Below are 69,784 nucleotides of genomic sequence, written 5' to 3' on the forward strand. Positions count from 1 at the left end.
CCTCTGTTCTGCAGTGTTTCCCACGGTTCCCAACTTTTTCCAATCCATTCCCACTGCTCCCTTTCTTTCCCTCTGTTTTGCAGTGTTCGCCACGGTTCCTCACTTTTTTCCAATCTATTCTCCATGTTCCCTTTAGTTCCCCTATGTTCTGCAGTGTTCCACACAGTTCCCCACTTTTTCCAATCTGTTCCCCCTGCTCCCTTTGTTTCCTCACCCTTCTGCGTTTTCCACACTGTTCCCCACTTTTTCCAATCTGTTTCCCCCGCTCCCTTTGGTTCCCCACGGTTCCCCACTTTTCCGAGTTCTTCCCTCTGCTCCCTTTGGGTCCTCTCTGTTCTGCAGTGTTCCCCATGGTTCTCCACATTTTTTCCAATCTGTTCCCATGCTCCTTTTGGTTCCCCTCCGACCTGCACTGTCCTCCATTGTTTCCCAATTTTTCCAATCTCTTCCCCGTGCTCCTTTGGTTCCCCTCTGTTCTGCAGTGTTCCAAACAGTTCCCCACTTTTTCCAATACGTTAACCCTGCACCCGTTGTTGCTCCACTCTTCTGCATTTTTCCACACCGTTCCCCACTTTTTCCAATCTGCTCCCCCTGCTCCCTTTGGTTCCCCTCTGTCCTGCAGTGTTCCCCACTTCTCAACTTCTTTCCGATATGCTAGCCGTGCTCCATTTAGTTCCCCTCTGTTCTGCAGTGTTTCCCACGGTTCCCCACTTTTTCCAATCCGTTCCCACTGCTCCCTTTAGTTCCCCACTCTTTTGCAGTGTTCGCCATGGTTCTGCAATTTTTCCAATCTTTTCCCTTTGCTCCGTTTAGTTCCCCTCTATTCTGCAGTGTTCCCCAAGGTTGCACACTTTTTCGAATCTGTTCACCCTGCTCCCTTTGTTTCCCCTCTGTCCTGCAGTGTTCCCCACGTTTCCCCACTTTTTCCAATCAGTTCGCCCTGCTCCCTTTGTTTCCCCTCTGTCCTGCAATGTTCTCCACGCTTCCCCACTTTTTCCAATCCATTCCCCCTGCTCCTTTTGGTTCCCCACTGTTCTGCAGAACTCCCCACGATTCACCACTTTTTCCAATCTGTTCCCCCTGCTCCGTTTGGTTCTCCTTTATTCTGCAGTGTTACCCAAGGTTCCCCACTTTTCCGAGCTGTTCCCCCTGCTCCCTTTGGTTTTGCAGTGTTCTGCAGTGTTCCCCACGGTTACCCACTTTTTCCAAACCGTTCCCCCTGCTCCCTTTGGTTACCCTCTGTCCTGCAGTGTTCCCCACGGTTACCCACTTATTCCAATCCATTCCCCCTGCTCCCTTTGGTTCCCCTCTGTCCTGCATTTTCCCCCACAGTTCCCCACTTTTCCAATCCGTTCCCCCTGCTCCCTTTAGTTCCCCTCTGTACTGCAGTGCTCTACACGGTTCCCCGCATTTTCCAATCCGTTCTCCCTGCTCCCTTTGGTTTCCCACTGTTCTGCATTTTTCCACACGGTTCCCCAATTTTTCCAATCTGTTCCCATGCTCCATTTGGTTCCCCTCTTTTCTGCAATATTCCCCACTGTTCCCCACTGTTCCCCACATTTTGCAATCTGTTCCCACTGCTCCCTTTGGTTCCACACTGTTCTGCAGTGTTCGCTAACGGTTCCCCACTTTTTACAACCTGTACCTCCTGTTCCCTTTGGTTCCCCTCTGTCCTGCAGTGTTCCCCACTGTTACACAATTTTTCCAATCTGTTCGCCGTGCTCTCTTTGGTTCCCCTCAGTTCTACAATGTTCCCCACAATCCCCACTTTATCCAATCTTTTCCCCCTGCTCCCTTTGGTTCCCCTCCGTCCTGCACTGTCCTCCATGGTTTCCCAATTTTTCCAATCTCTTCCCCGTGCTCCTTTGGTTCCCCTCTGTTGTGCACTGTTCCGAACGGTTCCCCACTTTTTCCAATCCGTTCTCCCTGCTCCCTTTGGTTTCCCACTGTTCTGCATTTTTCCACACGGTTCCACAATTTTTCCAATCTGTTCCCATGCTCCATTTGGTTCCCCTCTTTTCTGCAATATTCCCCACTGTTCCCCACCTTTTGCAATCTGTTCCCCCTGCTCCCTTTGGTTCCCCACTGTTCTGCAGTGTTTGCTAACGGTTCCCCACTTTTTACAACCTGTACCTCCTGTTCCCTTTGGTTCCCCTCTGTCCTGCAGTGTCCTCCATGGTTTCCCAATTTTTCCAATCTCTTCCCCGTGCTCCTTTGGTTCCCCTCTGTTGTTCAATGTTCCGAACGGTTCCCCACATTTTCCTATCCGTTCTCCCTGCATTCTTTGGTTTCCCACTGTTCTGCATTTTTCCACACGGTTCCCCAATTTTTCCAATCTGTTCCCATGCTCCATTTGTTTCCCCTCTTTTCTGCAATATTCCCCACTGTTCCACACTTTTTCCAATCTATTCGCCGTGCTCTCTTTGGTTCCTCTCTGTTCTACAGTGTTCCCCACAGTTCCCCACTTTTTCCAATCTGTTCCCCCTGCTCCCTTTGGTTCCCCTCCGTCCTGCACTGTCCTCCATGGTTTCCCAATTTTTCCAATCTCTTCCCCGTGCTCCTTTGGTTCCCCTCTGTTGTTCAGTGTTCTGAACGGTTCCCCACTTTTTCCAATCCGTTCCCCCTGCTTCCTTTGATTCCCCTCTGTTCTGCAGTGTTCCACACTGTTCCCCACTTTTTCCAATCCGTTCACCCTGCTCCCGTTGTTTCTCCACTCTTCTGCATTTTCCACACCGTTCCCCACTTTTTCCAATCTGTTCCCCCTGCTCCCGTTGGTTCCCCTCTATTCTGCAGTTTTCTATACAGTTCCCCACATTTTCCAATCCGTTACCCCTGCTCCCTTTGTTTCCCCTCTGTCCTGCAATGTTTTCCACGGTTCCCCACTTTTTCCAATCCATTCCCCCTGCTCCTTTTGGTTCCCCACTGTTCTGCAGAACTCCCCACGATTCCCCACTTTTTCCAATCTGTTCCCCCTGCTCCGTTTGGTTCTCCTTTATTCTGCAGTGTTACCCAAGGTTCCCCACTTTTCCGAGCTGTTCCCCTTACTCCCTTTGGTTCTGCAGTGTTCTGCAGTGTTCCCCACGGTTACCCACTTTTTCCAAACCGTTCCCCCTGCTCCCTTTGGTTCCCCTCTGTCCTGCAGTCTTCCCCACGGTTACCCACTTTTTCCAAACCGTTCCCCCTGCTCCCTTTGGTTCCCCTCTGTCCTGCAGTGTTCCCCACGGTTACCCACTTATTCCAATCCATTCCCCCTGCTCCCTTTGGTTCCCCTCTGTCCTGCATTTTCCCCCACAGTTCCCCACTTTTCCATTCTGATCCCCCTGCTCCCTTTAGTTCCCCTCTGTACTGCAGTGCTCTCCACGGTTCCCCGCATTTTCCAATCCGTTCTCCCTGCTCCCTTTGTTTTCCCACTGTTCTACATTTTTCCACACGGTTCCCCAATTTTTCCACTCTGTTCCCATGCTCCATTTGGTTCCCCTCTTTTCTGCAATATTCCCCACTGTTCCCCACCTTTTGCAATCTGTTCCCACTGCTCCCTTTGGTTCCCCACTGTTCTGCAGTGTTCGCTAACGGTTCCCCACTTTTTACAACCTGTACCTCCTGTTCCCTTTGGTTCCCCTCTGTCCTGCAGTGTTCCCCACGGTTCCACACTTTTTCCAATCTGTTCGCCGTGCTCTCTTTGGTTCCCCTCAGTTCTACAATGTTCCCCACAGTTCCCCACTTTATCCAATCTTTTCCCCCAGCTCCCTTTGGTTCCCCTCCGTCCTGCACTGTCCTCCATGGTTTCCCAATTTTTCCAATCTCTTCCCCGTGCTCCTTTGGTTCCCCTCTGTTGTGCAGTGTTTCGAACGGTTCCCCACTTTTTCCAATCCGTTCTCCCTGCTCCTTTTGGTTCCCCACTGTTCTGCAGAACTCCCCACGATTCACCACTTTTTCCAATCTGTTCCCCCTGCTCCGTTTGGTTCTCCTTTATTCTGCAGTGTTACCCAAGGTTCCCCACTTTTCCGAGCTGTTCCCCCTGCTCCCTGTGGTTCCCCTCCGTCCTGCACTGTCCTACATGGTTTCCCAATTTTTCCAATCTCTTCCCCGTGCTCCTTTGGTTCCCCTCTGTTGTGCAGTCTTCCGAACGGTTCCCCACTTTTTCCAATCCGTTCCCCCTGCTTCCTTTGATTCCCTTCTGTTCTGCAGTGTTCCACACTGTTCCCCAATTTTTCCAATCCGATCACCCTGCTCCCATTGTTTCTCCACTCTTCTGCATTTTTCCACACCGTTCCCCACTTTTTCCAATCTGTTCGCCCTTCTCCTTGGGCTCCCCTCTGTTCTGCAGTTTACCCCACAGTTTCCACTTTTTCCAATCTGTTCCCCCTGCTCCCTTTGCTCTCCCCTCTATTCTGCAGTATTCTATACAGTTCCCCACATTTTCCAATCCGTTACCCCTGCTCCCTTTGGTTCCCCTCTGTTCTGCAGTGTTCTCCACGGTTCCCGACTTTTTCCAATCTGTTCTCCTGCTCCCTTTGGTTCCCCACTGTTCTGCATTTTTCCACACTGTTCGCCACTTTTTCCAATCTGATCCCCCTGCTCCCTTTGTTTCCTCACTCTTCTGCATTTTTGCACACTGTTCCCCACTTTTTCCAATCTGTTTCCCCCGATCCCTTTGGTTCCCCACTGTTCTGCAGTATTCCCCACTTTTCCACTATTTTCGAATTTGTTCGCCGTGATCGCTTTGGTTCCTCTCTGTCTGCAGTGTTCTTCACAGTTCCCCACTTTATCCAATCCGTTCCCCTCTGCTCCCTTTGGTTCCCCTCTGTCCTGCAGTGTTCCCCACTTCTCAACTTCTTTCCGATATGCTCGCCGTGCTCCATTTCGTTCCCCTCTGTTCTGCAGTGTTTCCCACGGTTCCCCACTTTTTCCAATCCGTTACCCCTGCTCCCTTTGGTTCCCCACTGTTCTGCAGTGTTCTCCACGGTTCCCGACTTTTTCCAATCTGTTCCCCCTGCTCCCTTTGTTTCCTCACTCTTCTGCATTTTTCCACACTGTTCGCCACTTTTTCCAATCTGATCCCCCTGCTCCCTTTGTTTCCTCACTCTTCTGCATTTTTGCACACTGTTCCCCACTTTTTCCAATCTGTTTCCCCCGATCCCTTTGGTTCCCCACTGTTCTGCAGTATTCCCCACTTTTCCACTATTTTCGAATTTGTTCGCCGTGATCGCTTTGGTTCCTCTCTGTCTGCAGTGTTCTTCACAGTTCCCCACTTTATCCAATCCGTTCCCCTCTGCTCCCTTTGGTTCCCCTCTGTCCTGCAGTGTTCCCCACTTCTCAACTTCTTTCCGATATGCTCGCCGTGCTCCATTTCGTTCCCCTCTGTTCTGCAGTGTTTCCCACGGTTCCCCACATTTTCCAATCCGTTACCCCTGCTCCCTTTGGTTCCCCTCTGTTCTGCAGTGTTCTCCACGGTTCCCGACTTTTTCCAATCTGTTCCCCCTGCTCCCTTTGTTTCCTCACTCTTCTGCATTTTTCCACACTGTTCGCCACTTTTTCCAATCTGATCCCCCTGCTCCCTTTGTTTCCTCACTCTTCTGCATTTTTGCACACTGTTCCCCACTTTTTCCAATCTGTTTCCCCCGATCCCTTTGGTTCCCCACTGTTCTGCAGTATTCCCCACTTTTCCACTATTTTCGAATTTGTTCGCCGTGATCGCTTTGGTTCCTCTCTGTCTGCAGTGTTCTTCACAGTTCCCCACTTTATCCAATCCGTTCCCCTCTGCTCCCTTTGGTTCCCCTCTGTCCTGCAGTGTTCCCCACTTCTCAACTTCTTTCCGATATGCTCGCCGTGCTCCATTTCGTTCCCCTCTGTTCTGCAGTGTTTCCCACGGTTCCCCACATTTTCCAATCCGTTACCCCTGCTCCCTTTGGTTCCCCTCTGTTCTGCAGTGTTCTCCACGGTTCCCGACTTTTTCCAATCTGTTCCCCCTGCTCCCTTTGTTTCCTCACTCTTCTGCATTTTTCCACACTGTTCGCCACTTTTTCCAATCTGATCCCCCTGCTCCCTTTGTTTCCTCACTCTTCTGCATTTTTGCACACTGTTCCCCACTTTTTCCAATCTGTTTCCCCCGATCCCTTTGGTTCCCCACTGTTCTGCAGTATTCCCCACTTTTCCACTATTTTCGAATTTGTTCGCCGTGATCGCTTTGGTTCCTCTCTGTCTGCAGTGTTCTTCACAGTTCCCCACTTTATCCAATCCGTTCCCCTCTGCTCCCTTTGGTTCCCCTCTGTCCTGCAGTGTTCCCCACTTCTCAACTTCTTTCCGATATGCTCGCCGTGCTCCATTTCGTTCCCCTCTGTTCTGCAGTGTTTCCCACGGTTCCCCACTTTTTCCAATCCGTTCCCGCTGCTCCCTTTGGTTCCCCACTGTTTTGCAGTGTTCGCCATGGTTCTTCACTTTTTCCAATCTGTTCCCCATGCTCCGTTTAGTTCCCCTCTATTCTGCCGTGTTCCCCAAGGTGCACACTTTTTCGAATCTGTTCACCCTGCTCCCTTTGTTTCCCCTCTGTCCTGCAGTGTTCCCCACGTTTCCCCACATTTACCAATCAGATCGCCCTGCTCCCTTTGTTTTCCCTCTGTCCTGCAATGTTCTCCACGGTTCCCCACTTTTTTCCAATCCATTCCCCCTGCTCCTTTTGGTTCCCCACTGTTCTGCAGAACTCCCCACGATTCCCCACTTTTTCCAATCTGTTCCCCCTGCTCCGTTTGGTTCTCCTTTATTCTGCAGTGTTCCCCAAGGTTCCCCACTTTTCCGTGCTGTTCCCCCTGCTCCCTTTGGTTCTGCAGTGTTCTGAAGTGTTCCCCACGGTTACCCACTTTTTCCAAACCGTTCCCCCTGCTCCCTTTGGTTCCCCTCTGTCCTGCAGTGTTCCCCACGGTTACCCACTTATTCCAATCCATTCCCCCTGCTCCCTTTGGTTCCCCTCTGTCCTGCATTTTCCCCCACAGTTCCCCACTTTTCCAATCCGTTCCCCCTGCTCCCTTTAGTTCCCCACAATACTGCAGTGCTCTCCACGGTTCCCCACATTTTCCAATCCGTTCTCCCTGCTCCCTTTGGTTTCCCACCGTTCTGCATTTTTCCACACGGTTCCCCAATTTTTCCAATCTGTTCCCATGCTCCATTTGGTTCCCCTCTTTTCTGCAATATTCCCCACTGTTCCACACCTTTTGCAATCTGTTCCCCCCTGCTCCCTTTGGTTCCCCACTGTTCTGCAGTTTTCGCTAACGGTTCCCCATTTTTTACAACCTGTACCTCCTGTTCCCTTTGGTTCCCCTCTGTCCTGCAGTGTTCCCCACGGTTCCACACTTTTTGCAATCTGTTCGCCGTGCTCTCTTTGGTTCCCCTCAGTTCTACAATGTTCCCCACAGTTCCCAACTTTATCCAATCTGTTCCCCCTGCTCCCTTTGGTTCCCCTCCGTCCTGCACTGTCCTCCATGGTTTCCCAATTTTTCCAATCTCTTCCCCGTGCTCCTTTGGTTCCCCTCTGTAGTGCAGTGTTCCGAACGGTTCCCCACTTTTTCCAATCCGTTCCCCCTGCTTCCTTTGATTCCCTTCTGTTCTGCAGTGTTCCACACTGTTCCCCAAATTTTCCAATCCGTTCACCCTGCTCCCTTTGTTTCTCCACTCTTCTCAATTTTTCCACACCGTTCCCCACTTTTTCCAATCTGTTCGCCCTTCTCCTTGGGCTCCCCTCTGTTCTGCAGTTTACCCCACAGTTTCCACTTTTTCCAATCTGTTCACCCTGCTCCCTTTGGTTTCCCCTCTATTCTGCAGTATTCTATACAGTTCCCCACATTTTCCAATCTGTTCCTCCTGCTCCCTTTCGTTCCCCTCTGTTCTGCACTGTCCTCCATTGTTTCCCAATTTGTCCAATCTTTTCCCTGTGCTCCTTTGTTTCCCCTCTGTTGTGCAGTGTGCCTAACGGTTCCCCACTTTTTCCAATCCGTTCACCGTGCTCCCGTTGTTTCTCCACTCTTCTGCATTTTCCACACCGTTCCCCACTTTTTCCAATCCGTTCTCCCTGCTCCTTTTGGTTTCCCACTGTTCTGCATTTTTCCACACGGTTCCCCAATTTTTCCAATCTGTTCCCATGCTCCATTTGGTTCCCCTCTTTTCTGCAATATTCCCCACTGTTCCCCACTGTTCCCCACATTTTGCAATCTGTTCCCACTGCTCCCTTTGGTTCCCCACTGTTCTGCAGTGTTCGCTAACGGTTCCCCACTTTTTACAACCTGTACCTCCTGTTCCCTTTGGTTCCCCTCTGTCCTGCAGTGTTCCCCACTGTTACACACTTTTTCCAATCTGTTCGCCGTGCTCTCTTTGGTTCCCCTCAGTTCTACAATGTTCCCCACAGTTCCCCACTTTATCCAATCTTTTCCCCCTGCTCCCTTTGGTTCCCCTCCGTCCTGCACTGTCCTCCATGGTTTCCCAATTTTTCCAATCTCTTCCCCGTGCTCCTTTGGTTCCCCTCTGTTGTGCACTGTTCCGAACGGTTCCCCACTTTTTCCAATCCGTTCTCCCTGCTCCCTTTGGTTTCCCACTGTTCTGCATTTTTCCACACGGTTCCACAATTTTTCCAATCTGTTCCCATGCTCCATTTGGTTCCCCTCTTTTCTGCAATATTCCCCACTGTTCCCCACCTTTTGCAATCTGTTCCCCCTGCTCCCTTTGGTTCCCCACTGTTCTGCAGTGTTTGGTAACGGTTCCCCACTTTTTACAACCTGTACCTCCTGTTCCCTTTGGTTCCCCTCTGTCCTGCAGTGTCCTCCATGGTTTCCCAATTTTTCCAATCTCTTCCCCGTGCTCCTTTGGTTCCCCTCTGTTGTTCAGTGTTCCGAACGGTTCCCCACATTTTCCTATCCGTTCTCCCTGCATTCTTTGGTTTCCCACTGTTCTGCATTTTTCCACACGGTTCCCCAATTTTTCCAATCTGTTCCCATGCTCCATTTGTTTCCCCTCTTTTCTGCAATATTCCCCACTGTTCCACACTTTTTCCAATCTATTCGCCGTGCTCTCTTTGGTTCCTCTCTGTTCTACAGTGTTCCCCACAGTTCCCCACTTTTTCCAATCTGTTCCCCCTGCTCCCTTTGGTTCCCCTCCGTCCTGCACTGTCCTCCATGGTTTCCCAATTTTCCAATCTCTTCCCCGTGCTCCTTTGGTTCCCCTCTGTTGTTCAGTGTTCTGAACGGTTCCCCACTTTTTCCAATCCGTTCCCCCTGCTTCCTTTGATTCCCCTCTGTTCTGCAGTGTTCCACACTGTTCCCCACTTTTTCCAATCCGTTCACCCTGCTCCCGTTGTTTCTCCACTCTTCTGCATTTTCCACACCGTTCCCCACTTTTTCCAATCTGTTCCCCCTGCTCCCGTTGGTTCCCCTCTATTCTGCAGTTTTCTATACAGTTCCCCACATTTTCCAATCCGTTACCCCTGCTCCCTTTGTTTCCCCTCTCTCCTGCAATGTTTTCCACGGTTCCCCACTTTTTCCAATCCATTCCCCCTGCTCCTTTTGGTTCCCCACTGTTCTGCAGAACTCCCCACGATTCCCCACTTTTTCCAATCTGTTCCCCCTGCTCCGTTTGGTTCTCCTTTATTCTGCAGTGTTACCCAAGGTTCCCCACTTTTCCGAGCTGTTCCCCTTACTGCCTTTGGTTCTGCAGTGTTCTGCAGTGTTCCCCACGGTTACCCACTTTTTCCAAACCGTTCCCCCTGCTCCCTTTGGTTCCCCTCTGTCCTGCAGTGTTCCCCACGGTTACCCACTTTTTCCAAACCGTTCCCCCTGCTCCCTTTGGTTCCCCTCTGTCCTGCAGTGTTCCCCACGGTTACCCACTTATTCCAATCCATTCCCCCTGCTCCCTTTGGTTCCCCTCTGTCCTGCATTTTCCCCCACAGTTCCCCACTTTTCCATTCTGATCCCCCTGCTCCCTTTAGTTCCCCTCTGTACTGCAGTGCTCTCCACGGTTCCCCGCATTTTCCAATCCGTTCTCCCTGCTCCCTTTGTTTTCCCACTGTTCTACATTTTTCCACACGGTTCCCCAATTTTTCCACTCTGTTCCCATGCTCCATTTGGTTCCCCTCTTTTCTGCAATATTCCCCACTGTTCCCCACCTTTTGCAATCTGTTCCCACTGCTCCCTTTGGTTCCCCACTGTTCTGCAGTGTTCGCTAACGGTTCCCCACTTTTTACAACCTGTACCTCCTGTTCCCTTTGGTTCCCCTCTGTCCTGCAGTGTTCCCCACGGTTCCACACTTTTTCCAATCTGTTCGCCGTGCTCTCTTTGGTTCCCCTCAGTTCTACAATGTTCCCCACAGTTCCCCACTTTATCCAATCTTTTCCCCCAGCTCCCTTTGGTTCCCCTCCGTCCTGCACTGTCCTCCATGGTTTCCCAATTTTTCCAATCTCTTCCCCGTGCTCCTTTGGTTCCCCTCTGTTGTGCAGTGTTTCGAACGGTTCCCCACTTTTTCCAATCCGTTCTCCCTGCTCCTTTTGGTTCCCCACTGTTCTGCAGAACTCCCCACGATTCACCACTTTTTCCAATCTGTTCCCCCTGCTCCGTTTGGTTCTCCTTTATTCTGCAGTGTTACCCAAGGTTCCCCACTTTTTCCAATCCGTTCCCCCTGCTTCCTTTGATTCCCTTCTGTTCTGCAGTGTTCCACACTGTTCCCCAATTTTTCCAATCCGATCACCCTGCTCCCATTGTTTCTCCACTCTTCTGCATTTTTCCACACCGTTCCCCACTTTTTCCAATCTGTTCGCCCTTCTCCTTGGGCTCCCCTCTGTTCTGCAGTTTACCCCACAGTTTCCACTTTTTCCAATCTGTTCCCCCTGCTCCCTTTGCTCTCCCCTCTATTCTGCAGTATTCTATACAGTTCCCCACATTTTCCAATCCGTTACCCCTGCTCCCTTTGGTTCCCCTCTGTTCTGCAGTGTTCTCCACGGTTCCCGACTTTTTCCAATCTGTTCTCCTGCTCCCTTTGGTTCCCCACTGTTCTGCATTTTTCCACACAATTCCCCACTTTTTCCAATCTGTTCCCCCTGCTCCCTTTGTTTCCTCACTCTTCTGCATTTTTCCACACTGTTCGCCACTTTTTCCAATCTGATCCCCCTGCTCCCTTTGTTTCCTCACTCTTCTGCATTTTTGCACACTGTTCCCCACTTTTTCCAATCTGTTTCCCCCGATCCCTTTGGTTCCCCACTGTTCTGCAGTATTCCCCACTTTTCCACTATTTTCGAATTTGTTCGCCGTGATCGCTTTGGTTCCTCTCTGTCTGCAGTGTTCTTCACAGTTCCCCACTTTATCCAATCCGTTCCCCTCTGCTCCCTTTGGTTCCCCTCTGTCCTGCAGTGTTCCCCACTTCTCAACTTCTTTCCGATATGCTCGCCGTGCTCCATTTCGTTCCCCTCTGTTCTGCAGTGTTTCCCACGGTTCCCCACTTTTTCCAATCCGTTCCCGCTGCTCCCTTTGGTTCCCCACTGTTTTGCAGTGTTCGCCATGGTTCTTCACTTTTTCCAATCTGTTCCCCATGCTCCGTTTAGTTCCCCTCTATTCTGCCGTGTTCCCCAAGGTGCACACTTTTTCGAATCTGTTCACCCTGCTCCCTTTGTTTCCCCTCTGTCCTGCAGTGTTCCCCACGTTTCCCCACATTTACCAATCAGATCGCCCTGCTCCCTTTGTTTTCCCTCTGTCCTGCAATGTTCTCCACGGTTCCCCACTTTTTTCCAATCCATTCCCCCTGCTCCTTTTGGTTCCCCACTGTTCTGCAGAACTCCCCACGATTCCCCAGTTTTTCCAATCTGTTCCCCCTGCTCCGTTTGGTTCTCCTTTATTCTGCAGTGTTCCCCAAGGTTCCCCACTTTTCCGTGCTGTTCCCCCTGCTCCCTTTGGTTCTGCAGTGTTCTGAAGTGTTCCCCACGGTTACCCACTTTTTCCAAACCGTTCCCCCTGCTCCCTTTGGTTCCCCTCTGTCCTGCAGTGTTCCCCACGGTTACCCACTTATTCCAATCCATTCCCCCTGCTCCCTTTGGTTCCCCTCTGTCCTGCATTTTCCCCCTCAGTTCCCCACTTTTCCAATCCGTTCCCCCTGCTCCCTTTAGTTCCCCACAATACTGCAGTGCTCTCCACGGTTCCCCACATTTTCCAATCCGTTCTCCCTGCTCCCTTTGGTTTCCCACCGTTCTGCATTTTTCCACACGGTTCCCCAATTTTTCCAATCTGTTCCCATGCTCCATTTGGTTCCCCTCTTTTCTGCAATATTCCCCACTGTTCCACACCTTTTGCAATCTGTTCCCCCCTGCTCCCTTTGGTTCCCCACTGTTCTGCAGTTTTCGCTAACGGTTCCCCATTTTTTACAACCTGTACCTCCTGTTCCCTTTGGTTCCCCTCTGTCCTGCAGTGTTCCCCACGGTTCCACACTTTTTGCAATCTGTTCGCCGTGCTCTCTTTGGTTCGCCTCAGTTCTACAATGTTCCCCACAGTTCCCAACTTTATCCAATCTGTTCCCCCTGCTCCCTTTGGTTCCCCTCCGTCCTGCACTGTCCTCCATGGTTTCCCAATTTTTCCAATCTCTTCCCCGTGCTCCTTTGGTTCCCCTCTGTAGTGCAGTGTTCCGAACGGTTCCCCACTTTTTCCAATCCGTTCCCCCTGCTTCCTTTGATTCCCTTCTGTTCTGCAGTGTTCCACACTGTTCCCCAAATTTTCCAATCCGTTCACCCTGCTCCCTTTGTTTCTCCACTCTTCTCAATTTTTCCACACCGTTCCCCACTTTTTCCAATCTGTTCGCCCTTCTCCTTGGGCTCCCCTCTGTTCTGCAGTTTACCCCACAGTTTCCACTTTTTCCAATCTGTTCACCCTGCTCCCTTTGGTTTCCCCTCTATTCTGCAGTATTCTATACTGTTCCCCACTTTTTCCAATCTGTGCCCCCTGCTCCCTTTGTTTCCTCACTCTTCTGCATTTTTCCACACTGTTCCCCACTTTTTCCAATCTGTTTCCCCCGCTCCCTTTGGTTCCCCACGGTTCCCCACTTTTCCGAGTTCTTCCCTCTGCTCCCTTTGGGTCCTCTCTGTTCTGCAGTGTTCCCCATGGTTCTCCACATTTTTTCCAATCTGTTCCCATGCTCCTTTTGGTTCCCCTCCGACCTGCACTGTCCTCCATTGTTTCCCAATTTTTCCAATCTCTTCCCCGTGCTCCTTTGGTTCCCCTCTGTTGTGCACTGTTCCGAACGGTTCCCCACTTTTTCCAATCCGTTCTCCCTGCTCCATTTGGTTTCCCACTCTTCTGCATTTTTCCACACGGTTCCCCAATTTTTCCAATCTGTTCCCATGCTCCATTTGGTTCCCCTCTTTTCTGCAATATTCCCCACTGTTCCCCACCTTTTGCAATCTGTTCCCCCTGCTCCCTTTGGTTCCCCACTGTTCTGCAGTGTTTGCTAACGGTTCCCCACTTTTTACAACCTGTACCTCCTGTTCCCTTTGGTTCCCCTCTGTCCTGCAGTGTCCTCCATGGTTTCCCAATTTTTCCAATCTCTTCCCCGTGCTCCTTTGGTTCCCCTCTGTTGTTCAGTGTTCCGAACGGTTCCCCACATTTTCCTATCCGTTCTCCCTGCTTTCTTTGGTTTCCCACTGTTCTGCATTTTTCCACACGGTTCCCCAATTTTTCCAATCTGTTCCCATACTCCATTTGTTTCCCCTCTTTTCTGCAATATTCCCCACTGTTCCACACTTTTTCCAATCTATTCGCCGTGCTCTCTTTGGTTCCTATCTGTTCTACAGTGTTCCCCACAGTTTCCACTTTTTCCAATCTGTTCCCCCTGCTCCCTTTGCTTTCCCCTCTATTCTGCAGTATTCTATACAGTTCCCCACATTTTCCAATCCGTGACCCCTGCTCCCTTTGGTTCCCCTCTGTTCTGCAGTGTTCTCCACGGTTCCCGACTTTTTCCAATCTGTTCTCCTGCTCCCTTTGGTTCCCCACTGTTCTGCATTTTTCCACACAATTCCCCACTTTTTCCAATCTGTTCCCCCTGCTCCCTTTGTTTCCTCACTCTTCTGCATTTTTCCACACTGTTCGCCACTTTTTCCAATCTGATCCCCCTGCTCCCTTTGTTTCCTCACTCTTCTGCATTTTTGCACACTGTTCCCCACTTTTTCCAATCTGTTTCCCCCGATCCCTTTGGTTCCCCACTGTTCTGCAGTATTCCCCACTTTTCCACTATTTTCGAATTTGTTCGCCGTGATCGCTTTGGTTCCTCTCTGTCTGCAGTGTTCTTCACAGTTCCCCACTTTATCCAATCCGTTCCCCCCTGCTCCTTTTGGTTCCCCTCTGTCCTGCAGTGTTCCCCACTTCTCAACTTCTTTCCGATTTGCTCGCCGTGCTCCATTTCGTTCCCCTCTGTTCTGCAGTGTTTCCCACGGTTCCCCACTTTTTCCAATCCGTTCCCGCTGCTCCCTTTGGTTCCCCACTGTTTTGCAGTGTTCGCCATGGTTCTGCACTTTTTCCAATCTGTTCCCCATGCTCCGTTTAGTTCCCCTCTATTCTGCCGTGTTCCCCAAGGTGCACACTTTTTCGAATCTGTTCACCCTGCTCCCTTTGTTTCCCCTCTGTCCTGCAGTGTTCCCCACGTTTCCCCACATTTACCAATCAGATCGCCCTGCTCCCTTTGTTTTCCCTCTGTCCTGCAATGTTCTCCACGGTTCCCCACTTTTTTCCAATCCATTCCCCCTGCTCCTTTTGGTTCCCCACTGTTCTGCAGAACTCCCCACGATTCCCCACTTTTTCCAATATGTTCCCCCTGCTCCGTTTGGTTCTCCTTTATTCTGCAGTGTTCCCCAAGGTTCCCCACTTTTCCGAGCTGTTCCCCCTGCTCCCTTTGGTTCTGCAGTGTTCTGCAGTGTTCCCCACGGTTACCCACTTTTTCGAAACCGTTCCCCCTGCTCCCTTTGGTTCCCCTCTGTCCTGCAGTGTTCCCCACGGTTACCCACTTTTTCCAAACCGTTCCCCCTGCTCCCTTTAGTTCCCCACAATACTACAGTGCTCTCCACGGTTCCCCACATTTTCCAATCTGTTCGCCGTGCTCTCTTTGGTTCCCCTCAGTTCTACAATGTTCCCCACAGTTCCCCACTTTATCCAATCTGTTCCCCCTGCTCCCTTTGGTTCCCCTCCGTCCTGCACTGTCCTCCATGGTTTCCCACTTTTTCCAATCTCTTCCCCGTGCTCCTTTGGATCCCCTCTGTAGTGCAGTGTTCCGAACGGTTCCCCACTTTTTCCAATCCGTTCCCCCTGCTTCCTTTGATTCCCTTCTGTTCTGCAGTGTTCCACACTGTTCCCCAATTTTTCCAATCCGTTCACCCTGCTCCCTTTGTTTCTCCACTCTTCTCAATTTTTCCACACCGTTCCCCACTTTTTCCAATCTGTTCGCCCTTCTCCTTGGGCTCCCCTCTGTTCTGCAGTTTACCCCACAGTTTCCACTTTTTCCAATCTGTTCACCCTGCTCGCTTTGGTTTCCCCTCTATTCTGCAGTATTCTATACAGTTCCCCACATTTTCCAATCTGTTCCTCCTGCTCCCTTTCGTTCCCCTCTGTTCTGCAGTGTTTCCCACGGTTCCCCACTTTTTCCAATCCGTTCCCGCTGCTCCGTTTGGTTCCCCACTGTTTTGCAGTATTTGCCACGGTTCCGCACTTTTTCCAATCTGTTCCCCCTGCTCCCTTTGGTTCCCCTCCGTCCTGCACTGTCATCCATTGTTTCCCAATTTTTCCAATCTTTTCCCCGTGCTCCTTTGTTTCCCCTCTGTTGTGCAGTGTGCCTAACAGTTCCCCACTTTTTCCAATCCGTTCACCCTGCTCCCGTTGTTTCTCCACTCTTCTGCATTTTTCCACACAGTTCCCCACTTTTTCCAATCTGTTCGCCCTGCTCCTATTGGTTCCCCTCTGTTCTGCAGTGTTCCCCACAGTTCCCCACTTTTTCCAATCCGTTCCCCCTGTGCCCTTTCTTTCCCCTCTGTCCTGCATTGTCCTTCACGATTCCCCACTTTTTCCAATTCGTTCCACCTGCTCCCTTGGTTCCCCTCTGTTCTGCAGTGTTCCCCACGGTTCCGCAATTTTTCCAATTTATACCCCCTGCTCCCTTTGTTTCCTTACTCTTCTGCATTTTTCCACACTGTTTCCCAATTTTTCCAATCTGTTCGCCGTGCTCCTTTGTTTCACCTCTGTTGTGCAGTGTTCCGAACGGTTCCCGACTTTTTCCAACCTATTCCTCCTGCTCCCTTTGGTTCCCCACTGTTCTGCATTTTTCCACACAGTTCCCCACTTTTTCCAATCTGTTCCCCCTGCTCCCTTTGTTTCCTCACTCTTCTGCATTTTTCCACACTGTTCCCCACTTTTTCCAATCTGATCCCCCTGCTCCCTTTGATTCCCCACTGTTCTGCAGTGTTCCCCACTTCTCAACTTTTTTCCGATATGTTCGTCCTGCTCCCTTTCGTTCCCCTCTGTTCTGCAGTGTTTCCCACAGTTCCCAACTTTTTCCAATCCATTCCCACTGCTCCCTTTCTTTCCCTCTGTTTTGCAGTGTTCGCCACGGTTCCTCACTTTTTCCAATCTATTCTCCATGTTCCCTTTAGTTCCCCTATGTTCTGCAGTGTTCCACACAGTTCCCCACTTTTTCCAATCTGTTCCCCCTGCTCCCTTTGTTTCCTCACTCTTCTGCGTTTTCCACACTGTTCCCCACTTTTTCCAATCTGTTTCCCCCGCTCCCTTTGGTTCCCCACGGTTCCCCACTTTTCCGAGTTCTTCCCTCTGCTCCCTTTGGGTCCTCTCTGTTCTGCAGTATTCCCCATGGTTCTCCACATTTTTTCCAATCTGTTCCCATGCTCCTTTTGGTTCCCCTCCGACCTGCACTGTCCTCCATTGTTTCCCAATTTTTCCAATCTCTTCCCCGTGCTCCTTTGGTTCCCCTCTGTTCTGCAGTGTTCCAAACAGTTCCCCACTTTTTCCAAAACGCTAACCCTGCTCCCGTTGTTGCTCCACTCTTCTGCATTTTTCCACACTGTTCCCCACTTTTTCCAATCTGCTCCCCCTGCTCCCTTTGGTTCCCCTCTGTCCTGCAGTGTTCCCCACTTCTCAACTTCTTTCCGATATGCTAGCCGTGCTCCATTTAGTTCCCCTCTGTTCTGCAGTGTTTCCCACGGTTCCCCACTTTTTCCAATCCGTTCCCCCTGCTCCCTTTGGTTCTGCAGTGTTCTGCAGTGTTCCCCACGGTTACCCACTTTTTCCAAACCGTTCCCCCTGCTCCCTTTGGTTCCCCTCTGTCCTGCAGTGTTCCCCACGGTTACCCACTTATTCCAATCCATTCCCCCTGCTCCCTTTGGTTCCCCTCTGTCCTGCATTTTCCCCCACAGTTCCCCACTTTTCCAATCCGTTCCCCCTGCTCCCTTTAGTTCCCCTCCGTCCTGCACTGTCCTCCATGGTTTCCCAATTTTTCCAATCTCTTCCCCGTGCTCCTTTGGTTCCACTCTGTTGTTCAGTGTTCCGAACGGTTCCCCACTTTTTCCAATCCGTTCCCCCTGCTTCCATTGATTCCCCTCTGTTCTGCAGTGTTCCACACTGTTCCCCACTTTTTCCAATCCGTTCATCCTGCTCCCGTTGTTTCTCCACTCTTCTGCATTTTCCACACCGTTCCCCACTTTTTCCAATCTGTTCCCCCTTCTCCTTGGGCTCCCCTCTGTTCTGCAGTTTTCCCCACAGTTTCCACTTTTTCCAATCTGTTCCCCCTGCTCCCGTTGGTTCCCCTCTATTCTGCAGTTTTCTATACAGTTCCCCACATTTTCCAATCCATTACCCCTGCTCCCTTTGTTTCCCCTCTGTCCTGCAATGTTTTCCACGGTTCCCCACTTTTTCCAATCCATTCCCCCTGCTCCTTTTGGTTCCCCACTGTTCTGCAGGACTACCCACGATTCCCCACTTTTTCCAATCTATTCCCCCTGCTCCGTTTGGTTCTCCTTTATTCTGCAGTTTTACCCAAGGTTCCCCACTTTTCCGATCTGTTCCCCCTGCTCCCTTTGGTTCTGCAGTGTTCCCCACGGTTACCCACTTTTTCCAAACCGTTCCCCCTGCTCCCTTTGGTTCCCCTCTGTCCTGCAGTGTTCCCCACGGTTACCCACTTATTCCAATCCATTCCCCCTCCTCCCTTTGGTTCCCCTCTGTCCTGCATTTTCCCCCACAGTTCCCCACTTTTCCAATCCGATCCCCCTGCTCCCTTTACTTCCCCTCTGTACTGCAGTGCTCTCCACGGTTCCCCGCATTTTCCAATCCGTTCTCCCTGCTCCCTTTGTTTTCCCACTGTTCTACTATTTTCCACACTGTTTCCCAATTTTTCCAATCTGTTCCCATGCTCCATTTGGTTCCCCTCTTTTCTGCAATATTCCCCACTGTTCCCCACCTTTTGCAATCTGTTCCCACTGCTCCCTTTGGTTCCCCACTGTTCTGCAGTGTTCGCTAACGGTTCCCCACTTTTTACAACCTGTACCTCCTGTTCCCTTTGGTTCCCCTCTGTCCTGCAGTGTTCCCCACGGTTCCACACTTTTTCCAATCTGTTCGCCGTGCTCTCTTTGGTTCCCCTCAGTTCTACAATGTTCCCCACAGTTCCCCACTTTATCCAATCTTTTCCCCCTGCTCCCTTTGGTTCCCCTCCGTCCTGCACTGTCCTCCATGGTTTCCCAATTTTTCCAATCTCTTCCCCGTGCTCCTTTGGTTCCCCTCTGTTGTGCAGTGTTTCGAACGGTTCCCCACTTTTTCCAATCCGTTCTCCCTGCTCCATTTGGTTTCCCACTGTTCTGCATTTTTCCACACGGTTCCCCAATTTTTCCAAACTGTTCCCATACTCCATTTGGTTCCCCTCTTTTCTGCAATATTCCCCACTGTTCCCCACCTTTTGCAATCTGTTCCCCCTGCTCCCTTTGGTTCCCAACTGTTCTGCAGTGTTCGCTAACGGTTCCCCACTTTTTACAACCTGTACCTCCTGTTCCCTTTGGTTCCCCTCTGTCCTGCAGTGTTCCGCACGGTTCCCCACATTTTCCAATCCGTTCTCCCTGCTCCCTTTGGTTTCCCACTGTTTTGCATTTTTCCACACGGTTCCCCAATTTTTCCAATCTGTTCCCATGCTCCATTTGCTTCCCCTCTTTTCTGCAATATTCCCCACTGTTCCCCACTTTTTGCAATCTGTTCCCACTGCTCCCTTTGGTTCCCCACTGTTCTGCAGTGTTCGCCAACGCTTCCCCACTTTTTCCACCCTGTACCTCCTGTTCCCTTTGGTTACCCTCTGTCCTGCAGTGTTCCCCACGGTTCCACACTTTTTCCAATCTATTCGCCGTGCTCTCTTTGGTTCCTCTCTCTTCTGCAGTGTTCCACACTGTTCCCCACTTTTTCCAATCCGTTCACCCTGCTCCCGTTGTTTCTCCACTCTTCTGCATTTTCCACACCGTTGCCCACTTTTTCCAATCTGTTCCCCCTTCTCCTTGGGCTCCCCTCTGTTCTGCAGTTTTCCCCACAGTTTCCACTTTTTCCAATCTGTTTCCCCTGCTCCCGTTGGTTCCCCTCTATTCTGCAGTTTTCTATACAGTTCCCCACATTTTCCAATCCATTACCCCTGCTCCCTTTGTTTCCCCTCTGTCCTGCAATGTTTTCCACGGTTCCCCACTTTTTCCAATCCATTCCCCCTGCTCCTTTTGGTTCCCCACTGTTCTGCAGGACTACCCACGATTCCCCACTTTTTCCAATCTATTCCCCCTGCTCCGTTTGGTTCTCCTTTATTCTGCAGTGTTACCCAAGGTTCCCCACTTTTCCGATCTGTTCCCCCTGCTCCCTTTGGTTCTGCAGTGTTCCCCACGGTTACCCACTTTTTCCAAACCGTTCCCCCTGCTCCCTTTGGTTCCCCTCTGTCCTGCAGTGTTCCCCACGGTTACCCACTTATTCCAATCCATTCCCCCTCCTCCCTTTGGTTCCCCTCTGTCCTGCATTTTCCCCCACAGTTCCCCACTTTTCCAATCCGATCCCCCTGCTCCCTTTACTTCCCCTCTGTACTGCAGTGCTCTCCACGGTTCCCCGCATTTTCCAATCCGTTCTCCCTGCTCCCTTTGTTTTCCCACTGTTCTACTATTTTCCACACTGTTTCCCAATTTTTCCAATCTGTTCCCATGCTCCATTTGGTTCCCCTCTTTTCTGCAATATTCCCCACTGTTCCCCACCTTTTGCAATCTGTTCCCACTGCTCCCTTTGGTTCCCCACTGTTCTGCAGTGTTCGCTAACGGTTCCCCACTTTTTACAACCTGTACCTCCTGTTCCCTTTGGTTCCCCTCTGTCCTGCAGTGTTCCCCACGGTTCCACACTTTTTCCAATCTGTTCGCCGTGCTCTCTTTGGTTCCCCTCAGTTCTACAATGTTCCCCACAGTTCCCCACTTTATCCAATCTTTTCCCCCTGCTCCCTTTGGTTCCCCTCCGTCCTGCACTGTCCTCCATGGTTTCCCAATTTTTCCAATCTCTTCCCCGTGCTCCTTTGGTTCCCCTCTGTTGTGCAGTGTTTCGAACGGTTCCCCACTTTTTCCAATCCGTTCTCCCTGCTCCCTTTGGTTTCCCACTGTTCTGCATTTTTCCACACGGTTCCCCAATTTTTCCAAACTGTTCCCATGCTCCATTTGGTTCCCCTCTTTTCTGCAATATTCCCCACTGTTCCCCACCTTTTGCAATCTGTTCCCCCTGCTCCCTTTGGTTCCCAACTGTTCTGCAGTGTTCGCTAACGGTTCCCCACTTTTTACAACCTGTACCTCCTGTTCCCTTTGGTTCCCCTCTGTCCTGCAGTGTTCCGCACGGTTCCCCACATTTTCCAATCCGTTCTCCCTGCTCCCTTTGGTTTCCCACTGTTTTGCATTTTTCCACACGGTTCCCCAATTTTTCCAATCTGTTCCCATGCTCCATTTGCTTCCCCTCTTTTCTGCAATATTCCGCACTGTTCCCCACTTTTTGCAATCTGTTCCCCCTGCTCCCTTTGGTTCCCCACTGTTCTGCAGTGTTCGCCAACGCTTCCCCACTTTTTCCACCCTGTACCTCCTGTTCCCTTTGGTTACCCTCTGTCCTGCAGTGTTCCCCACGGTTCCACACTTTTTCCAATCTATTCGCCGTGCTCTCTTTGGTTCCTCTCTGTTCTACAGTGTTCCCCACAGTTCCGCACTTTTTCCAATCTGTTCCCCGTACTCCCTTTGGTTCCCCTCCGTCCTGCACTGTCCTCCATGGTTTCCCAATTTTTCCAATCTCTTCCCCGTGCTCCTTTGGTTCCCCTCTGTTGTTCAGTGTTCCGAACGGTTCCCCACTTTTTCCAATCCGTTCCCCCTGCTTCCTTTGATTCCCCTCTGTTCTGCAGTGTTCCACACTGTTGCCCACTTTTTCCAATCCGTTCTCCCTGCTCCCGTTGTTTCTCCACTCTTCTGCATTTTCCATACCGTTCCCCACTTTTTCCAATCTGTTCCCCCTTCTCCTTGGGCTCCCCTCTGTTCTGCAGTTTTCCCCACAGTTTCCACTTTTTCCAATCTGTTCGCCCTGCTCCCGTTGGTTCCCCTCTATTCTGCAGTTTTCTATACAGTTCCCCACATTTTCCAATCCGTTACCCCTGCTTCCTTTGTTTCCCCTCTGTCCTGCAATGTTCTCCACGGTTCCCCACTTTTTCCAATCCATTCCCCCTGCTCCTTTTGGTTCCCCACTGTTCTGCAGAACTCCCCACGATTCCCCACTTTTTCCAATCTGTTCCTCCTGCTCCGTTTGGTTCTCCTTTATTCTGCAGTGTTACCCAAGGTTCCCCACTTTTCCGATCTGTTCCCCCTGCTCCCTTTGGTTCTGCAGTGTTCTGCAGTGTTCCCCACGGTTACCCACTTTTTCCAAACCGTTCCCCCTGCTCCCTTTGGTTCCCCTCTGTCCTGCATGTTCCCCACGGTTACCCACTTTTTCCAATCTGTTCGCCGTGCTCTCTTTGGTTCCCCTCAGTTCTACAATGTTCCCCACAGTTCCCCACTTTATCCAATCTTTTCCCCCTGCTCCCTTTGGTTCCCCTCCGTCCTGCACTGTCCTCCATGGTTTCCCAATTTTTCCAATCTCTTCCCCGTGCTCCTTTGGTTCCCCTCTGTTGTGCAGTGTTTCGAACGGTTCCCCACTTTTTCCAATCCGTTCTCCCTGCTCCCTTTGGTTTCCCACTGTTCTGCATTTTTCCACACGGTTCCCCAATTTTTCCAAACTGTTCCCATACTCCATTTGGTTCCCCTCTTTTCTGCAATATTCCCCACTGTTCCCCACCTTTTGCAATCTGTTCCCCCTGCTCCCTTTGGTTCCCAACTGTTCTGCAGTGTTCGCTAACGGTTCCCCACTTTTTACAACCTGTACCTCCTGTTCCCTTTGGTTCCCCTCTGTCCTGCAGTGTTCCGCACGGTTCCCCACATTTTCCAATCCGTTCTCCCTGCTCCCTTTGGTTTCCCACTGTTTTGCATTTTTCCACACGGTTCCCCAATTTTTCCAATCTGTTCCCATGCTCCATTTGCTTCCCCTCTTTTCTGCAATATTCCCCACTGTTCCCCACTTTTTGCAATCTGTTCCCCCTGCTCCCTTTGGTTCCCCACTGTTCTGCAGTGTTCGCCAACGCTTCCCCACTTTTTCCACCCTGTACCTCCTGTTCCCTTTGGTTACCCTCTGTCCTGCAGTGTTCCCCACGGTTCCACACTTTTTCCAATCTATTCGCCGTGCTCTCTTTGGTTCCTCTCTCTTCTGCAGTGTTCCACACTGTTCCCCACTTTTTCCAATCCGTTCACCCTGCTCCCGTTGTTTCTCCACTCTTCTGCATTTTCCACACCGTTGCCCACTTTTTCCAATCTGTTCCCCCTTCTCCTTGGGCTCCCCTCTGTTCTGCAGTTTTCCCCACAGTTTCCACTTTTTCCAATCTGTTTCCCCTGCTCCCGTTGGTTCCCCTCTATTCTGCAGTTTTCTATACAGTTCCCCACATTTTCCAATCCATTACCCCTGCTCCCTTTGTTTCCCCTCTGTCCTGCAATGTTTTCCACGGTTCCCCACTTTTTCCAATCCATTCCCCCTGCTCCTTTTGGTTCCCCACTGTTCTGCAGGACTACCCACGATTCCCCACTTTTTCCAATCTATTCCCCCTGCTCCGTTTGGTTCTCCTTTATTCTGCAGTGTTACCCAAGGTTCCCCACTTTTCCGATCTGTTCCCCCTGCTCCCTTTGGTTCTGCAGTGTTCCCCACGGTTACCCACTTTTTCCAAACCGTTCCCCCTGCTCCCTTTGGTTCCCCTCTGTCCTGCAGTGTTCCCCACGGTTACCCACTTATTCCAATCCATTCCCCCTCCTCCCTTTGGTTCCCCTCTGTCCTGCATTTTCCCCCACAGTTCCCCACTTTTCCAATCCGATCCCCCTGCTCCCTTTACTTCCCCTCTGTACTGCAGTGCTCTCCACGGTTCCCCGCATTTTCCAATCCGTTCTCCCTGCTCCCTTTGTTTTCCCACTGTTCTACTATTTTCCACACTGTTTCCCAATTTTTCCAATCTGTTCCCATGCTCCATTTGGTTCCCCTCTTTTCTGCAATATTCCCCACTGTTCCCCACCTTTTGCAATCTGTTCCCACTGCTCCCTTTGGTTCCCCACTGTTCTGCAGTGTTCGCTAACGGTTCCCCACTTTTTACAACCTGTACCTCCTGTTCCCTTTGGTTCCCCTCTGTCCTGCAGTGTTCCCCACGGTTCCACACTTTTTCCAATCTGTTCGCCGTGCTCTCTTTGGTTCCCCTCAGTTCTACAATGTTCCCCACAGTTCCCCACTTTATCCAATCTTTTCCCCCTGCTCCCTTTGGTTCCCCTCCGTCCTGCACTGTCCTCCATGGTTTCCCAATTTTTCCAATCTCTTCCCCGTGCTCCTTTGGTTCCCCTCTGTTGTGCAGTGTTTCGAACGGTTCCCCACTTTTTCCAATCCGTTCTCCCTGCTCCCTTTGGTTTCCCACTGTTCTGCATTTTTCCACACGGTTCCCCAATTTTTCGAAACTGTTCCCATGCTCCATTTGGTTCCCCTCTTTTCTGCAATATTCCCCACTGTTCCCCACCTTTTGCAATCTGTTCCCCCTGCTCCCTTTGGTTCCCAACTGTTCTGCAGTGTTCGCTAACGGTTCCCCACTTTTTACAACCTGTACCTCCTGTTCCCTTTGGTTCCCCTCTGTCCTGCAGTGTTCCGCACGGTTCCCCACATTTTCCAATCCGTTCTCCCTGCTCCCTTTGGTTTCCCACTGTTTTGCATTTTTCCACACGGTTCCCCAATTTTTCCAATCTGTTCCCATGCTCCATTTGCTTCCCCTCTTTTCTGCAATATTCCGCACTGTTCCCCACTTTTTGCAATCTGTTCCCCCTGCTCCCTTTGGTTCCCCACTGTTCTGCAGTGTTCGCCAACGCTTCCCCACTTTTTCCACCCTGTACCTCCTGTTCCCTTTGGTTACCCTCTGTCCTGCAGTGTTCCCCACGGTTCCACACTTTTTCCAATCTATTCGCCGTGCTCTCTTTGGTTCCTCTCTGTTCTACAGTGTTCCCCACAGTTCCGCACTTTTTCCAATCTGTTCCCCGTACTCCCTTTGGTTCCCCTCCGTCCTGCACTGTCCTCCATGGTTTCCCAATTTTTCCAATCTCTTCCCCGTGCTCCTTTGGTTCCCCTCTGTTGTTCAGTGTTCCGAACGGTTCCCCACTTTTTCCAATCCGTTCCCCCTGCTTCCTTTGATTCCCCTCTGTTCTGCAGTGTTCCACACTGTTCCCCACTTTTTCCAATCCGTTCTCCCTGCTCCCGTTGTTTCTCCACTCTTCTGCATTTTCCACACCGTTCCCCACTTTTTCCAATCTGTTCCCCCTTCTCCTTGGGCTCCCCTCTGTTCTGCAGTTTTCCCCACAGTTTCCACTTTTTCCAATCTGTTCCCCCTGCTCCCGTTGGTTCCCCTCTATTCTGCAGTTTTCTATACAGTTCCCCACATTTTCCAATCCGTTACCCCTGCTCCCTTTGTTTCCCCTCTGTCCTGCAATGTTCTCCACGGTTCCCCACTTTTTCCAATCCATTCCCCCTGCTCCTTTTGGTTCCCCACTGTTCTGCAGAACTCCCCACGATTCCCCACTTTTTCCAATCTGTTCCTCCTGCTCCGTTTGGTTCTCCTTTATTCTGCAGTGTTACCCAAGGTTCCCCACTTTTCCGATCTGTTCCCCCTGCTCCCTTTGGTTCTGCAGTGTTCTGCAGTGTTCCCCACGGTTACCCACTTTTTCCAAACCGTTCCCCCTGCTCCCTTTGGTTCCCCTCTGTCCTGCATGTTCCCCACGGTTACCCACTTATTCCAATCCATTCCCCCTGCTCCCTTTGGTTCCCCTCTGTCCTGCATTTTCCCCCACAGTTCCCCACTTTTCCAATCCGATCCCCCTGCTCCCTTTATTTCCCCTCTGTACTGCAGTGCTCTCCACGGTTTCCCGCATTTTCCAATCCGTTCTCCCTGCTCCCTTTGGTTTCCCACTGTTCTACATTTTTCCACACGGTTCCCCAATTTTTCCAATCTTTCCCATGCTCCATTTGGTTCCCCTCTTTTCTGCAATATTCCCCACTGTTCCCCACCTTTTGCAATCTGTTCCCACTGCTCCCTTTGGTTCCCCACTGTTCTGCAGTGTTCGCTAACGGTTCCCCACTTTTTCCAACCTGTACCTCCTGTTCCCTTTGGTTCCCCTCTGTCCTGCAGTGTTCCCCACGGTTCCACACTTTTTCCAATCTGTCCGCCGTGCTCTCTTTGGTTCCCCTCAGTTCTACAATGTTCCCCACAGTTCCCCACTTTATCCAATCTTTTCCCCCTGCACCCTTTGGTTCCCCTCCGTCCTGCACTGTCCTCCATGGTTTCCCAATTTTTCCAATCTCTTCCCCGTGCTCCTTTGGTTCCCCTCTGTTGTGCAGTGTTTCGAACGGTTCCCCACTTTTTCCAATCCATTCTCCCTGATCCCTTTGGTTTCCCACTGTTCTGCATTTTTCCACACGGTTCCCCAATTTTTCCAATCTGTTCCCATGATCCATTTGGTTCCCCTCTTTTCTGCAATATTCCCCACTATTCCCCACCTTTTGCAATCTGTTCCCCCTGCTCCCTTTGGTTCCCCACTGTTCTGCAGTGTTCCCCAAGGTTGCACACTTTTTCGAATCTGTTCACCCTGCTCCCTTTGTTTCCCCTCTGTCCTGCAGTGTTCCCCACGTTTCCCCACTTTTTCCAATCAGTTCGCCCTGCTCTCTTTGTTTCCCCTCTGTCCTGCAATGTTCTCCACGGTTCCCCACTTTTTCCAATCCATTCCCCCTGCTCCTTTTGGTTCCCCACTGTTCTGCAGAACTCCCCAGGATACCCCACTTTTTCCAATCTGTTCCCCCTGCTCCGTTTGGTTCTCCTTTATTCTGCAGTGTTCCCCAAGGATCCCCACTTTTCCGAGCTGTTCCCCCTGCTCCCTTTGGTTCTGCAGTGTTCCCCACGGTTACCCACTTTTTCCAAACCATTGCCCCTGCTCCCTTTGGTTCCCCTCTGTCCTGCAGTGTTCCCCACGGTCACCCTCTTATTCCAATCCATTCCCCCTGCTCCATTTGGTTCCCCTCTGTCCTGCATTTTCTCCCACAGTTCCCCACAATTTCCAATCCGTTCTCCCTGCTCCCTTTGGTTTCCCACTGTTCTGCATTTTTCCACATGGTTCCCCAATTTTTCCAATCTGTTCCCATGCTCCATTTGGTTCCCCTCTTTTCTGCAATATTCCCCACTGTTCCCCACCTTTTGCAATCTGTTCCCCCTGCTCCATTTGGTTCCCCACTGTTCTGCAGTGTTCGCTAACGGTTCCCCACTTTTTACAACCTGTACCTCCTGTTCCCTTTGGTTCCCGTCTGTCCTGCAGTGTTCCCCACGGTTCCACACTTTTTCCAATCTGTTCGCCGTGCTCTCTTTGGTTCCCCTCAGTTCTACAATGTTCCCCACATTTCCCCACTTTATCCAACCTGTTCCCCCTGCTCCCTTTGGTTCCCCTCCGTCCTGCACTGTCCTACATGGTTTCCCAATTTTTCCAATCTCTTCCCCGTGCTCCTTTGGTTCCCCTCTGTTGTGCAGTCTTCCGAACGGTTCCCCACTTTTTCCAATCCGTTCCCCCTGCTTCCTTTGATTCCCTTCTGTTCTGCAGTGTTCCACACTGTTCCCCAATTTTTCCAATCCGTTCACCCTGCTCCCATTGTTTCTCCACTCTTCTGCATTTTTCCACACCGTTCCCCTCTTTTTCCAATCTGTTCGCCCTTCTCCTTGGTCTCCCCTCTGTTCTGCAGTTTACCCCACAGTTTCCACTTTTTCCAATCTGTTCCCCCTGCTCCCTTTGCTTTCCCCTCTATTCTGCAGTATTCTATACAGTTCCCAACATTTTCCAATCCGTTACCCCTGCTCCCTTTGGTTCCCCTCTGTTCTGCAGTGTTCTCCACGGTTCCCGACTTTTCCCAATCTGTTCTCCTGCTCCCTTTGGTTCCCCACTGTTCTGCATTTTTCCACACAATTCCCCACTTTTTCCAATCTGTTCCCCCTGCTCCCTTTGTTTCCTCACTCTTCTGCATTTTTCCACACTGTTCGCCACTTTTTCCAATCTGATCCCCCTGCTCCCTTTGTTTCCTCACTCTTCTGCATTTTTGCACACTGTTCCCCACTTTTTCCAATCTGTTTCCCCCGATCCCTTTGGTTCCCCATTGTTCTGCAGTATTCCCCACTTTTCCACTATTTTCGAATTTGTTCGCCGTGATCGCTTTGGTTCCTCTCTGTCTGCAGTGTTCTTCACAGTTCCCCACTTTATCCAATCCGTTCCCCCCTGCTCCCTTTGGTTCCCCTCTGTCCTGCAGTGTTCCCCACTTCTCAACTTCTTTCCGATATGCTCGCCGTGCTCCATTTCGTTCCCCTCTGTTCTGCAGTGTTTCCCACGGTTCCCCACTTTTTCCAATCCGTTCCCGCTGCTCCCTTTGGTTCCCCACTGTTTTGCAGTGTTCGCCATGGTTCTGCACTTTTTCCAATCTGTTCCCCATGCTCCGTTTAGTTCCCCTCTATTCTGCCGTGTTCCCCAAGGTGCACACTTTTTCGAATCTGTTCACCCTGCTCCCTTTGTTTCCCCTCTGTCCTGCAGTGTTCCCCACGTTTCCCCACATTTACCAATCAGATCGCCCTGCTCCCTTTGTTTTCCCTCTGTCCTGCAATGTTTTCCACGGTTCCCCACTTTTTTCCAATCCATTCCCCCTGCTCCTTTTGGTTCCCCACTGTTCTGCAGAACTCCCCACGATTCCCCACTTTTTCCAATCTGTTCCCCCTGCTCCGTTTGGTTCTCCTTTATTCTGCAGTGTTCCCCAAGGTTCCCCACTTTTCCGAGCTGTTCCCCCTGCTCCCTTTGGTTCTGCAGTGTTCTGCAGTGTTCCCCACGGTTACCCACTTTTTCCAAACCGTTCCCCCTGCTCCCTTTGGTTCCCCTCTGTCCTGCAGTGTTCCCCACGGTTACCCACTTATTCCAATCCATTCCCCCTGCTCCCTTTGGTTCCCCTCTGTCCTGCATTTTCCCCCACAGTTCCCCACTTTTCCAATCCGTTCTCCCTGCTCCCTTTGGTTTCCCACTGTTCTGCATTTTTCCACACGGTTCCCCAATTTTTCCAATCTGTTCCCATGCTCCATTTGGTTCCCCTCTTTTCTGCAATATTCCCCACTGTTCCCCACCTTTTGCAATCTGTTCCCCCTGCTCCCTTTGGTTCCCCACTGTTCTGCAGTTTTCGCTAACGGTTCCCCATTTTTTAAAACCTGTACCTCCTGTTCCCTTTGGTTCCCCTCTGTCCTGCAGTGTTCCCCACGGTTCCACACTTTTTGCAATCTGTTCACCGTGCTCTCTTTGGTTCCCCTCAGTTCTACAATGTTCCCCACAGTTCCCAACTTTATCCAATCTGTTCTCCCTGCTCCCTTTGGTTCCCCTCCGTCCTGCACTGTCCTCCATGGTTTCCCAATTTTTCCAATCTCTTCCCCGTGCTCCTTTGGTTCCCCTCTGTAGTGCAGTGTTCCGAACGGTTCCCCACTTTTTCCAATCCGTTCCCCCTGCTTCCTTTGATTCCCTTCTGTTCTGCAGTGTTCCACACTGTTCCCCAAATTTTCCAATCCGTTCACCCTGCTCCCTTTGTTTCTCCACTCTTCTCAATTTTTCCACACCGTTCCCCACTTTTTCCAATCTGTTCGCCCTTCTCCTTGGGTTCCCCTCTGTTCTGCAGTTTACCCCACAGTTTCCACTTTTTCCAATCTGTTCATCCTGCTCCCTTTGGTTTCCCCTCTATTCTGCAGTATTCTATACAGTTCCCCACATTTTCCAATCTGTTCCTCCTGCTCCCTTTCGTTCCCCTCTGTTCTGCAGTGTTTCCCACGGTTCCCCACTTTTTCCAATCCGTTCCCGCTGCTCCGTTTGGTTCTCCACTGTTTTGCAGTATTCGCCACGGTTCCGCACTTTTTCCAATCTGTTCCCCCTGCTCCCTTTGGTTCCCCTCCGTCCTGCACTGTCCTCCATTGTTTCCCAATTTTTCCAATCTTTTCCCCGTGCTCCTTTGTTTCCCCTCTGTTGTGCAGTGTGCCTAACGGTTCCCCACTTTTTCCAATCTGTTCGCCCTGCTCCTATTGGTTCCCCTCTGTTCTGCAGTGTTCCCCACAGTTCCCCACTTTTTCCAATCCGTTCCCCCTGTGCCCTTTTTTTCCCCTCTGTCCTGCATTGTCCTTCACGATTCCTCACTTTTTCCAATTCGTTCCACCTGCTCCCTTGGTTCCCCTCTGTTCTGCATTTTTCCACACGGTTCCCCAATTTTTCCAATCTGTTCCCATGCTCCATTTGCTTCCCCTCTTTTCTGCAATATTCCGCACTGTTCCCCACTTTTTGCAATCTGTTCCCCCTGCTCCCTTTGGTTCCCCACTGTTCTGCAGTGTTCGCCAACGCTTCCCCACTTTTTCCACCCTGTACCTCCTGTTCCCTTTGGTTACCCTCTGTCCTGCAGTGTTCCCCACGGTTCCACACTTTTTCCAATCTATTCGCCGTGCTCTCTTTGGTTCCTCTCTGTTCTACAGTGTTCCCCACAGTTCCGCACTTTTTCCAATCTGTTCCCCGTACTCCCTTTGGTTCCCCTCCGTCCTGCACTGTCCTCCATGGTTTCCCAATTTTTCCAATCTCTTCCCCGTGCTCCTTTGGTTCCCCTCTGTTGTTCAGTGTTCCGAACGGTTCCCCACTTTTTCCAATCCGTTCCCCCTGCTTCCTTTGATTCCCCTCTGTTCTGCAGTGTTCCACACTGTTCCCCACTTTTTCCAATCCGTTCTCCCTGCTCCCGTTGTTTCTCCACTCTTCTGCATTTTCCACACCGTTCCCCACTTTTTCCAATCTGTTCCCCCTTCTCCTTGGGCTCCCCTCTGTTCTGCAGTTTTCCCCACAGTTTCCACTTTTTCCAATCTGTTCCCCCTGCTCCCGTTGGTTCCCCTCTATTCTGCAGTTTTCTATACAGTTCCCCACATTTTCCAATCCGTTACCCCTGCTCCCTTTGTTTCCCCTCTGTCCTGCAATGTTCTCCACGGTTCCCCACTTTTTCCAATCCATTCCCCCTGCTCCTTTTGGTTCCCCACTGTTCTGCAGAACTCCCCACGATTCCCCACTTTTTCCGATCTGTTCCTCCTGCTCCGTTTGGTTCTCCTTTATTCTGCAGTGTTACCCAAGGTTCCCCACTTTTCCGATCTGTTCCCCCTGCTCCCTTTGGTTCTGCAGTGTTCTGCAGTGTTCCCCACGGTTACCCACTTTTTCCAAACCGTTCCCCCTGCTCCCTTTGGTTCCCCTCTGTCCTGCATGTTCCCCACGGTTACCCACTTATTCCAATCCATTCCCCCTGCTCCCTTTGGTTCCCCTCTGTCCTGCATTTTCCCCCACAGTTCCCCACTTTTCCAATCCGATCCCCCTGCTCCCTTTATTTCCCCTCTGTACTGCAGTGCTCTCCACGGTTTCCCGCATTTTCCAATCCGTTCTCCCTGCTCCCTTTGGTTTCCCACTGTTCTACATTTTTCCACACGGTTCCCCAATTTTTCCAATCTTTCCCATGCTCCATTTGGTTCCCCTCTTTTCTGCAATATTCCCCACTGTTCCCCACCTTTTGCAATCTGTTCCCACTGCTCCCTTTGGTTCCCCACTGTTCTGCAGTGTTCGCTAACGGTTCCCCACTTTTTCCAACCTGTACCTCCTGTTCCCTTTGGTTCCCCTCTGTCCTGCAGTGTTCCCCACGGTTCCACACTTTTTCCAATCTGTCCGCCGTGCTCTCTTTGGTTCCCCTCAGTTCTACAATGTTCCCCACAGTTCCCCACTTTATCCAATCTTTTCCCCCTGCACCCTTTGGTTCCCCTCCGTCCTCCACTGTCCTCCATGGTTTCCCAATTTTTCCAATCTCTTCCCCGTGCTCCTTTGGTTCCCCTCTGTTGTGCAGTGTTTCGAACGGTTCCCCACTTTTTCCAATCCATTCTCCCTGATCCCTTTGGTTTCCCACTGTTCTGCATTTTTCCACACGGTTCCCCAATTTTTCCAATCTGTTCCCATGATCCATTTGGTTCCCCTCTTTTCTGCAATATTCCCCACCTTTTGCAATCTGTTCCCCCTGCTCCCTTTGGTTCCCCACTGTTCTGCAGTGTTCCCCAAGGTTGCACACTTTTTCGAATCTGTTCACCCTGCTCCCTTTGTTTCCCCTCTGTCCTGCAGTGTTCCCCACGTTTCCCCACTTTTTCCAATCAGTTCGCCCTGCTCTCTTTGTTTCCCCTCTGTCCTGCAATGTTCTCCACGGTTCCCCACTTTTTCCAATCCATTCCCCCTGCTCCTTTTGGTTCCCCACTGTTCTGCAGAACTCCCCAGGATACCCCACTTTTTCCAATCTGTTCCCCCTGCTCCGTTTGGTTCTCCTTTATTCTGCAGTGTTCCCCAAGGATCCCCACTTTTCCGAGCTGTTCCCCCTGCTCCCTTTGGTTCTGCAGTGTTCCCCACGGTTACCCACTTTTTCCAAACCATTGCCCCTGCTCCCTTTGGTTCCCCTCTGTCCTGCAGTGTTCCCCACGGTCACCCTCTTATTCCAATCCATTCCCCCTGCTCCATTTGGTTCCCCTCTGTCCTGCATTTTCTCCCACAGTTCCCCACAATTTCCAATCCGTTCTCCCTGCTCCCTTTGGTTTCCCACTGTTCTGCATTTTTCCACATGGTTCCCCAATTTTTCCAATCTGTTCCCATGCTCCATTTGGTTCCCCTCTTTTCTGCAATATTCCCCACTGTTCCCCACCTTTTGCAATCTGTTCCCCCTGCTCCATTTGGTTCCCCACTGTTCTGCAGTGTTCGCTAACGGTTCCCCACTTTTTACAACCTGTACCTCCTGTTCCCTTTGGTTCCCGTCTGTCCTGCAGTGTTCCCCACGGTTCCACACTTTTTCCAATCTGTTCGCCGTGCTCTCTTTGGTTCCCCTCAGTTCTACAATGTTCCCCACATTTCCCCACTTTATCCAACCTGTTCCCCCTGCTCCCTTTGGTTCCCCTCCGTCCTGCACTGTCCTACATGGTTTCCCAATTTTTCCAATCTCTTCCCCGTGCTCCTTTGGTTCCCCTCTGTTGTGCAGTCTTCCGAACGGTTCCCCACTTTTTCCAATCCGTTCCCCCTGCTTCCTTTGATTCCCTTCTGTTCTGCAGTGTTCCACACTGTTCCCCAATTTTTCCAATCCGTTCACCCTGCTCCCATTGTTTCTCCACTCTTCTGCATTTTTCCACACCGTTCCCCTCTTTTTCCAATCTGTTCGCCCTTCTCCTTGGTCTCCCCTCTGTTCTGCAGTTTACCCCACAGTTTCCACTTTTTCCAATCTGTTCCCCCTGCTCCCTTTGCTTTCCCCTCTATTCTGCAGTATTCTATACAGTTCCCAACATTTTCCAATCCGTTACCCCTGCTCCCTTTGGTTCCCCTCTGTTCTGCAGTGTTCTCCACGGTTCCCGACTTTTTCCAATCTGTTCTCCTGCTCCCTTTGGTTCCCCACTGTTCTGCATTTTTCCACACAATTCCCCACTTTTTCCAATCTGTTCCCCCTGCTCCCTTTGTTTCCTCACTCTTCTGCATTTTTCCACACTGTTCGCCACTTTTTCCAATCTGATCCCCCTGCTCCCTTTGTTTCCTCACTCTTCTGCATTTTTGCACACTGTTCCCCACTTTTTCCAATCTGTTTCCCCCGATCCCTTTGGTTCCCCATTGTTCTGCAGTATTCCCCACTTTTCCACTATTTTCGAATTTGTTCGCCGTGATCGCTTTGGTTCCTCTCTGTCTGCAGTGTTCTTCACAGTTCCCCACTTTATCCAATCCGTTCCCCCCTGCTCCCTTTGGTTCCCCTCTGTCCTGCAGTGTTCCCCACTTCTCAACTTCTTTCCGATATGCTCGCCGTGCTCCATTTCGTTCCCCTCTGTTCTGCAGTGTTTCCCACGGTTCCCCACTTTTTCCAATCCGTTCCCGCTGCTCCCTTTGGTTCCCCACTGTTTTGCAGTGTTCGCCATGGTTCTGCACTTTTTCCAATCTGTTCCCCATGCTCCGTTTAGTTCCCCTCTATTCTGCCGTGTTCCCCAAGGTGCACACTTTTTCGAATCTGTTCACCCTGCTCCCTTTGTTTCCCCTCTGTCCTGCAGTGTTCCCCACGTTTCCCCACATTTACCAATCAGATCGCCCTGCTCCCTTTGTTTTCCCTCTGTCCTGCAATGTTCTCCACGGTTCCCCACTTTTTTCCAATCCATTCCCCCTGCTCCTTTTGGTTCCCCACTGTTCTGCAGAACTCCCCACGATTCCCCACTTTTTCCAATCTGTTCCCCCTGCTCCGTTTGGTTCTCCTTTATTCTGCAGTGTTCCCCAAGGTTCCCCACTTTTCCGAGCTGTTCCCCCTGCTCCCTTTGGTTCTGCAGTGTTCTGCAGTGTTCCCCACGGTTACCCACTTTTTCCAAACCGTTCCCCCTGCTCCCTTTGGTTCCCCTCTGTCCTGCAGTGTTCCCCACGGTTACCCACTTATTCCAATCCATTCCCCCTGCTCCCTTTGGTTCCCCTCTGTCCTGCATTTTCCCCCACAGTTCCCCACTTTTCCAATCCGTTCCCCCTGCTCCCTTTAGTTCCCCACAATACTGCAGTGCTCTCCATGGTTCCCCACATTTTCCAATCCGTTCTCCCTGCTCCCTTTGGTTTCCCACTGTTCTGCATTTTTCCACACGGTTCCCCAATTTTTCCAATCTGTTCCCATGCTCCATTTGGTTCCCCTCTTTTCTGCAATATTCCCCACTGTTCCCCACCTTTTGCAATCTGTTCCCCCTGCTCCCTTTGGTTCCCCACTGTTCTGCAGTTTTCGCTAACGGTTCCCCATTTTTTAAAACCTGTACCTCCTGTTCCCTTTGGTTCCCCTCTGTCCTGCAGTGTTCCCCACGGTTCCACACTTTTTGCAATCTGTTCGCCGTGCTCTCTTTGGTTCCCCTCAGTTCTACAATGTTCCCCACAGTTCCCAACTTTATCCAATCTGTTCTCCCTGCTCCCTTTGGTTCCCCTCCGTCCTGCACTGTCCTCCATGGTTTCCCAATTTTTCCAATCTCTTCCCCGTGCTCCTTTGGTTCCCCTCTGTAGTGCAGTGTTCCGAACGGTTCCCCACTTTTTCCAATCCGTTCCCCCTGCTTCCTTTGATTCCCTTCTGTTCTGCAGTGTTCCACACTGTTCCCCAAATTTTCCAATCCGTTCACCCTGCTCCCTTTGTTTCTCCACTCTTCTCAATTTTTCCACACCGTTCCCCACTTTTTCCAATCTGTTCGCCCTTCTCCTTGGGTTCCCCTCTGTTCTGCAGTTTACCCCACAGTTTCCACTTTTTCCAATCTGTTCACCCTGCTCCCTTTGGTTTCCCCTCTATTCTGCAGTATTCTATACAGTTCCCCACATTTTCCAATCTGTTCCTCCTGCTCCCTTTCGTTCCCCTCTGTTCTGCAGTGTTTCCCACGGTTCCCCACTTTTTCCAATCCGTTCCCGCTGCTCCGTTTGGTTCTCCACTGTTTTGCAGTATTCGCCACGGTTCCGCACTTTTTCCAATCTGTTCCCCCTGCTCCCTTAGGTTCCCCTCCATCCTGCACTGTCCTCCATTGTTTCGCAATTTTTCCAATCTTTTCCCCGTGCTCCTTTGTTTCCCCTCTGTTGTGCAGTGTGCCTAACGGTTCCCCACTTTTTCCAATCTGTTCGCCCTTCTCCTTGGGTTCCCCTCTGTTCTGCAGTTTACCCCACAGTTTCCACTTTTTCCAATCTGTTCACCCTGCTCCCTTTGGTTTCCCCTCTATTCTGCAGTATTCTATAGTTCCCCACATTTTCCAATCTGTTCCTCCTGCTCCCTTTCGTTCCCCTCTGTTCTGCTGTGTTTCCCACGGTTCCCCACTTTTTCCAATCTGTTCGCCCTGCTCCTATTGGTTCCCCTCTGTTCTGCAGTGTTCCCCACAGTTCCCCACTTTTTCCAATCCGTTCCCCCTGTGCCCTTTTTTTCCCCTCTGTCCTGCATTGTCCTTCACGATTCCTCACTTTTTCCAATTCGTTCCACCTGCTCCCTTGGTTCCCCTCTGTTCTGCAGTGTTCCCCACGGTTCCGCAATTTTTCCAATGTATACCCCCTGCTCCCTTTGTTTCCTTACTCTTCTGCATTTTTCCACACTGTTTCCCAATTTTTCCAATCTCTTCCCCATGCTCCTTTGTTTCCCCTCTGTTGTGCAGTGTTCCGAACGGTTCCCGACTTTTTCCAATCTGTTCCTCCTGCTCCCTTTGGTTCCCCACTGTTCTGCATTCTTCCACACAGTTCCCCACTTTTTCCAATCTGTTCCCCCTGCTCCCTTTGATTCCCCACTGTTCTGCAGTGTTCCCCACTTCTCAACTTTTTTCCGATATATTCGTCCTTCTCCCTTTCGTTCCCCTCTGTTCTGCAGTGTTTCCCACGGTTCCCAACTTTTTCCAATTCATTCCCACTGCTCCCTTTGTTTCCCCTCTGTCCTGCAGTGTTCCCCACGTTTCTCCACTTTTTCCAATCAGTTCGCCCTGCTCCCTTTGTTTCCCCTCTGCCCTGCAGTGTTCCCCACGTTTCTCCACTTTTTCCAATCAGTTCGCCCTGCTCCCTTTGTTTCCCCTCTGTCCTGCAATGTTCTCCACGGTTCCCGACTTTTTCCAATCTGTTCTCCTGCTCCCTTTGGTTCCCCACTGTTCTGCATTTTTCCACACAATTCCCCACTTTTTCCAATCTGTTCCCCCTGCTCCCTTTGTTTCCTCACTCTTCTGCATTTTTCCACACTGTTCGCCACTTTTTCCAATCTGATCCCCCTGCTCCCTTTGTTTCCTCACTCTTCTGCATTTTTGCACACTGTTCCCCACTTTTTCCAATCTGTTTCCCCCGATCCCTTTGGTTCCCCATTGTTCTGCAGTATTCCCCACTTTTCCACTATTTTCGAATTTGTTCGCCGTGATCGCTTTGGTTCCTCTCTGTCTGCAGTGTTCTTCACAGTTCCCCACTTTATCCAATCCGTTCCCCCCTGCTCCCTTTGGTTCCCCTCTGTCCTGCAGTGTTCCCCACTTCTCAACTTCTTTCCGATATGCTCGCCGTGCTCCATTTCGTTCCCCTCTGTTCTGCAGTGTTTCCCACGGTTCCCCACTTTTTCCAATCCGTTCCCGCTGCTCCCTTTGGTTCCCCACTGTTTTGCAGTGTTCGCCATGGTTCTGCACTTTTTCCAATCTGTTCCCCATGCTCCGTTTAGTTCCCCTCTATTCTGCCGTGTTCCCCAAGGTGCACACTTTTTCGAATCTGTTCACCCTGCTCCCTTTGTTTCCCCTCTGTCCTGCAGTGTTCCCCACGTTTCCCCACATTTACCAATCAGATCGCCCTGCTCCCTTTGTTTTCCCTCTGTCCTGCAATGTTCTCCACGGTTCCCCACTTTTTTCCAATCCATTCCCCCTGCTCCTTTTGGTTCCCCACTGTTCTGCAGAACTCCCCACGATTCCCCACTTTTTCCAATCTGTTCCCCCTGCTCCGTTTGGTTCTCCTTTATTCTGCAGTGTTCCCCAAGGTTCCCCACTTTTCCGAGCTGTTCCCCCTGCTCCCTTTGGTTCTGCAGTGTTCTGCAGTGTTCCCCACGGTTACCCACTTTTTCCAAACCGTTCCCCCTGCTCCCTTTGGTTCCCCTCTGTCCTGCAGTGTTCCCCACGGTTACCCACTTATTCCAATCCATTCCCCCTGCTCCCTTTGGTTCCCCTCTGTCCTGCATTTTCCCCCACAGTTCCCCACTTTTCCAATCCGTTCCCCCTGCTCCCTTTAGTTCCCCACAATACTGCAGTGCTCTCCATGGTTCCCCACATTTTCCAATCCGTTCTCCCTGCTCCCTTTGGTTTCCCACTGTTCTGCATTTTTCCACACGGTTCCCCAATTTTTCCAATCTGTTCCCATGCTCCATTTGGTTCCCCTCTTTTCTGCAATATTCCCCACTGTTCCCCACCTTTTGCAATCTGTTCCCCCTGCTCCCTTTGGTTCCCCACTGTTCTGCAGTTTTCGCTAACGGTTCCCCATTTTTTAAAACCTGTACCTCCTGTTCCCTTTGGTTCCCCTCTGTCCTGCAGTGTTCCCCACGGTTCCACACTTTTTGCAATCTGTTCGCCGTGCTCTCTTTGGTTCCCCTCAGTTCTACAATGTTCCCCACAGTTCCCAACTTTATCCAATCTGTTCTCCCTGCTCCCTTTGGTTCCCCTCCGTCCTGCACTGTCCTCCATGGTTTCCCAATTTTTCCAATCTCTTCCCCGTGCTCCTTTGGTTCCCCTCTGTAGTGCAGTGTTCCGAACGGTTCCCCACTTTTTCCAATCCGTTCCCCCTGCTTCCTTTGATTCCCTTCTGTTCTGCAGTGTTCCACACTGTTCCCCAAATTTTCCAATCCGTTCACCCTGCTCCCTTTGTTTCTCCACTCTTCTCAATTTTTCCACACCGTTCCCCACTTTTTCCAATCTGTTCGCCCTTCTCCTTGGGTTCCCCTCTGTTCTGCAGTTTACCCCACAGTTTCCACTTTTTCCAATCTGTTCACCCTGCTCCCTTTGGTTTCCCCTCTATTCTGCAGTATTCTATACAGTTCCCCACATTTTCCAATCTGTTCCTCCTGCTCCCTTTCGTTCCCCTCTGTTCTGCAGTGTTTCCCACGGTTCCCCACTTTTTCCAATCCGTTCCCGCTGCTCCGTTTGGTTCTCCACTGTTTTGCAGTATTCGCCACGGTTCCGCACTTTTTCCAATCTGTTCCCCCTGCTCCCTTAGGTTCCCCTCCATCCTGCACTGTCCTCCATTGTTTCGCAATTTTTCCAATCTTTTCCCCGTGCTCCTTTGTTTCCCCTCTGTTGTGCAGTGTGCCTAACGGTTCCCCACTTTTTCCAATCTGTTCGCCCTTCTCCTTGGGTTCCCCTCTGTTCTGCAGTTTACCCCACAGTTTCCACTTTTTCCAATCTGTTCACCCTGCTCCCTTTGGTTTCCCCTCTATTCTGCAGTATTCTATAGTTCCCCACATTTTCCAATCTGTTCCTCCTGCTCCCTTTCGTTCCCCTCTGTTCTGCTGTGTTTCCCACGGTTCCCCACTTTTTCCAATCTGTTCGCCCTGCTCCTATTGGTTCCCCTCTGTTCTGCAGTGTTCCCCACAGTTCCCCACTTTTTCCAATCCGTTCCCCCTGTGCCCTTTTTTTCCCCTCTGTCCTGCATTGTCCTTCACGATTCCTCACTTTTTCCAATTCGTTCCACCTGCTCCCTTGGTTCCCCTCTGTTCTGCAGTGTTCCCCACGGTTCCGCAATTTTTCCAATGTATACCCCCTGCTCCCTTTGTTTCCTTACTCTTCTGCATTTTTCCACACTGTTTCCCAATTTTTCCAATCTCTTCCCCATGCTCCTTTGTTTCCCCTCTGTTGTGCAGTGTTCCGAACGGTTCCCGACTTTTTCCAATCTGTTCCTCCTGCTCCCTTTGGTTCCCCACTGTTCTGCATTCTTCCACACAGTTCCCCACTTTTTCCAATCTGTTCCCCCTGCTCCCTTTGATTCCCCACTGTTCTGCAGTGTTCCCCACTTCTCAACTTTTTTCCGATATATTCGTCCTTCTCCCTTTCGTTCCCCTCTGTTCTGCAGTGTTTCCCACGGTTCCCAACTTTTTCCAATTCATTCCCACTGCTCCCTTTGTTTCCCCTCTGTCCTGCAGTGTTCCCCACGTTTCTCCACTTTTTCCAATCAGTTCGCCCTGCTCCCTTTGTTTCCCCTCTGCCCTGCAGTGTTCCCCACGTTTCTCCACTTTTTCCAATCAGTTCGCCCTGCTCCCTTTGTTTCCCCTCTGTCCTGCAATGTTCTCCACGCTTCCCCACTTTTTCCAATCCATTCCCCCTGCTCCTTTTGGTTCCCCACTGTTCTGCAGAACTCCCCACGATTCACCACTTTTTCCAAACTGTTCCCCCTGCTCCGTTTGGTTCTCCTTTATTCTGCGTTGTTACCCAAGGTTCCCCACTTTTCCGAGCTGTTCCCCCTGCTCCCTTTGGTTCCCCTCCATCCTGCACTGTCCTACATGGTTTCCCAATTTTTCCAATCTCTTCCCCGTGCTCCTTTGGTTCCCCTCTGTTGTGCAGTCTTCCGAACGGTTCCCCACTTTTTCCAATCCGTTCCCCCTGCTTCCTTTGATTCCCTTCTGTTCTGCAGTGTTCCACACTGTTCCCCAATTTTTCCAATCCGATCACCCTGCTCCCATTGTTTCTCCACTCTTCTGCATTTTTCCACACCGTTCCCCACTTTTTCCAATCTGTTCGCCCTTCTCCTTGGGCTCCCCTCTGTTCTGCAGTTTACCCCACAGTTTCCACTTTTTCCAATCTGTTCCCCCTGCTCCCTTTGCTCTCCCCTCTATTCTGCAGTATTCTATACAGTTCCCCACATTTTCCAATCCGTTACCCCTGCTCCCTTTGGTTCCCCTCTGTTCTGCAGTGTTCTCCACGGTTCCCGACTTTTTACAATCTGTTCTCCTGCTCCCTTTGGTTCCCCACTGTTCTGCATTTTTCCACACAATTCCCCACTTTTTCCAATCTGTTCCCCCTGCTCCCTTTGTTTCCTCACTCTTCTGCATTTTTCCACACTGTTCGCCACTTTTTCCAATCTGATCCCCCTGCTCCCTTTGTTTCCTCACTCTTCTGCATTTTTGCACACTGTTCCCCACTTTTTCCAATCTGTTTCCCCCGATCCCTTTGGTTCCCCACTGTTCTGCAGTATTCCCCACTTTTCCACTATTTTCGAATTTGTTCGCCGTGATCGCTTTGGTTCCTCTCTGTCTGCAGTGTTCTTCACAGTTCCCCACTTTATCCAATCCGTTCCCCCCTGCTCCCTTTGGTTCCCCTCTGTCCTGCAGTGTTCCCCACTTCTCAACTTCTTTCCGATATGCTCGCCGTGCTCCATTTCGTTCCCCTCTGTTCTGCAGTGTTTCCCACGGTTCCCCACTTTTTCCAATCCGTTCCCGCTGCTCCCTTTGGTTCCCCACTGTTTTGCAGTGTTCGCCATGGTTCTGCACTTTTTCCAATCTGTTCCTCATGCTCCGTTTAGTTCCCCTCTATTCTGCCGTGTTCCCCAAGCTGCACACTTTTTCGAATCTGTTCACCCTGCTCCCTTTGTTTCCCCTCTGTCCTGCAGTGTTCCCCACGTTTCCCCACATTTACCAATCAGATCGCCCTGCTCCCTTTGTTTTCCCTCTGTCCTGCAATGTTCTCCACGGTTCCCCACTTTTTTCCAATCCATTCCCCCTGCTGCTTTTGGTTCCCCACTGTTCTGCAGAACTCCCCACGATTCCCCACTTTTTCCAATCTGTTCCCCCTGCTCCGTTTGGTTCTCCTTTATTCTGCAGTGTTCCCCAAGGTTCCCCACTTTTCCGTGCTGTTCCCCCTGCTCCCTTTGGTTCTGCAGTGTTCTGCAGTGTTCCCCACGGTTACCCACTTTTTCCAAACCGTTCCCCCTGCTCCCTTTGGTTCCACTCTGTCCTGCAGTGTTCCCCACGGTTACCCACTTATTCCAATCCATTCCCCCTGCTCCCTTTGGTTCCCCTCTGTCCTGCATTTTCCCCCACAGTTCCCCACTTTTCCAATCCGTTCCCCCTGCTCCCTTTAGTTCCCCACGATACTGCAGTGCTCTCCACGGTTCCCCACATTTTCCAATCCGTTCTCCCTGCTCCCTTTGGTTTCCCACTGTTCTGCATTTTTCCACACGGTTCCCCAATTTTTCCAATCTGTTCCCATGCTCCATTTGGTTCCCCTCTTTTCTGCAATATTCCCCACTGTTCCACACCTTTTGCAATCTGTTCCCCCTGCTCCCTTTGGTTCCCCACTGTTCTGCAGTTTTCGCTAACGGTTCCCCATTTTTTACAACCTGTACCTCCTGTTCCCTTTGGTTCCCCTCTGTCCTGCAGTGTTCCCCACTTTTTGCAATCTGTTCGCCGTGCTCTCTTTGGTTCCCCTCAGTTCTACAATGTTCCCCACAGTTCCCAACTTTATCCAATCTGTTCCCCCTGCTCCCTTTGGTTCCCCTCCGTCCTGCACTGTCCTCCATGGTTTCCCAATTTTTCCAATCTCTTCCCCGTGCTCCTTTGGTTCCCCTCTGTAGTGCAGTGTTCCGAACGGTTCCCCACTTTTTCCAATCCGTTCCCCCTGCTTCCTTTGATTCCCTTCTGTTCTGCAGTGTTCCACACTGTTCCCCAAATTTTCCAATCCGTTCACCCTGCTCCCTTTGTTTCTCCACTCTTCTCAATTTTTCCACACCGTTCCCCACTTTTTCCAATCTGTTCGCCCTTCTCCTTGGGCTCCCCTCTGTTCTGCAGTTTACCCCACAGTTTCCACTTTTTCCAATCTGTTCACCCTGCTCCCTTTGGTTCCCCACTGTTCTGCAGTTTTCGCTAACGGTTCCCCATTTTTTACAACCTGTACCTCCTGTTCCCTTTGGTTCCCCTCTGTCCTGCAGTGTTCCCCACGGTTCCACACTTTTTGCAATCTGTTCGCCGTGCTCTCTTTGGTTCCCCTCAGTTCTACAATGTTCCCCACAGTTCCCAACTTTATCCAATCTGTTCCCCCTGCTCCCTTTGGTTCCCCTCCGTCCTGCACTGTCCTCCATGGTTTCCCAATTTTTCCAATCTCTTCCCCGTGCTCCTTTGGTTCCCCTCTGTAGTGCAGTGTTCCGAACGGTTCCCCACTTTTTCCAATCCGTTCCCCCTGCTTCCTTTGATTCCCTTCTGTTCTGCAGTGTTCCACACTGTTCCCCAAATTTTCCAATCCGTTCACCCTGCTCCCTTTGTTTCTCCACTCTTCTCAATTTTTCCACACCGTTCCCCACTTTTTCCAATCTGTTCGCCCTTCTCCTTGGGCTCCCCTCTGTTCTGCAGTTTACCCCACAGTTTCCACTTTTTCCAATCTGTTCACCCTGCTCCCTTTGGTTTCCCCTCTATTCTGCAGTATTCTATACAGTTCCCCACATTTTCCAATCTGTTCCTCCTGCTCCCTTTCGTTCCCCTCTGTTCTGCAGTGTTTCCCACGGTTCCCCACTTTTTCCAATCCGTTCCCGCTGCTCCGTTTGGTTCTCCACTGTTTTGCAGTATTCGCCACGGTTCCGCACTTTTTCCAATCTGTTCCCCCTGCTCCCTTTGGTTCCCCTCCGTCCTGCACTGTCCTCCATTGTTTCCCAATTTTTCCAATCTTTTCCCCGTGCTCCTTTGTTTCCCCTCTGTTGTGCAGTGTGCCTAACGGTTCCCCACTTTTTCCAATCCGTTCACCCTGCTCCCGTTGTTTCTCCACTCTTCTGCATTTTTCCACACAGTTCCCCACTTTTTCCAATCTGTTCGCCCTGCTCCTATTGGTTCCCCTCTGTTCTGCAGTGTTCCCCACAGTTCCCCACTTTTTCCAATCCGTTCCCCCTGTGCCCTTTTTTTCCCCTCTGTCCTGCATTGTCCTTCACGATTCCTCACTTTTTCCAATTCGTTCCACCTGCTCCCTTGGTTCCCCTCTGTTCTGCAGTGTTCCCCACGGTTCCGCAATTTTTCCAATGTATACCCCCTGCTCCCTTTGTTTCCTTACTCTTCTGCATTTTTCCACACTGTTTCCCAATTTTTCCAATCTCTTCCCCATGCTCTTTTGTTTCCCCTCTGTTGTGCAGTGTTCCGAACGGTTCCCGACTTTTTCCAATCTGTTCCTCCTGCTCCCTTTGGTTCCCCACTGTTCTGCATTTTTCCACACAGTTCCCCACTTTTTCCAATCTGTTCCCCCTGCTCCCTTTGATTCCCCACTGTTCTGCAGTGTTCCCCACTTCTCAACTTTTTTTCCGATATGTTCGTCCTGCTCCCTTTCGTTCCCCTCTGTTCTGCAGTGTTTCCCACGGTTCCCAACTTTTTCCAATCCATTCCCACTGCTCCCTTTCTTTCCCTCTGTTTTGCAGTGTTCGCCACGGTTCCTCACTTTTTTCCAATCTATTCTCCATGTTCCCTTTAGTTCCCCTATGTTCTGCAGTGTTCCACACAGTTCCCCACTTTTTCCAATCTGTTCCCCCTGCTCCCTTTGTTTCCTCACCCTTCTGCGTTTTCCACACTGTTCCCCACTTTTTCCAATCTGTTTCCCCCGCTCCCTTTGGTTCCCCACGGTTCCCCACTTTTCCGAGTTCTTCCCTCTGCTCCCTTTGGGTCCTCTCTGTTCTGCAGTGTTCCCCATGGTTCTCCACATTTTTTCCAATCTGTTCCCATGCTCCTTTTGGTTCCCCTCCGACCTGCACTGTCCTCCATTGTTTCCCAATTTTTCCAATCTCTTCCCCGTGCTCCTTTGGTTCCCCTCTGTTCTGCAGTGTTCCAAACAGTTCCCCACTTTTTCCAATACGTTAACCCTGCACCCGTTGTTGCTCCACTCTTCTGCATTTTTCCACACCGTTCCCCACTTTTTCCAATCTGCTCCCCCTGCTCCCTTTGGTTCCCCTCTGTCCTGCAGTGTTCCCCACTTCTCAACTTCTTTCCGATATGCTAGCCGTGCTCCATTTAGTTCCCCTCTGTTCTGCAGTGTTTCCCACGGTTCCCCACTTTTTCCAATCCGTTCCCACTGCTCCCTTTGGTTCCCCACTCTTTTGCAGTGTTCGCCATGGTTCTGCAATTTTTCCAATCTTTTCCCTTTGCTCCGTTTAGTTCCCCTCTATTCTGCAGTGTTCCCCAAGGTTGCACACTTTTTCGAATCTGTTCACCCTGCTCCCTTTGTTTCCCCTCTGTCCTGCAGTGTTCCCCACGTTTCCCCACTTTTTCCAATCAGTTCGCCCTGCTCCCTTTGTTTCCCCTCTGTCCTGCAATGTTCTCCACGCTTCCCCACTTTTTCCAATCCATTCCCCCTGCTCCTTTTGGTTCCCCACTGTTCTGCAGAACTCCCCACGATTCACCACTTTTTCCAATCTGCTCCCCCTGCTCCGTTTGGTTCTCCTTTATTCTGCAGTGTTACCCAAGGTTCCCCACTTTTCCGAGCTGTTCCCCCTGCTCCCTTTGGTTTTGCAGTGTTCTGCAGTGTTCCCCACGGTTACCCACTTTTTCCAAACCGTTCCCCCTGCTCCCTTTGGTTACCCTCTGTCCTGCAGTGTTCCCCACGGTTACCCACTTATTCCAATCCATTCCCCCTGCTCCCTTTGGTTCCCCTCTGTCCTGCATTTTCCCCCACAGTTCCCCACTTTTCCAATCCGTTCCCCCTGCTCCCTTTAGTTCCCCTCTGTACTGCAGTGCTCTACACGGTTTCCCGCATTTTCCAATCCGTTCTCCCTGCTCCCTTTGGTTTCCCACTGTTCTGCATTTTTCCACACGGTTCCCCAATTTTTCCAATCTGTTCCCATGCTCCATTTGGTTCCCCTCTTTTCTGCAATATTCCCCACTGTTCCCCACTGTTCCCCACATTTTGCAATCTGTTCCCACTGCTCCCTTTGGTTACCCACTGTTCTGCAGTGTTCGCTAACGGTTCCCCACTTTTTACAACCTGTACCTCCTGTTCCCTTTGGTTCCCCTCTGTCCTGCAGTGTTCCCCACTGTTACACACTTTTTCCAATCTGTTCGCCGTGCTCTCTTTGGTTCCCCTCAGTTCTACAATGTTCCCCACAGTTCCCCACTTTATCCAATCTTTTCCCCCTGCTCCCTTTGGTTCCCCTCCGTCCTGCACTGTCCTCCATGGTTTCCCAATTTTTCCAATCTCTTCCCCGTGCTCCTTTGGTTCCCCTCTGTTGTGCACTGTTCCGAACGGTTCCCCACTTTTTCCAATCCGTTCTCCCTGCTCCCTTTGGTTTCCCACTGTTCTGCATTTTTCCACACGGTTCCACAATTTTTCCAATCTGTTCCCATGCTCCATTTGGTTCCCCTCTTTTCTGCAATATTCCCCACTGTTCCCCACCTTTTGCAATCTGTTCCCCCTGCTCCCTTTGGTTCCCCACTGTTCTGCAGTGTTTGCTAACGGTTCCCCACTTTTTACAACCTGTACCTCCTGTTCCCTTTGGTTCCCCTCTGTCCTGCAGTGTCCTCCATGGTTTCCCAATTTTTCCAATCTCTTCCCCGTGCTCCTTTGGTTCCCCTCTGTTGTTCAGTGTTCCGAACGGTTCCCCACATTTTCCTATCCGTTCTCCCTGCATTCTTTGGTTTCCCACTGTTCTGCATTTTTCCACACGGTTCCCCAATTTTTCCAATCTGTTCCCATGCTCCATTTGTTTCCCCTCTTTTCTGCAATATTCCCCACTGTTCCACACTTTTTCCAATCTATTCGCCGTGCTCTCTTTGGTTCCTCTCTGTTCTACAGTGTTCCCCACAGTTCCCCACTTTTTCCAATCTGTTCCCCCTGCTCCCTTTGGTTCCCCTCCGTCCTGCACTGTCCTCCATGGTTTCCCAATTTTTCCAATCTCTTCCCCGTGCTCCTTTGGTTCCCCTCTGTTATTCAGTGTTCTGAACGGTTCCCCACTTTTTCCAATCCGTTCCCCCTGCTTCCTTTGATTCCCCTCTGTTCTGCAGTGTTCCACACTGTTCCCCACTTTTTCCAATCCGTTCACCCTGCTCCCGTTGTTTCTCCACTCTTCTGCATTTTCCACACCGTTCCCCACTTTTTCCAATCTGTTCCCCCTGCTCCCGTTGGTTCCCCTCTATTCTGCAGTTTTCTATACAGTTCCCCACATTTTCCAATCCGTTACCCCTGCTCCCTTTGTTTCCCCTCTGTCCTGCAATGTTTTCCACGGTTCCCCACTTTTTCCAATCCATTCCCCCTGCTCCTTTTGGTTCCCCACTGTTCTGCAAAACTCCCCACGATTCCCCACTTTTTCCAATCTGTTCCCCCTGCTCCGTTTGGTTCTCCTTTATTCTGCAGTGTTACCCAAGGTTCCCCACTTTTCCGAGCTGTTCCCCTTACTCCCTTTGGTTCTGCAGTGTTCTGCAGTGTTCCCCACGGTTACCCACTTTTTCCAAACCGTTCCCCCTGCTCCCTTTGGTTCCCCTCTGTCCTGCAGTGTTCCCCACGGTTACCCACTTTTTCCAAACCGTTCCCCCTGCTCCCTTTGGTTCCCCTCTGTCCTGCAGTGTTCCCCACGGTTACCCACTTATTCCAATCCATTCCCCCTGCTCCCTTTGGTTCCCCTCTGTCCTGCATTTTCCCCCACAGTTCCCCACTTTTCCATTCTGATCCCCCTGCTCCCTTTAGTTCCCCTCTGTACTGCAGTGCTCTCCACGGTTCCCCGCATTTTCCAATCCGTTCTCCCTGCTCCCTTTGTTTTCCCACTGTTCTACATTTTTCCACACGGTTCCCCAATTTTTCCACTCTGTTCCCATGCTCCATTTGGTTCCCCTCTTTTCTGCAATATTCCCCACTGTTCCCCACCTTTTGCAATCTGTTCCCACTGCTCCCTTTGGTTCCCCACTGTTCTGCAGTGTTCGCTAACGGTTCCCCACTTTTTACAACCTGTACCTCCTGTTCCCTTTGGTTCCCCTCTGTCCTGCAGTGTTCCCCACGGTTCCACACTTTTTCCAATCTGTTCGCCGTGCTCTCTTTGGTTCCCCTCAGTTCTACAATGTTCCCCACAGTTCCCCACTTTATCCAATCTTTTCCCCCAGCTCCCTTTGGTTCCCCTCCGTCCTGCACTGTCCTCCATGGTTTCCCAATTTTTCCAATCTCTTCCCCGTGCTCCTTTGGTTCCCCTCTGTTGTGCAGTGTTTCGAACGGTTCCCCACTTTTTCCAATCCGTTCTCCCTGCTCCTTTTGGTTCCCCACTGTTCTGCAGAACTCCCCACGATTCACCACTTTTTCCAATCTGTTCCCCCTGCTCCGTTTGGTTCTCCTTTATTCTGCAGTGTTACCCAAGGTTCCCCACTTTTCCGAGCTGTTCCCCCTGCTCCCTGTGGTTCCCCTCCGTCCTGCACTGTACTACATGGTTTCCCAATTTTTCCAATCTCTTCCCCGTGCTCCTTTGGTTCCCCTCTGTTGTGCAGTCTTCCGAACGGTTCCCCACTTTTTCCAATCCGTTCCCCCTGCTTCCTTTGATTCCCTTCTGTTCTGCAGTGTTCCACACTGTTCCCCAATTTTTCCAATCCGATCACCCTGCTCCCATTTTTTCTCCACTCTTCTGCATTTTTCCACACCGTTCCCCACTTTTTCCAATCTGTTCGCCCTTCTCCTTGGGCTCCCCTCTGTTCTGCAGTTTACCCCACAGTTTCCACTTTTTCCAATCTGTTCCCCCTGCTCCCTTTGCTCTCCCCTCTATTCTGCAGTATTCTATACAGTTCCCCACATTTTCCAATCCGTTACCCCTGCTCCCTTTGGTTCCCCTCTGTTCTGCAGTGTTCTCCACGGTTCCCGACTTTTTCCAATCTGTTCTCCTGCTCCCTTTGGTTCCCCACTGTTCTGCATTTTTCCACACAATTCCCCACTTTTTCCAATCTGTTCCCCCTGCTCCCTTTGTTTCCTCACTCTTCTGCATTTTTCCACACTGTTCGCCACTTTTTCCAATCTGATCCCCCTGCTCCCTTTGTTTCCTCACTCTTCTGCATTTTTGCACACTGTTCCCCACTTTTTCCAATCTGTTTCCCCCGATCCCTTTGGTTCCCCACTGTTCTGCAGTATTCCCCACTTTTCCACTATTTTCGAATTTGTTCGCCGTGATCGCTTTGGTTCCTCTCTGTCTGCAGTGTTCTTCACAGTTCCCCACTTTATCCAATCCGTTCCCCTCTGCTCCCTTTGGTTCCCCTCTGTCCTGCAGTGTTCCCCACTTCTCAACTTCTTTCCGATATGCTCGCCGTGCTCCATTTCGTTCCCCTCTGTTCTGCAGTGTTTCCCACGGTTCCCCACATTTACCAATCAGATCGCCCTGCTCCCTTTGTTTTCCCTCTGTCCTGCAATGTTCTCCACGGTTCCCCACTTTTTTCCAATCCATTCCCCCTGCTCCTTTTGGTTCCCCACTGTTCTGCAGAACTCCCCACGATTCCCCACTTTTTCCAATCTGTTCCCCCTGCTCCGTTTGGTTCTCCTTTATTCTGCAGTGTTCCCCAAGGTTCCCCACTTTTCCGTGCTGTTCCCCCTGCTCCCTTTGGTTCTGCAGTGTTCTGCAGTGTTCCCCACGGTTACTCACTTTTTCCAAACCGTTCCCCCTGCTCCCTTTGGTTCCCCTCTGTCCTGCAGTGTTCCCCACGGTTACCCACTTATTCCAATCCATTCCCCCTGCTCCCTTTGGTTCCCCTCTGTCCTGCATTTTCCCCCACAGTTCCCCACTTTTCCAATCCGTACCCCCTGCTCCCTTTAGTTCCCCACAATACTGCAGTGCTCTCCACGGTTCCCCACATTTTCCAATCCGTTCTCCCTGCTCCCTTTGGTTTCCCACCGTTCTGCATTTTTCCACACGGTTCCCCAATTTTTCCAATCTGTTCCCATGCTCCATTTGGTTCCCCTCTTTTCTGCAATATTCCCCACTGTTCCACACCTTTTGCAATCTGTTCCCCCTGCTCCCTTTGGTTCCCCACTGTTCTGCAGTTTTCGCTAACGGTTCCCCATTTTTTACAACCTGTACCCCCTGTTCCCTTTGGTTCCCCTCTGTCCTGCAGTGTTCCCCACGGTTCCACACTTTTTGCAATCTGTTCGCCGTGCTCTCTTTGGTTCCCCTCAGTTCTACAATGTTCCCCACAGTTCCCAACTTTATCCAATCTGTTCCCCCTGCTCCCTTTGGTTCCCCTCCGTCCTGCACTGTCCTCCATGGTTTCCCAATTTTTCCAATCTCTTCCCCGTGCTCCTTTGGTTCCCCTCTGTAGTGCAGTGTTCCGAACGGTTCCCCACTTTTTCCAATCCGTTCCCCCTGCTTCCTTTGATTCCCTTCTGTTCTGCAGTGTTCCACACTGTTCCCCAAATTTTCCAATCCGTTCACCCTGCTCCCTTTGTTTCTCCACTCTTCTCAATTTTTCCACACCGTTCCCCACTTTTTCCAATCTGTTCGCCCTTCTCCTTGGGCTCCCCTCTGTTCTGCAGTTTACCCCACAGTTTCCACTTTTTCCAATCTGTTCACCCTGCTCCCTTTGGTTTCCCCTCTATTCTACAGTATTCTATACAGTTCCCCACATTTTCCAATCTGTTCCTCCTGCTCCCTTTCGTTCCCCTCTGTTCTGCACTGTCCTCCATTGTTTCCCAATTTGTCCAATCTTTTCCCCGTGCTCCTTTGTTTCCCCTCTGTTGTGCAGTGTGCCTAACGGTTCCCCACTTTTTCCAATCCGTTCACCGTGCTCCCGTTGTTTCTCCACTCTTCTGCATTTTCCACACCGTTCCCCACTTTTTACAATCTGTTCCCCCTTCTCCTTGGGCTCCCCTCTGTTCTGCAGTTTTCCCCACAGTTTCCACTTTTTCCAATCTGTTCCCCCTGCTCCCGTTGGTTCCCCTCTATTCTGCAGTTTTCTATACAGTTCCCCATATTTTCCAATCCGTTACCCCTGCTCCCTTTGGTTCCCCTCTGTTCTGCAGGGTTCTCCACGGTTCCCGACTTTTTCCAATCTGTTCCTCCTGCTCCCTTTGGTTCCCCACTGTTCTGCAGTTTTCCACACTGTTCCCCACTTTTTCCAATCTGTGCCCCCTGCTCCCTTTGTTTCCTCACTCTTCTGCATTTTTCCACACTGTTCCCCACTTTTTCCAATCTGATCCCCCTGCTCCCTTTGATTCCCCACTGTTCTGCAGTGTTCCCCACTTCTCAACTTTTTTCCGATATGTTCGTCCTGCTCCCTTTCGTTCCCCTCTGTTCTGCAGTGTTTCCCACGGTTCCCAACTTTTTCCAATCCGTTCCCACTGCTCCCTTTCTTTCCCACTGTTTTGCAGTGTTCGCCACGGTTCCGCACTTTTTCCAATCTATTCTCCATGTTCCCTTTGGTTCCCCTATCTTCTGCAGTGTTCCACACAGTTCCTCACTTTTTCCAATCTGTTCCCCCTGCTCCCTTTGTTTCCTCACTCTTCTGCGTTTTCCACACTGTTCCCCACTTTTTCCAATCTGTTTCCCCCGCTCCCTTTGGTTCCCCACGGTTCCCCACTTTTCCGAGTTCTTCCCTCTGCTCCCTTTGGGTCCTCTCTGTTCTGCAGTGTTCCCCATGGTTCTCCACATTTTTTCCAATCTGTTCCCATGCTCCTTTTGGTTCCCCTCCGACCTGCACTGTCCTCCATTGTTTCCCAATTTTTCCAATCTCTTCCCCGTGCTCCTTTGGTTCCCCTCTGTTGTGCACTGTTCCGAACGGTTCCCCACTTTTTCCAATCCGTTCTCCCTGCTCCATTTGGTTTCCCACTGTTCTGCATTTTTCCACACGGTTCCCCAATTTTTCCAATCTGTTCCCATGCTCCATTTGGTTCCCCTCTTTTCTGCAATATTCCCCACTGTTCCCCACCTTTTGCAATCTGTTCCCCCTGCTCCCTTTGGTTCCCCACTGTTCTGCAGTGTTTGCTAACGGTTCCCCACTTTTTACAACCTGTACCTCCTGTTCCCTTTGGTTCCCCTCTGTCCTGCAGTGTCCTCCATGGTTTCCAAATTTTTCCAATCTCTTCCCCGTGCTCCTTTGGTTCCCCTCTGTTGTTCAGTGTTCCGAACGGTTCCCCACATTTTCCTATCCGTTCTCCCTGCTTTCTTTGGTTTCCCACTGTTCTGCATTTTTCCACACGGTTCCCCAATTTTTCCAATCTGTTCCCATACTCCATTTGTTTCCCCTCTTTTCTGCAATATTCCCCACTGTTCCACACTTTTTCCAATCTATTCGCCGTGCTCTCTTTGGTTCCTCTCTGTTCTACAGTGTTCCCCACAGTTTCCACTTTTTCCAATCTGTTCCCCCTGCTCTCTTTGCTTTCCCCTCTATTCTGCAGTTTTCTATACAGTTCCCCACATTTTCCAATCCGTGACCCCTGCTCCCTTTGGTTCCCCTCTGTTCTGCAGTGTTCTCCACGGTTCCCGACTTTTTCCAATCTGTTCTCCTGCTCCCTTTGGTTCCCCACTGTTCTGCATTTTTCCACACAATTCTCCACTTTTTCCAATCTGTTCCCCCTGCTCCCTTTGTTTCCTCACTCTTCTGCATTTTTCCACACTGTTCGCCACTTTTTCCAATCTGATCCCCCTGCTTCCTTTGTTTCCTCACTCTTCTGCATTTTTGCACACTGTTCCCCACTTTTTCCAATCTGTTTCCCCCGATCCCTTTGGTTCCCCACTGTTCTGCAGTATTCCCCACTTTTCCACTATTTTCGAATTTGTTCGCCGTGATCGCTTTGGTTCCTCTCTGTCTGCAGTGTTCTTCACAGTTCCCCACTTTATCCAATCCGTTCCCCCCTGCTCCTTTTGGTTCCCCTCTGTCCTGCAGTGTTCCCCACTTCTCAACTTCTTTCCGATTTGCTCGCCGTGCTCCATTTCGTTCCCCTCTGTTCTGCAGTGTTTCACACGGTTCCCCACTTTTCGGTGCTGTTCCCCCTGCTCCCTTTGGTTCTGCAGTGTTCTGCAGTGTTCCCCACGGTTACCCACTTTTTCCAAACCGTTCCCCTTGCTCCCTTTGGTTCCCCTCTGTCCTGCAGTGTTCCCCACGGTTACCCACTTATTCCAATCCATTCCCCCTGCTCCCTTTGGTTCCCCTCTGTCCTGCATTTTCCCCCACAGTTCCCCACTTTTCCAATCCGTTCCCCCTGCTCCCTTTAGTTCCCCACAATACTGCAGTGCTCTCCACGGTTCCCCGCATTTTCCAATCCGTTCTCCCTGCTCCCTTTGTTTTCCCACTGTTCTACATTTTTCCACACGGTTCCCCAATTTTTCCACTCTGTTCCCATGCTCCATTTGGTTCCCCTCTTTTCTGCAATATTCCCCACTGTTCCCCACCTTTTGCAATCTGTTCCCACTGCTCCCTTTGGTTCCCCACTGTTCTGCAGTGTTCGCTAACGGTTCCCCACTTTTTACAACCTGTACCTCCTGTTCCCTTTGGTTCCCTTCTGTCCTGCAGTGTTCCCCACGGTTCCACACTTTTTCCAATCTGTTCGCCGTGCTCTCTTTGGTTCCCCTCAGTTCTACAATGTTCCCCACAGTTCCCCACTTTATCCAATCTTTTCCCCCAGCTCCCTTTGGTTCCCCTCCGTCCTGCACTGTCCTCCATGGTTTCCCAATTTTTCCAATCTCTTCCCCGTGCTCCTTTGGTTCCCCTCTGTTGTGCAGTGTTTCGAACGGTTCCCCACTTTTTCCAATCCGTTCTCCCTGCTCCTTTTGGTTCCCCACTGTTCTGCAGAACTCCCCACGATTCACCACTTTTTCCAATCTGTTCCCCCTGCTCCGTTTGGTTCTCCTTTATTCTGCAGTGTTACCCAAGGTTCCCCACTTTTCCGAGCTGTTCCCCCTGCTCCCTGTGGTTCCCCTCCGTCCTGCACTGTCCTACATGGTTTCCCAATTTTTCCAATCTCTTCCCCGTGCTCCTTTGGTTCCCCTCTGTTGTGCAGTCTTCCGAACGGTTCCCCACTTTTTCCAATCCGTTCCCCCTGCTTCCTTTGATTCCCTTCTGTTCTGCAGTGTTCCACACTGTTCCCCAATTTTTCCAATCCGATCACCCTGCTCCCATTGTTTCTCCACTCTTCTGCATTTTTCCACACCGTTCTCCACTTTTTCCAATCTGTTCGCCCTTCTCCTTGGGCTCCCCTCTGTTCTGCAGTTTACCCCACAGTTTCCACTTTTTCCAATCTGTTCCCCCTGCTCCCTTTGCTCTCCCCTCTATTCTGCAGTATTCTATACAGTTCCCCACATTTTCCAATCCCTTACCCCTGCTCCCTTTGGTTCCCCTCTGTTCTGCAGTGTTCTCCACGGTTCCCGACTTTTTCCAATCTGTTCTCCTGCTCCCTTTGGTTCCCCACTGTTCTGCATTTTTCCACACAATTCCCCACTTTTTCCAATCTGTTCCCCCTGCTCCCTTTGTTTCCTCACTCTTCTGCATTTTTCCACACTGTTCGCCACTTTTTCCAATCTGATCCCCCTGCTCCCTTTGTTTCCTCACTCTTCTGCATTTTTGCACACTGTTCCCCACTTTTTCCAATCTGTTTCCCCCGATCCCTTTGGTTCCCCACTGTTCTGCAGTATTCCCCACTTTTCCACTATTTTCGAATTTGTTCGCCGTGATCGCTTTGGTTCCTCTCATTCTGCAGTGTTCTTCACAGTTCCCCACTTTATCCAATCCGTTCCCCTCTGCTCCCTTTGGTTCCCCTCTGTCCTGCAGTGTTCCCCACTTCTCAACTTCTTTCCGATATGCTCGCCGTGCTCCATTTCGTTCCCCTCTGTTCTGCAGTGTTTCCCACGGTTCCCCACTTTTTCCAATCCGTTCCCGCTGCTCCCTTTGGTTCCCCACTGTTTTGCAGTGTTCGCCATGGTTCTTCACTTTTTCCAATCTGTTCCCCATGCTCCGTTTAGTTCCCCTCTATTCTGCCGTGTTCCCCAAGGTGCACACTTTTTCGAATCTGTTCACCCTGCTCCCTTTGTTTCCCCTCTGTCCTGCAGTGTTCCCCACGTTTCCCCACATTTACCAATCAGATCGCCCTGCTCCCTTTGTTTTCCCTCTGTCCTGCAATGTTCTCCACGGTTCCCCACTTTTTTCCAATCCATTCCCCCTGCTCCTTTTGGTTCCCCACTGTTCTGCAGAACTCCCCACGATTCCCCACTTTTTCCAATCTGTTCCCCCTGCTCCGTTTGGTTCTCCTTTATTCTGCAGTGTTCCCCAAGGTTCCCCACTTTTCCGTGCTGTTCCCCCTGCTCCCTTTGGTTCTGCAGTGTTCTGCAGTGTTCCCCACGGTTACCCACTTTTTCCAAACCGTTCCCCCTGCTCCCTTTGGTTCCCCTCTGTCCTGCAGTGTTCCCCACGGTTACCCACTTATTCCAATCCATTCCCCCTGCTCCCTTTGGTTCCCCTCTGTCCTGCATTTTCCCCCACAGTTCCCCACTTTTCCAATCCGTTCCCCCTGCTCCCTTTAGTTCCCCACAATACTGCAGTGCTCTCCACGGTTCCCCACATTTTCCAATCCGTTCTCCCTGCTCCCTTTGGTTTCCCACCGTTCTGCATTTTTCCACACGGTTCCCCAGTTTTTCCAATCTGTTCCCATGCTCCATTTGGTTCCCCTCTTTTCTGCAATATTCCCCACTGTTCCACACCTTTTGCAATCTGTTCCCCCTGCTCCCTTTGGTTCCCCACTGTTCTGCAGTTTTCGCTAACGGTTCCCCATTTTTTACAACCTGTACCTCCTGTTCCCTTTGGTTCCCCTCTGTCCTGCAGTGTTCCCCACGGTTCCACACTTTTTGCAATCTGTTCGCCGTGCTCTCTTTGGTTCCCCTCAGTTCTACAATGTTCCCCACAGTTCCCAACTTTATCCAATCTGTTCCCCCTGCTCCCTTTGGTTCCCCTCCGTCCTGCACTGTCCTCCATGGTTTCCCAATTTTTCCAATCTCTTCCCCGTGCTCCTTTGGTTCCCCTCTGTAGTGCAGTGTTCCGAACGGTTCCCCACTTTTTCCAATCCGTTCCCCCTGCTTCCTTTGATTCCCTTCTGTTCTGCAGTGTTCCACACTGTTCCCCAAATTTTCCAATCCGTTCACCCTGCTCCCTTTGTTTCTCCACTCTTCTCAATTTTTCCACACCGTTCCCCACTTTTTCCAATCTGTTCGCCCTTCTCTTTGGGCTCCCCTCTGTTCTGCAGTTTACCCCACAGTTTCCACTTTTTCCAATCTGTTCACCCTGCTCCCTTTGGTTTCCCCTCTATTCTGCAGTATTCTATACAGTTCCCCACATTTTCCAATCTGTTCCTCCTGCTCCCTTTCGTTCCCCTCTGTTCTGCACTGTCCTCCATTGTTTCCCAATTTGTCCAATCTTTTCCCCGTGCTCCTTTGTTTCCCCTCTGTTGTGCAGTGTGCCTAACTGTTCCCCACTTTTTCCAATCCGTTCACCGTGCTCCCGTTGTTTCTCCACTCTTCTGCATTTTCCACACCGTTCCCCACTTTTTACAATCTGTTCCCCCTTCTCCTTGGGCTCCCCTCTGTTCTGCAGTTTTCCCCACAGTTTCCACTTTTTCCAATCTGTTCCCCCTGCTCCCGTTGGTTCCCCTCTATTCTGCAGTTTTCTATACAGTTCCCCATATTTTCCAATCCGTTACCCCTCCTCCCTTTGGTTCCCCTCTGTTCTGCAGGGTTCTCCACGGTTCCCGACTTTTTCCAATCTGTTCCTCCTGCTCCCTTTGGTTCCCCACTGTTCTGCAGTTTTCCACACTGTTCCCCACTTTTTCCAATCTGTGCCCCCTGCTCCCTTTGTTTCCTCACTCTTCTGCATTTTTCCACACTGTTCCCCACTTTTTCCAATCTGATCCCCCTGCTCCCTTTGATTCCCCACTGTTCTGCAGTGTTCCCCACTTCTCAACTTTTTTCCGATATGTTCGTCCTGCTCCCTTTCGTTCCCCTCTGTTCTGCAGTGTTTCCCACGGTTCCCAACTTTTTCCAATCCGTTCCCACTGCTCCCTTTCTTTCCCACTGTTTTGCAGTGTTCGCCACGGTTCCGCACTTTTTCCAATCTATTCTCCATGTTCCCTTTAGTTCCCCTATCTTCTGCAGTGTTCCACACAGTTCCTCACTTTTTCCAATCTGTTCCCCCTGCTCCCTTTGTTTCCTCACTCTTCTGCGTTTTCCACACTGTTCCCCACTTTTTCCAATCTGTTTCCCCCGCTCCCTTTGGTTCCCCACGGTTCCCCACTTTTCCGAGTTCTTCCCTCTGCTCCCTTTGGGTCCTCTCTGTTCTGCAGTGTTCCCCATGGTTCTCCACATTTTTTCCCATCTGTTCCCATGCTCCTTTTGGTTACCCTCCGACCTGCACTGTCCTCCATTGTTTCCCAATTTTTCCAATCTCTTCCCCGTGCTCCTTTGGTTCCCCTCTGTTGTGCACTGTTCCGAACGGTTCCCCACTTTTTCCAATCCGTTCTCCCTGCTCCATTTGGTTTCCCACTGTTCTGCATTTTTCCACACGGTTCCCCAATTTTTCCAATCTGTTCCCATGCTCCATTTGGTTCCCCTCTTTTCTGCAATATTCCCCACTGTTCCCCACCTTTTGCAATCTGTTCCCCCTGCTCCCTTTGGTTCCCCACTGTTCTGCAGTGTTTGCTAACGGTTCCCCACTTTTTACAACCTGTACCTCCTGTTCCCTTTGGTTCCCCTCTGTCCTGCAGTGTCCTCCATGGTTTCCAAATTTTTCCAATCTCTTCCCCGTGCTCCTTTGGTTCCCCTCTGTTGTTCAGTGTTCCGAACGGTTCCCCACATTTTCCTATCCGTTCTCCCTGCTTTCTTTGGTTTCCCACTGTTCTGCATTTTTCCACACGGTTCCCCAATTTTTCCAATCTGTTCCCATACTCCATTTGTTTCCCCTCTTTTCTGCAATATTCCCCACTGTTCCACACTTTTTCCAATCTATTCGCCGTGCTCTCTTTGGTTCCTCTCTGTTCTACAGTGTTCCCCACAGTTTCCACTTTTTCCAATCTGTTCCCCCTGCTCCCGTTGTTTCTCCACTCTGCTGCATTTTCCACACCGTTCCCCACTTTTTCCAATCTGTTCCCCCTTCTCCTTGCGCTCCCCTCTGTTCTGCAGTTTTCCCCACAGTTTCCACTTTTTCCAATCTGTTCCCCCTGCTCCCTTTGGTTCCCCTCTATTCTGCAGTTTTCTATACAGTTCCCCACATTTTCCAATCCGTTCACCCTGCTCCCTTTGGTTCCCCTCTGTTCTGCAGTGTTCTCCACGGTTACCGACTTTTTCCAATCTGTTCCTCCTGCTCCCTTTGGTTCCCCACTGTTCTGCATTTTTCCACACAGTTCCCCACTTTTTCCAATCTGTTCCCCCTGCTCCCTTTGTTTCCTCACTCTTCTGCATTTTTCCACACTGTTCGCCACTTTTTCCAATCTGATCCCCCTGCTCCCTTTGATTCCCCACTGTTCTGCAGTGTTCCCCACTTCTCAACTTTTTTCCGATATGTTCGTCCTGCTCCCTTTCGTTCCCCTCTGTTCTGCAGTGTTTCCCACGGTTCCCCACTTTTTCCAATACGTTCCCACTGCTCCCTTTGGTTCCCCACTGTTTTGCAGTGTTCGCCACGGTTCCACACTTTTTCCAATCTGTTCCCACTGTTCCCTTTAGTTCCCCTCTGTACTGCAGTGCTCTCCACGGTTCCCCACATTTTCCCATCCGTTCTCCCTGCTCCCTTTGGTTCCCCTCTGTCCTGCAGTGTTCCCCACGGTTCCACACTTTTTGCAATCTTTTCGCCGTGCTCTCTTTGGTTCCCCTCAGTTCTACAATGTTCCCCACAGTTCCCCACTTTATCCAATCTGTTCCCCCTGCTCCCTTTGGTTCCCCTCCGTCCTGCACTGTCCTCCATGGTTTCCCAATTTTTCCAATCTCTTCCCCGTGCTCCTTTGGTTCCCCTCTGTTGTGCAGTGTTCCGAACGGTTCCCCACTTTTTCCAATCCGTTCCCCCTGCTTCCTTTGATTCCCTTCTGTTCTGCAGTGTTCCACACTGTTCCCCAATTTTTCCAATCCGTTCACCCTGCTCCCGTTGTTTCTCCACTCTTCTCAATTTTTCCACACCGTTCCCCACTTTTTCAAATCTGTTCGCCCTTCTCCTTGGGCTCCCCTCTGTTCTGCAGTTTACCCCACAGTTTCCACTTTTTCCAATCTGTTCCCCCTGCTCCCTTTGGTTTCCCCTCTATTCTGCAGTATTCTGTACAGTTCCCCACATTTTCCAATCTGTTCCTCCTGCTCCCTTTGGTTCCCCACTGTTCTGCATTTTTCCACACAGTTCGCCACTTTTTCCAATCTGATCCCCCTGCTCCCTTTGATTCCCCACTGTTCTGCAGTGTTTCCCACTTCTCAACTTTTTTCCGATATGTTCGTCCTGCTCCCTTTCGTTCCCCTCTGTTCTGCAGTGTTTCCCACGGTTCCCAACTTTTTCCAATCCGTTCCCGCTGCTCCGTTTGGTTCCCCACTGTTTTGCAGTATTCGCCACGGTTCCGCACTTTTTCCAATCTGTACCCCCTGCTCCCTTTGGTTCCCCTCCATCCTGCACTGTCCTCCATTGTTTCCCAATTTTTCCAATCTTTTCCCCGTGCTCCTTTGTTTCCCCTCTGTTGTGCAGTGTGCCTAACGGTTCCCCACTTTTTCCAATCCGTTCACCCTGCTCCCGTTTTTTCTCCTCTCTTCTGCATTTTTCCACACAGTTCCCCACTTTTTCCAATCTGTTCGCCCTGCTCCTATTGGTTCCCCTCTGTTCTGCAGTGTTCCCCACAGTTCCCCACTTTTTCCAATCCGTTCCCCCTGTGCCCTTTCTTTCCCCTCTGTCCTGCATTGTCCTTCACGATTCCCCACTTTTTCCAATTCGTTCCACCTGCTCCCTTGGTTCCCCTCTGTTCTGCAGTGTTCCCCACGGTTCCGCAATTTTTCCAATGTATACCCCCTGCTCCCTTTGTTTCCTCACTCTTCTGCATTTTTCCACACTGTTTCCCAATTTTTCCAATCTCTTCCCCGTGCTCCTTTGTTTCCCCTCTGTTGTGCAGTGTTCCGAACGGTTCCCCACTTTTTCCAATCTGTTCCCCCTGCTCCTTTTGATTCCCCTCTGTTCTGCAGTGTTCCACACTGTTCCCCACTTTTTCCAATCCGTTCACCCTGCTCCCGTTGTTTCTCCACTCTTCTGCATTTTCCACACCGTTCCCCACTTTTTCCAATCTGTTCCCCCTTCTCCTTGGGCTCCCCTCTGTTCTGCAGTTTTCCCCACAGTTTCCACTTTTTCCAATCTGTTCCCCCTGCTCCCTTTGGTTCCCCTCTATTCTGCAGTTTTCTATACAGTTCCCCACATTTTCCAATCCGTTCACCCTGCTCCCTTTGGTTCCCCTCTGTTCTTCAGTGTACTCCACGGTTCCCGACTTTTTCCAATCTGTTCCTCCTGCTCCCTTTGGTTCCCCACTGTTCTGCATTCTTCCACACAGTTCCCCACTTTTTCCAATCTGATCCCCCTGCTCCCTTTGATTCCCCACTGTTCTGCAGTGTTCCCCACTTCTCAACTTTTTTCCGATATGTTCGTTCTGCTCCCTTTCGTTCCCCTCTGTTCTGCAGTGTTTCCCACGGTTCCCCACTTTTTCTAATCCGTTCCCACTGCTCCCTTTGGTTCCCCACTGTTTTGCAGTGTTCGCCACGGTTCCACACTTTTTCCAATCTGTTCCCCCTGCTCCCTTTAGTTCCCCTCTGTACTGCCGTTCTCTCCACGGTTCCCCACATTTTCCCATCCGTTCTCCCTGCTCCCTTTGGTTCCCCTCTGTCCTGCAGTGTTCCCCACGGTTCCACACTTTTTGCAATCTTTTCGCCGTGCTCTCTTTGGTTCCCCTCAGTTCTACAATGTTCCCCACAGTTCCCTACTTTATCCAATCTGTTCCCCCTGCTCCCTTTGGTTCCCCTCCGTCCTGCACTGTCCTCCATGGTTTCCCAATTTTTCCAATCTCTTCCCCATGCTCCTTTGGTTCCCCTCTGTTGTGCAGTGTTCCGAACGGTTCCCCACTTTTTCCAATCCGTTCCCCCTGCTCCCTTTGATTCCCTTCTGTTCTGCAGTATTCTCCACGGTTCCCGACTTTTTCCAATCTGTTCTCCCTGCTCCATTTGGTTTCCCACTGTTCTGCATTTTTCCACACGGTTCCCCAATTTTTCCAATCTGTTCCCATGCTCCATTTGGTTCCCCTCTTTTCTGCAATATTCCCCACTGTTCCCCACCTTTTGCAATCTGTTCCCCCTGCTCCCTTTGGTTCCCCACTGTTCTGCAGTGTTTGCTAACGGTTCCCCACTTTTTACAACCTGTACCTCCTGTTCCCTTTGGTTCCCCTCTGTCCTGCAGTGTCCTCCATGGTTTCCAAATTTTTCCAATCTCTTCCCCGTGCTCCTTTGGTTCCCCTCTGTTGTTCAGTGTTCCGAACGGTTCCCCACATTTTCCTATCCGTTCTCCCTGCTTTCTTTGGTTTCCCACTGTTCTGCATTTTTCCACACGGTTCCCCAATTTTTCCAATCTGTTCCCATACTCCATTTGTTTCCCCTCTTTTCTGCAATATTCCCCACTGTTCCACACTTTTTCCAATCTATTCGCCGTGCTCTCTTTGGTTCCTCTCTGTTCTACAGTGTTCCCCACAGTTTCCACTTTTTCCAATCTGTTCCCCCTGCTCCCGTTGTTTCTCCACTCTGCTGCATTTTCCACACCGTTCCCCACTTTTTCCAATCTGTTCCCCCTTCTCCTTGCGCTCCCCTCTGTTCTGCAGTTTTCCCCACAGTTTCCACTTTTTCCAATCTGTTCCCCCTGCTCCCTTTGGTTCCCCTCTATTCTGCAGTTTTCTATACAGTTCCCCACATTTTCCAATCCGTTCACCCTGCTCCCTTTGGTTCCCCTCTGTTCTGCAGTGTTCTCCACGGTTACCGACTTTTTCCAATCTGTTCCTCCTGCTCCCTTTGGTTCCCCACTGTTCTGCATTTTTCCACACAGTTCCCCACTTTTTCCAATCTGTTCCCCCTGCTCCCTTTGTTTCCTCACTCTTCTGCATTTTTCCACACTGTTCGCCACTTTTTCCAATCTGATCCCCCTGCTCCCTTTGATTCCCCACTGTTCTGCAGTGTTCCCCACTTCTCAACTTTTTTCCGATATGTTCGTCCTGCTCCCTTTCGTTCCCCTCTGTTCTGCAGTGTTTCCCACGGTTCCCCACTTTTTCCAATACGTTCCCACTGCTCCCTTTGGTTCCCCACTGTTTTGCAGTGTTCGCCACGGTTCCACACTTTTTCCAATCTGTTCCCACTGTTCCCTTTAGTTCCCCTCTGTACTGCAGTGCTCTCCACGGTTCCCCACATTTTCCCATCCGTTCTCCCTGCTCCCTTTGGTTCCCCTCTGTCCTGCAGTGTTCCCCACGGTTCCACACTTTTTGCAATCTTTTCGCCGTGCTCTCTTTGGTTCCCCTCAGTTCTACAATGTTCCCCACAGTTCCCCACTTTATCCAATCTGTTCCCCCTGCTCCCTTTGGTTCCCCTCCGTCCTGCACTGTCCTCCATGGTTTCCCAATTTTTCCAATCTCTTCCCCGTGCTCCTTTGGTTCCCCTCTGTTGTGCAGTGTTCCGAACGGTTCCCCACTTTTTCCAATCCGTTCCCCCTGCTTCCTTTGATTCCCTTCTGTTCTGCAGTGTTCCACACTGTTCCCCAATTTTTCCAATCCGTTCACCCTGCTCCCGTTGTTTCTCCACTCTTCTCAATTTTTCCACACCGTTCCCCACTTTTTCAAATCTGTTCGCCCTTCTCCTTGGGCTCCCCTCTGTTCTGCAGTTTACCCCACAGTTTCCACTTTTTCCAATCTGTTCCCCCTGCTCCCTTTGGTTTCCCCTCTATTCTGCAGTATTCTGTACAGTTCCCCACATTTTCCAATCTGTTCCTCCTGCTCCCTTTGGTTCCCCACTGTTCTGCATTTTTCCACACAGTTCGCCACTTTTTCCAATCTGATCCCCCTGCTCCCTTTGATTCCCCACTGTTCTGCAGTGTTTCCCACTTCTCAACTTTTTTCCGATATGTTCGTCCTGCTCCCTTTCGTTCCCCTCTGTTCTGCAGTGTTTCCCACGGTTCCCAACTTTTTCCAATCCGTTCCCGCTGCTCCGTTTGGTTCCCCACTGTTTTGCAGTATTCGCCACGGTTCCGCACTTTTTCCAATCTGTACCCCCTGCTCCCTTTGGTTCCCCTCCATCCTGCACTGTCCTCCATTGTTTCCCAATTTTTCCAATCTTTTCCCCGTGCTCCTTTGTTTCCCCTCTGTTGTGCAGTGTGCCTAACGGTTCCCCACTTTTTCCAATCCGTTCACCCTGCTCCCGTTTTTTCTCCTCTCTTCTGCATTTTTCCACACAGTTCCCCACTTTTTCCAATCTGTTCGCCCTGCTCCTATTGGTTCCCCTCTGTTCTGCAGTGTTCCCCACAGTTCCCCACTTTTTCCAATCCGTTCCCCCTGTGCCCTTTCTTTCCCCTCTGTCCTGCATTGTCCTTCACGATTCCCCACTTTTTCCAATTCGTTCCACCTGCTCCCTTGGTTCCCCTCTGTTCTGCAGTGTTCCCCACGGTTCCGCAATTTTTCCAATGTATACCCCCTGCTCCCTTTGTTTCCTCACTCTTCTGCATTTTTCCACACTGTTTCCCAATTTTTCCAATCTCTTCCCCGTGCTCCTTTGTTTCCCCTCTGTTGTGCAGTGTTCCGAACGGTTCCCCACTTTTTCCAATCTGTTCCCCCTGCTCCTTTTGATTCCCCTCTGTTCTGCAGTGTTCCACACTGTTCCCCACTTTTTCCAATCCGTTCACCCTGCTCCCGTTGTTTCTCCACTCTTCTGCATTTTCCACACCGTTCCCCACTTTTTCCAATCTGTTCCCCCTTCTCCTTGGGCTCCCCTCTGTTCTGCAGTTTTCCCCACAGTTTCCACTTTTTCCAATCTGTTCCCCCTGCTCCCTTTGGTTCCCCTCTATTCTGCAGTTTTCTATACAGTTCCCCACATTTTCCAATCCGTTCACCCTGCTCCCTTTGGTTCCCCTCTGTTCTTCAGTGTACTCCACGGTTACCGACTTTTTCCAATCTGTTCCTCCTGCTCCCTTTGGTTCCCCACTGTTCTGCATTCTTCCACACAGTTCCCCACTTTTTCCAATCTGATCCCCCTGCTCCCTTTGATTCCCCACTGTTCTGCAGTGTTCCCCACTTCTCAACTTTTTTCCGATATGTTCGTTCTGCTCCCTTTCGTTCCCCTCTGTTCTGCAGTGTTTCCCACGGTTCCCCACTTTTTCTAATCCGTTCCCACTGCTCCCTTTGGTTCCCCACTGTTTTGCAGTGTTCGCCACGGTTCCACACTTTTTCCAATCTGTTCCCCCTGCTCCCTTTAGTTCCCCTCTGTACTGCCGTTCTCTCCACGGTTCCCCACATTTTCCCATCCGTTCTCCCTGCTCCCTTTGGTTCCCCTCTGTCCTGCAGTGTTCCCCACGGTTCCACACTTTTTGCAATCTTTTCGCCGTGCTCTCTTTGGTTCCCCTCAGTTCTACAATGTTCCCCACAGTTCCCTACTTTATCCAATCTGTTCCCCCTGCTCCCTTTGGTTCCCCTCCGTCCTGCACTGTCCTCCATGGTTTCCCAATTTTTCCAATCTCTTCCCCGTGCTCCTTTGGTTCCCCTCTGTTGTGCAGTGTTCCGAACGGTTCCCCACTTTTTCCAATCCGTTCCCCCTGCTCCCTTTGATTCCCTTCTGTTCTGCAGTATTCTCCACGGTTCCCGACTTTTTCCAATCTGTTCCTCCTGCTCCCTTTGGTTCCCCACCGTTCTGCATTTTTCCACACAGTTCCCCACTTTTTCCAATCTGTTCCCCTGCTCCCTTTGTTTCCTCACTCTTCTGCATTTTTCCACACTGTTCGCCACTTTTTCCAATCTGATCCCCCTACTCCCTTTGATTCCCCACTGTTCTGCAGTGTTTCCCACTTCTCAACTTTTTTCCGATATGTTCGCCCTGCTCCCCTTCGTTCCCCTCTGTTCTGCAGTGTTTCCCACGGTTCCCCACTTTTTCCAATCCGTTCCCGCTGCTCCGTTTGGTTCCCCACTGTTTTGCAATATTCGCCACGGTTCCGCACTTTTTCCAATCTGTTCCCCCTGCTCCTTTGGCTCCTCTCTGTTCTGCAGTAGTCCCCACTGTTCCCCACTTTTTACAATCTGTTCCCCCTGCTCCTATGGTTCCCCTCTGTTCTGCAGTGTTTCCCAGGATTCCCCAATTTTTCCAATCTGTTCTCCCTGCTCCCTTTGGTTCCCCTCTGTCCTGCAGTGTTCCCCACGCCTCCACACTTTTTCCAATATATTTGCCGTGCTCTCTTTGGTTCCCCTCTGTTCAACCGTGTTCCCCACAGTTCCCCACTTTTTCCAATCTGTTCCCCCTGCTCCCTTTGTTTCCCCTCCGTCCTGCACTGTCCTCCATTGTTTCCCAATTTTTCCAATCTCTTCCCCGTGCTCCTTTGTTTCCCCTCTGTTGTGCAGTGTGCCTAACGGTTCCCCACTTTTTCTAATCCGTTCACCCTGCTCCCGTTGTTTCTCCACTCTTCTGCATTTTTCCACACAGTTCCCCACTTTTTCCAATCTGTTCGCCTTGCTCCCATTGGTTCCCCTCTGTTCTGCAGTGTTCCCCACAGTTCCCCACTTTTTCCAATCCGTTCCCCCTGTGCCCTTTCTTTCCCTTCTGTCCTGCATTGTCCTTCGCGATTCCCCACTTTTTCCAATTCGTTCCACCTGCTCCCTTGGTTCCCCTCTGTTCTGCAGTGTTCCACACGGTTCCGCAATTTTTCCAATGTATACCCCCTGCTCCCTTTGTTTCCTTACTCTTCTGCATTTTTCCACACTGTTTCCCAATTTTTCCAATCTCTTCCCCGTGCTCCTTTGTTTCCCCTCTGTTGTGCAGTGTTCCAAACGGTTCCCCACTTTTTCCAATCTGTTCCCCCTGCTTCTTTTGATTCCCCTCTGTTCTGCAGTGTTCCACACTGTTCCCCACTTTTTCCAATCCGTTCACCCTGCTCCCGTTGTTTCTCCACTCTTATGCATTTTCCACACCGTTCCCCACTTTTTCCAATCTGTTCCCCCTTCTCCTTGGTCTCCCCTCTGTTCTGCAGTTTTCCCCACAGTTTCCACTTTTTCCAATCTGTTCCCCCTGCTCCCTTTGGTTCCCCACTCTTCTGCAGTTTTCTATACAGTTCCCCACATTTTCCAATCCGTTACCCCTGCTCCCTTTGGTTCCCCTCTGTTCTGCAGTGTTCTCCACCGTTACCGACTTTTTCCAATCTGTTCCTCCTGCTCCCTTTGGTTCCCCACTGTTCTGCATTTTTCCACACAGTTCCCCACTTTTTCCAATCTGTTCCCCCTGCTCCCTTTGTTTCATCACTGTTCTCCATTTTTCCACACTGTTCGCCGCTTTTTCCAATCTGATCCCCCTGCTCCCTTTGATTCCCCACTGTTCTGCAGTGTTCCCCACTTCTCAACTTTTTTCCGATATGTTCGTCCTGCTCCCTTTCGTTCCCCTCTGTTCTGCAGTGTTTCACACGGTTCCCAACTTTTTCCAATCCGTTCCCACTGCTCCCTTTCGTTCCCCACTGTTTTGCAGTGTTCGCCACGGTTCCACACTTTTTCCAATCTGTTCTCCATGTTCCCTTTAGTTCCCCTATGTTCTGCAGTGTTCCACACAATTCCCCACTTTTTCCAATCTGTTCCCCCTGCTCCCTTTGTTTCCTCACTCTTCTGCGTTTTCCACACTGTTCCCCACTTTTTCCAATCTATTTCCCCCGCTCCCTTTGGTTCCCCACTGTTCTGCAGTGTTCCCTACTTCTCCACTATTTTCCAATTTGTTCGCCGTGCTCGCTTTGGTTCCTCTATGTCTGCAATATTCTTCTCAGTTCCCCACTTTTTCCAATCCGTTCCCCCTGCTCTCTTGGTTCCCCTCTGTTCTGCAGTGTTCCCCACGGTACCCCACTTTTCCGAGTTCTTGCCTCTGCTCTCTTTGGGTCCTCTCTGTTCTGCAGTGTTCCCCATGGTTCTCCACATTTTATCCAATCTGTTCCCATGCTCCCTTTGGTTCCCCTCCATCCTGCACTGTCCTCCATTGTTTCCCAATTTTTCCAATCCCTTCCCCGTGCTCCTTTGGTTCCGCTCTGTTCTGCAGTGTTCCAAACAGTTCCCCACTTTTTCCAATCCGTTCACCCTGCTCCCGTTGTTTCTCCACTCTTCTGCATTTTTCCACACCGTTCCCCACTTTTTCCAATCTGTTCCCCCTGCTCCTTGGGCTCCCCTCTATTCTGCAGTTTTCCCCACAGTTCCCACTTTTTCCAATCTCTTCCCCCTGCTCCCTTTGGTTCACCTCTATTCTGCTGTTTTCCATACAGTTCCCCACATTTTCCAATACGTTACCCCTGCTCCCTTTGGTTCCCCTCTGTTCTGCAGTGTTCTCCACGGTTCCCGACTTTTTCCAATCTGTTCCTCCTGCTCCCTTTGGGTCCCCACTCTTCTGCATTTTTCCACACTGTTCGCCACTTTTTCCAATCTGATCCCCCTGCTCCCTTTGATTCCCCACTGTTCTGCAGTGTTGCCCACTTCTCAACTTCTTCCCGATATGCTCGCCGTGCTCCATTTCGTTCCCCTCTGTTCTGCAGTGTTTCCCACGGTTCCCCACTTTTTCCAATCCGTTCCCGCTGCTCCCTTTGGTTCCCCACTGTTTTGCAGTTTTCGCCATGTTTCTGCACTTTTTCCAATCTGTTCCCCATTCTCCGTTTAGTTCCCCTCTATTCTGCAGTGTTCCCCAAGGTTGCACACTTTTTCGAATCTGTTCACCCTGCTCCCTTTGTTTCCCCTCTGTCCTGCAGTGTTCCCCACGTTTCCCCACTTTTTATAATCAGTTTGCCCTGCTCTCTTTGTTTCCCCTCTGTCCTGCAATGTTCTCCACGGTTCCCCACTTTTTCCAATCCATTCTTCCTTCTCCTTTTGGTTCCCCACTATTCTGCAGAACTCCCCACGATACCCCACTTTTTCCAATCTGTTCCCCCTGCTCCGTTTGGTTCTCCTTTATTCTGCAGTGTTCCCCAAGGTTCCCCACTTTCCCGAGCTGTTCCCCCTGCTCCCTTTGGTTCTGCATGTTCTGCAGTGTTCCCCACGGTTACCCACTTTTTCCAAACCGTTCCCCCTGCTCCCTTTTGTTCCCCTCTGTCCTGCAGTGTTCCCCACGGTTACCCACTTTTTCCAATCCATTCCCCCTGCTCCCTTTGGTTCCCCTCTGTCCTGCATTTTCCCCCACAGTTCCCCACTTTTCCAATCCGTTCCCCCTGCTCCCTTTGGTTTCCCACAGCTCTGCATTTTTCCACAAGGTTCCCCAATTTTTCCAATCTGTTCCCATGCTCCATTTGGTTCCCCTCTTTTCTGCAATATTCCCCACTGTTCCCCACCTTTTGCAATCTGTTCCCCCTGCTCCCTTTGGTTTCCCACTGTTCTACATTTTTCCACACGGTTCCCCAATTTTTCCAATCTGATCCCATGCTCCATTTGGTTCCCCTCTTTTCTGCAATATTCCCCACTGTTCCCCACCTTTTGCAATCTGTTCCCCCTGCTCCCTTTGGTTCCCCACTGTTCTGCAGTGTTCGCTAACAGTTCCCCACTTTTTACAACCTGTACCTCCTGTTCCCTTTGGTTCCCCTCTGTCCTGCAGTGTTCCCCACGGTTCCACACTTTTTCCAATCTGTTCGCCGTGCTCTCTTTGGTTCCCCTCAGTTCTACAGTGATCCCCACAGTTCCCCACTTTTTCCAATCTGTTCCCCCTGCTCCCTTTGGTTCCCCTCCGTCCTGCACTGTCCTCCATGGTTTCCCAATTTTTCCAATCTCTTCCCCGTGCTCCTTTGTTTCCCCTCTGTTGTGCAGTGTTCCTAACGGTTGCCCACTTTTTCCAATCCGTTCCCCCTGCTTCCTTTGATTCCCCTCTGTTCTGCAGTGTTCCAAACAGTTCCCCACTTTTTCCAATCCGTTACCCCTGCTCCCTTTGGTTCCCCTCTGTTCTGCAGTGTACTCCACGGTTCCGGACTTTTTCCAATCTGTTCCTCCTGCTGCCTTTGGGTCCCCACTGTTCTGCATTTTTCCACACAGTTCCCCACTTTTTCCAATCTGTTCCCCCTGCTCCCTTTGTTTCCTCACTCTTCTGCATTTTTCCACACTGTTCCCCACTTTTTCCAATCTGATCCCCCTGCTCCCTTTGATTCCCCACTGTTCTGCAGTGTTCCGCGCTTCTCAACTTCTTTCCGATATGCTCGCCCTGCTCCATTTCGTTCCCCTCTGTTCTGCAGTGTTTCCCACGGTTCCCCACTTTTTCCAATCCGTTCCCGCTGCTCCCTTTGGCTCCCCACTGTTTTGCAGTGTTCGCCATGTTTCTGCACTTTTTCCAATCTGTTCTCCATGCTCCGTTTAGTTCCCCTCTATTCTGCAGTGTTCCCCAAGGATGCACACTTTTTCGAATCTGTTCACCCTGCTCCCTTTGTTTCCCCTCTGTCCTGCAGTGTTCCCCACGTTTCCCCACTTTTTCCAATCAGTTCGCCCTGCTCCCTTTGTTTACCCTCTGTCCTGCAATGTTCTCCACGGTTCTGCACTTTTTCCAATCCATTCCCCATGCTCCATTTGGTTCCCCTCTTTTATGCAATATTCCCCACTGTTCCCCACTTTTTGCAATCTGTTCCCCCTGCTCCCTTTGGTTCCCCAATGTTCTGCAGTGTTCGCCAACGGTTCCCCACTTTTTCTAACCTGTACCTCCTGTTCCCTTTTGTTCCCCTCTGTCTTGCTGTGTTCCCCACGGTTACCAACTTTTTCCAATCCATTCCCCCTGCTCCCTTTGGTTCCCCTCTGTCCTACATTTTCCCCCTCAGTTCCCCACTCTTCCAATCCGTTCCCCCTGATCCCTTTAGTTCCCCTCTGTACTGCAGTGCACCCCACGATTCCCCACATTTTCCAATCCGTTCTCCCTGCTCCCTTTGGTTTCCCACTATTCTGCATTTTTCCATCGGTTCCCCACTTTTTCCAATCTGATCCCCCTGCTCCCTTTGATTCCCCACTGTTCTGCAGTGTTCCCCACTTCTCAACTTTTTTCCGATATGTTCGCCCTGCTCCCTTTCGTTCCCCTCTGTTCTGCAGTGTTTCCCACGGTTCCCCACTTTTTCCAATCCGTTCCCACTGCTCCCTTTGGTTCCCCATTGTTCTGCAGTGTTCCTCATGTTTCCACACTGTACCCCATTTGTTCCTCACTGTTTCCCACCTGTTCAAAACAGGTTCACCAGAAGTCCCCACTGTTCCTCTCAATTCCCCACTGAACCCCACATTACTTCACTCTTCCCTGCTGTTCTCCAGCAGTTCCCGAACTGTTTCCCAGTGTTCCCGCATTTTCCACAGTTCGCTATCTGTTCTCCACCGCTCCCCACTATTCCCCACTGTTCCGCAGTTTTCCAAACTGATCACCATATGTTCCCTGAGGTCCGCATTATTTTCCGCTACT

The sequence above is a fragment of the Narcine bancroftii genome, chromosome 3 (genome assembly GCF_036971445.1).
Source record: "Narcine bancroftii isolate sNarBan1 chromosome 3, sNarBan1.hap1, whole genome shotgun sequence".
NCBI lineage: Eukaryota > Metazoa > Chordata > Chondrichthyes > Torpediniformes > Narcinidae > Narcine > Narcine bancroftii.